The 60,948-nt window shown below is 41.2% G+C and overlaps 3 protein-coding genes and 1 long non-coding RNA gene across 5 annotated transcripts in view; 2 read left to right on the plus strand and 2 right to left on the minus strand.

The window, feature by feature from the left end:
• LOC306824894 (aminopeptidase N-like) overlaps positions 1–3,818 on the minus strand; it is a 14,410-nt gene extending 10,592 nt beyond the window's left edge. The window contains exons 1-4 of the mRNA XM_079345302.1: positions 3,494–3,818; positions 2,294–2,597; positions 1,300–1,442; positions 913–1,049 (exon numbers count right to left, since the gene is read on the minus strand). Coding sequence (XP_079201428.1) covers positions 913–1,049; positions 1,300–1,442; positions 2,294–2,597; positions 3,494–3,797 — 888 coding nt within the window. The 5' untranslated portion in view covers positions 3,798–3,818. The remainder of the gene's footprint in view (positions 1–912; positions 1,050–1,299; positions 1,443–2,293; positions 2,598–3,493) is intronic.
• Positions 3,819–24,928: 21,110 nt separating this feature from the next.
• On the minus strand, positions 24,929–34,954 carry LOC306825470. Its single transcript, XR_013779269.1, has 3 exons — positions 34,434–34,954; positions 33,428–33,506; positions 24,929–25,218 (listed from the first exon to the last, which is right to left on the minus strand). It is a non-coding gene; the product is annotated as an uncharacterized lncRNA (long non-coding RNA).
• A 6,678-nt stretch (positions 34,955–41,632) lies between these two features.
• On the plus strand, positions 41,633–43,002 carry LOC306825772 (ATP-binding cassette sub-family C member 12-like). Its single transcript, XM_079346730.1, has 4 exons — positions 41,633–41,708; positions 41,905–42,018; positions 42,448–42,612; positions 42,688–43,002. Exons 1-4 carry the CDS (start codon positions 41,697–41,699, stop codon positions 42,778–42,780), a joined length of 384 nt encoding a protein of 127 aa, XP_079202856.1. The 5' UTR covers positions 41,633–41,696; the 3' UTR covers positions 42,781–43,002.
• A 1,464-nt stretch (positions 43,003–44,466) lies between these two features.
• dnaaf4 (dynein axonemal assembly factor 4) lies at positions 44,467–48,451 on the plus strand. 2 transcript variants are annotated; one of them, XR_013779263.1, is made up of 10 exons: positions 44,467–44,801; positions 45,164–45,311; positions 46,156–46,289; positions 46,370–46,586; positions 46,664–46,809; positions 47,354–47,463; positions 47,544–47,697; positions 47,844–47,949; positions 48,034–48,334; positions 48,382–48,451. XR_013779263.1 is itself a non-coding variant. In XM_079346223.1 (9 exons), the coding sequence occupies exons 1-9, from the start codon at positions 44,505–44,507 to the stop codon at positions 48,135–48,137; spliced, it is 1,416 nt and encodes a 471-aa protein (XP_079202349.1). In that variant the 5' UTR covers positions 44,467–44,504; the 3' UTR covers positions 48,138–48,451. The 2 variants fall into 2 exon arrangements, 1 of the variants encoding a protein (XP_079202349.1); XM_079346223.1 differs by having other exon boundaries at positions 48,034–48,451.
• Positions 48,452–60,948: the final 12,497 nt, after the last annotated feature.

The following is a 60,948-nucleotide window of genomic DNA, read 5'->3' on the forward strand; positions in this document are numbered from 1 at the left end:
TTTAAATCAATGTGACCTTTCTACAAAGTATAATCGACATCACTAAGAAAAAAATATCAAGATCAACGTCGTACATTTATGAAATTAAAGCTGTAACTTTACTAGAATAAAGACTGTAATTTATAATATTGAATTTGTACATCAATTTAAATTAGGCGGTATCAGAAGAGCATCCATCTGCCTGCATGAAAATGATAAAAGGAGAACCCTAAAAGACATTTCCTGAAAAGAGACCACTTCCGTGCGGTTCTCCCTCCAGAAAAGCTCTGGTTTCTCGCAGTACCTTTTAAGGGTCCTGATGACAATGTGATGATTTCATTTTCATATTTATAGTATAACCTCAACTTAACTAATCAGATAGTTTGAGACCTTGTCAATCTGTTGTTTTAAAGCAGCTCATTCCACAGAGAGTTAATAACAGACTACACAAAAGTATGTGCATATTTGTAAACTTTTACTTAATATCAGCTACACGAGATGCTCCATGTTCCTTATTTCTTACAGATGGCTGTTGTTCTAATATAGGCTAACAATAGACTACAATAACAACTTGATTATTGCTAATGTACGACTCTATTCTCGTACATTTCTGCTTAAATCACAGAATCTCTAAATGAAATTCCCCCAAATTTGACTCTAATTTTCTTCTGTACCTTTCAGCGAAAAAAGCCAATGTATTTCTTTTATGTAAATATTTATTTTAGAATTGTTATTCCAAATTCATATTGTATGAGCAACTGGTTGATAAGTGTTTGGGCTGCATTATGTAACCCTGTAAATTTATCATGAACTGCCCCCCGGGGACAAATACAATTATATAATTATAATTGTTTTGACTATTTCCTTTAAAATGCAAGGAATTTAACAATGTTTAGTCTATTGGCTTGGGGGATTGATGGTGAAGAAACTTACCAGAACTCCATCAATGGTGCGACTGATGTATCCAAAGTCACTGACAATGAATGCTAACAAGTAGGTAGACATTTTCTCAGTTGGCTCAAACACTGTCCTCTGCACAACCTGACCCTCCATGTGGACATGGCCCGACTCTGTAATACACAATTGGACAATAGGATTTGTTACTTAATATGTGTTTGAACTGTATGTGTCATATCTCTGCATTTCTGTGGTATTATGTTTGTATTTTTGTGGCTTTATCATATCTTGCTGTCCAGGCCATTCAAACTTCATAACAATTCAGATTGTTCTACATCCAGCCTTCCTCATTCACTTACAGTATTACAGTTGGTCATAAACTGGCAAGATAAAGTTGACAAATGTTTGGTAAAAAAAACGTACCCTTTTCTTCCCCATTGGACAAGGCTACAGTTCCATTCTGGTGAATCAGAGTGATGTGGAAAATAGCTTTCATAGCAGGTTCATCGAAACAGGGGAATGCCTTCCTTGCATCTGTTGGCTGCATCTGAGTCGTAGCAACAACCCTGACATGATGGAGACAACAATTGTAATGTGTAAAAGGTATATCAACATTATATCTATGTATTTTAAACACTTTAGTCCGCAATGGTATTGTTTAGTCCAGATTCACGTGAAGACTTGATGAAGTGTCAAACTGTTAGGATGTTATGAAAATGAAAAGGCCATGTGCAAATGTCAGCATAGTCCTTCATGTTTTATAAGACATTTACCTAAACATTGTCAGGTCTACTGGTTTATGACCAGTAAATGCAAGACATTTAAACCATTTTTATCCATCAACTATCCAGTTATATGTGAAGACATGAAAAAGTAAAATCTGTACAACAAACTGAGTAGGCCTACATTGACAAATTGTTTCTTGTTGTCCATCTAAACAAATTCAAACTCATGTATTACAATTAGAAGTAAATTACTGTATTTTGTTTGAAAAAGAAAGGCTTTTTCCATGTGCCAACACACATACAACGTTGTTGAAACATACAGTTTAAATGCCTTGTCATTTCTTTCTTTTTAACCAAAGTCTTGTTTGGAACAAGCCCCTAAATGTAGTAGACCATTTTAAACCCAACATGGCAACTCATTCGCAATCATTGTCTCATATGACATAAGCCTCTGGGAATGGATGCCCATTTCCCAGTAATTTTAATGAAGCAATTTTTAGGACTGTTTTATGTTAACCACATGTTAGAAAAGCTTTCCTTTACCCCAACCTTCATCCTTCATTGGCATCTTATCCACACTTCTGGCCCCTACTTTACCAACACATTACTGTAGATACAGTATGTCTTGGTCTGTTTTGCCAATTTAAAGTGGACTAAATTTTCAAAGTATAGCTGACTCCTAATACACTTACTTTCTTACTCCATCCTCCATGTATTCACTCCTGTAGAAGCCTCCCAGATCATCAGCCAGCTCTCCAGTGAATCTGGTGAAGAGTTGGTACATATGGCCCTTCATCAGTTTACCATCCAGTTGCACAACCAGGTACTGGGTCTCAATCTTGAGCCAGGTTTTCTTGATAGAGGGGACTTTGCCTCCACTGACGGATTTTAGCATTGCGGAATGGCCATTCTCCAGTTCGGTGTAGTTCAGCTTATTTGAGTGGATAAGAATCAGGTCAGTCTCCTCAACACACTGAAACTCCACACTGGAGTCACCTGAAACAGAATGACAGAACTTATAATGCGGTCAGCTCTGCAAAAAAATGTTCAACCAATTTGGTTAATTTGAAGGACTCTGAAACTGACAAAGATGTTGTCAACTGAAAATCCATTGAAATAGATAGATAAAACAAAGCCAGGCTTTACTTGGTTTGGTTTACAAAGCTTTAAAGTTGCTATGGGGAGCTCTTAGTTACTTCTTATGGCCGTAAAAAAGTAACTAAAACCATTAATGACAAGACTGAATATTTCTATAAAGTCATTTTTAATGTCTGAAAACGTTTTTTGTGAGAAGGTTTCAGACGAGGTGACAACATGCGACAAAAAGTGACTTCAATTAATGTAAATATGACTGTTAAATAGATTATGGGGAGATTGATTTTGTTAAAAAAAACAAACATCACAACTCATATAAAGAGCAAGGGCAAAAAAGGGTCATGTTTGGGTGCACGGTCCTCAATGTATAAAGTACTGTATGTTTCAAAACGGACATCTATTTTGCTGTTTTGTAAAGATGATTAAACTAAAACTTCTAACATTCACTGTTAACAAACTTCTTGTCAACTGTTTTTGCAGAAGAATTAAAAACCAGACGCACAGATATGTTTGACCTATCCACCACCCATGAGTCCCATGCTGACAGTGATGCTGTTCAAACAGTGTCATCCGATTCAACAGACACAAAAACAATAATCTAACAGACATCAAACTTTATGAAAAGCTGTTCACTTATAAACCAAATGACACATTTTATCTCCATTTCTGACAATATGGTATTTTCAATATTCTTCACCAAAGATGAGAAAATGTTAAACCCTGAGTACATGGTCAGTGCATACTTCGTATAAAAGAAGACCATCTCATGTTACAGCATAACAAATATTCAACCTCACCAGTAAAGATGTAGAGTCCAGTTGTTGTGTCAGGAGTGAGTCGTGGCCAAAGGGTGACATTATAGTGGTCAGGCACCAGGCTCTTGGGCAGCCGATATTTGTCCCAGGGCAAATTGGATGGGGCAGATGTAGTGACGGGAGGTTTGGATGTTGTTGTTCCTCCATCAGTTGGCGAGACCTCATTATTTTTGGCTTTTTCCTGGGAGTAAACAACAGACAGAGCGATGATGGTAGACACGGCCGCTACACCCACGATGGCACCCACTATGCCAATAGTTTTGCTGATAAAAAAACCTTTCGCCATGTTGTCGGTCTGTTAGGAGCCCCACACTGAGACAGCACACGAGAGGGTGGAAGGTTAATGTCTTTATGTAGCCATTTCCCCTCCCATCTATGCACCAAGTGATACATTAACAGTGAGATTGTAAATACTGGCTTCACCTGGGGAAAACAAAACTGGTTCTGTTACAATAGTCATGTGGGTAATTACTATACTTTTTCATTCATTCAAGCCTGTAGGTTTTTCATGATGAAAGTCAAGGTACCTCAATGTAAAAGTGGACTTTCTGTTTGTTTGTTTGTTTTTATCACTGAGACGTTTGAAACGGAGATAATAAAATAAGGAACACTTTTATTACACACAGACCAGATCAGATCAAAAGACACCTATAACAGGAAAATATTCAAAATCTGTAAAAATGAAAATTGGGTACTACATTTAAAAATATTTAACGCACATAGCAGACTATCACCATCCATAACAACCCCTTCCTTTTTTTCAAATGAACACAATCAAAGTCAACTATTTTCAGGGAGCAGATGAGCCTTCACCTTTGGTTTATAAAAAAACAATTAGGTTTCACCTTGATCACATCAGTATGGTTATGTTTCTACAGCTTGAAAATGTAGGCAATGGTTTAGTTTTTGGTACTTTCTGTCTAAATCATTCTTGAATATCACTTTCACCAAGAAAAGAAGGACAATTTCATGTCTGAAAACATGTTGCTGAAGCAAACAAAGGTTTACTTTGCAAGAAAATATAACTCAATGTTTTGTGTCTGCTTTTTGGAGTCATTTGTATAGAAGTTGTGTGAAAACACAACATTCAAGTTTTTTCTTCTAATAGCCACTTAGGGCGACCCCAACTGTTTCAAAAATAAATTGGATTGCAAAAGTCAATGAGAAATTTACCCTACACCTTTTTAAGTGATTTGCATTTAATTCAGCATGATGTTCATTTTGGAAATCATGTTCCCATTAACAACAGAGCAAAGAATAAAAGAGAATTTACTTTAGGGCATAGCTACTTGTTTCAAAGTGCTATGAGTGCAACTTTTATATCAACTTTGTTTGTGTACAATTGAACTTAAGCACACTTTAAATTCATTCTGTTTAAACTATTCTTTGATCAAAAAGTAGCATCAAGCTGCACCTTGCTAACCACGCTCATGCTACCACTAGCTGAAAACTCCTCCCTCTTTTTGTAACATGGGGACTTCTGGTCACAAATAAACAATATGTTGACTGTCAGAATGTCAAACTCAAACCTTAAAAACGATGCTTGACAAGATGTGTGTGTAATAATCTCCCTTTGACTGTGTTAACTTCATCTATATAATCTACATGTGAAAATGTCTTGTTGTGTGTACTCAAAACATTAGTTGAAAGTAAAGTTGACACTTTAACCTATGACTAAACAGATCATAATCTCAAAAACAAACCAGCTGTCTTCTACATAATATAAATTGCTGTGGTTTTGTTAGAAAGACTTTTGTGTTATAATTAAGTCAACATATTGTGTAAATGTGGAGGATAATGGAGGATGGAAGATAAAACTGTATCGTTTCTTTGATAAAAAGCACATGTGAGTTCTGCCATTAAACGTCTTCCTTTAGCTGAATCACTTTATTGATCTCTATCCTGCTGTTCTCTTTATCGTGTGATTTATCAGATGTTCCATCTGTGGTTAAAAATTAACAGAGGGGCAATTTTCCATAATCCTTTTTTTATGAATGTCATTTTATGATCACTCAGCAGTAAAGCACAGTCATCATAAAGAGGAGGGGAAGAGGAGTTATCAAAGATTACATCCATCTGCAGCCCTTCACCCTGCTGGTTACTGCATCTCCTTATCTCTCCATCGTCCTCCTGCCCTTCCTCCCAGCTCAAACAATCACAAAGAACTTGTACAGAAGGCATTTCCATGTTATTTAACACTTTGGCAAGAGTGTACAGTAGATGATAAAACTGATCTGACTGAAGATATGGTGGTAATGACAGCTTAATAACAGTTTGAAAGCCTTTGATTTGATATCACATGATTCTTTAGCAATCACAATGTTGCTACCGTCATCCAATCGTCTTTCCTGCTTTCTGCTACCCATTTATACTATTTGACCTTCTAGTTGGAGCTCAATGTGGGAACAGTGGTGCATGCACAGAACGCCTACTGTCGCCCATTTTGGGGCAGATTGAGATGTATATTTGAAAGAGTAAATTGACGTCAAACTGCATTATCTGTAGTCCAACTTCAAGAAATTTGACTTGGTAAGATTTACGTTTTGCTAACCTGTTTTCACATCTTTAACGACCAGTTGTATTTGAGAAGCTATGACCATATTTGAAGAGAAGCACGTCATATGAAGTATTTCAGAAGCATATGTATGGCCTCAGTTGACAGTGGAATGGGGAATTGTTCTTTGAATAGAAGTTTGACATTGAAAAGAGTAAAGGTAACCCGATTCTCCAGAGAAGTACCTTAAGTGGGAAGGAATTTATGACTGTTGAACTGTATGGCTCCACGATGATCATTAAATGTCTATCTTTCAGCCTGCACAGAGTCTCTGTGTTGTCTGTTAGATTAGGACCACGGCTGTGATATGCTGCATCAACATTATCTAGTCTGTTCAATAGATTCAGCATTAGGGACATTTAGATTATTCAACCCATCACTGTGTAAATGTTATAGAACAACATTTCAAAAGGTTGTGTATTCAGGCTGATAAAAATCACCTGTGCATTCATATGGCCTGTCTTTCAAAGTCATGTACTTTTATACACATAACCCGTGTTACCCCCACAGCATCTCAACTGACACTCAAAACACTTTTTTAGTTTCTTACAGTTATCAGTTTTTCAACCTGTGTTAACCCATCTACAGCAATAATAGCCACCCAGTGCAAATACTAACGCTATCCAGCACTGGGGAAGTCATGTGACAGAGCAGAAATACAGACAAAGTCCACACAGAGTGGTCGTTAGGAGCAACTAATGGGTCAGCCAAGGCTGGACTTTCACCCAGGAGATCTTGTTTTGAGTCCTGTATGTGTTTCGACCTAAGCAGGACTGTTTAAGAAGGACCAATACTACTAAAGGGGAAAATTGCTGAAGACAGTTTGCTCTTTATATCGGACAGTAATAATAATTATATACAGTACACACTATGACATTTTACTCTTGTATTGAATCCACAACAGCATAATATTGGTTTGCCAGTGTGTGATTTTACATTGCGTCAACAAAAGAGATTCAGATTCAAGATTTGTCACATGCGTACAGGGCAGTAGTAGCTCAGTCCACAGGGACTTTGGTTGGGAACCGAAAGGTTGCTTGTTCAAGTTCCGATGCGGACTTAAATATGGAAGTTGGTCTGGTAGCTGAAGAGATGCCAGATCACTTATCGAGCACTGTCGATGTGCCCTTGAGCAAGGCACCGAACCCCCACCAGCTAAGGGGGTGCTTCCCTGACATCTCTCCATGAATGTCCACTGTACGACCAAAACTGTAAAACCTCCGATTATTTATCGCCATGTGTGTGGTCTCTCAAGTTTGGGAAATCGGCCGAAAATTTTAAAATCCTGCCGTGTGAACCAGCCTTAAGGTGTCAAAGTGCAATGTGCAGATTGGAATGTGTGTGTGAGAAACAGTTCTGTTTTTTTTTCATGAGGTGCTATGTTTTGAACAGATAATGGTAATGTTAACATTCCAGACAGTGAGGAAAGAAGCTCTTCATGAGTCTTTCTGCGTTTGCCTTGTTCACGTTGATGGGTGGTGTGCATGGAAATGCACGTGGCTAAACTGCATGATGTTTAAAAAAAAGACTACAAATGAATGTTCTCTCGTAAGTATTTTTGATTATCCATGAAAATAATTTGTCATTGCTGTCCTAGTGGAAAACATCTTTCTGGACAAGTGCATTATCCCATTTCTTTAAATGCTGACACTGAAACGTTGTGGGGGTTTTTTGCATTCACAATGTTGCAATATTCAAAGCCCTTCATAGTAAACATGATGTGCATTTGAAGCAGCTACTGTGTCGGTCATGTTTATAGGTTTATCTTACCTGAAATAAATTCTCCTCTGAGAACCTACAGAGAACAACATGTTACTGTAGAAACTTTAAAGGGCTTTAATAAATGAATGGGTTGTTGATAAGAAAATGTGATATGACGTTAGAGTTTACTGAAGAGGCCAGAAAGTGAGCAAGAATAGCACCGTTTTACAACAACCATGGCTATTGTGTTGCCATCGGTGGCCTTGTTCTTATCTCTGTGATACTCAGATAAAGGTAACTCTAACAGTGACTGTCAGGTCAAAGTCAAGTAGAAGAGTACATTGATTGTGTAGAGGTTGGACTAGCAGTGTAATGATGTGACGTTCCATTGATTTTGGGATCTGTATTGAACAATATTTTGGGTAACAATTTACAATAAGGGTAAATTAATTAACTTTAGTTAATGCTTTAAGAAGCATTAACTAATGGTTACTAGCAGTTTACTAATGTGTCTCATTTAATAAGGGTGTTAATCTGAAAGGTATTAATTAATACATTACTTAATTGTTTCTAAGGATACTATTAACATGCATTAATGCAATAATAAACCCTAATTAACTGTTATTTCTTATAGTAATAAAAATTGAGAAATCATGAACAAATGTCTCTGGCGTTCTAACTAAGGCTTTACATTTTAATTAAGGTATTAACTATTGTTACTAAATTGTTTATAAAGTTGCTAATTTAGATGCATGTCTAAGAGATTCACAGCTAAGACTAAACTGTTTCTTTAGGTTCATGTCTGTCCATCCTCCAACTGGTGACTTTTTTGGTAATGGCTGAGGTCAGTGGACCACACCATGGTCTTCATGTAGAGGTTTGCTTGTTCCTTTAGCTCTACGAAATATGAAGCACAATAGTTATCAAATTAAAATCATGGATTGTAGGCCGATCACTCCAATCTGATTTATGTTTTGTTTGTAGCCAAATGTGATCCATGGGAGTTTTGTTTTTGTAAATCTTGCTATGTTTCTGACTGACTGATTCCCCTTTGCATCAGACTGTCATTCTCATCATAATAAATTATAAAGGCGATCCTGTGGTCCCTAAACCGGACCCCCTCCGGCCCCTGGCTGCGCAAGGGAATTCTGTCCATAAAAGTTATGAACAGAACCGGTGACAAAGGGCAGCCCTTTCGGAGGCCAAAGCACCGGGAACAGGTCTGACTTACTGCCGGCAATGTGAACCAGGCTCTTTCTCCGGTTATACAGGGAACAGACAGCCCTTAGCAAAGGGCCCCAGACCCCCCACAGGACACCACGGGGGACACGGCTGAACGCCTTCTTCAAGTCCACAAAGCACATGTGGACTGGTTGGGCAAACTCCCATGAACCCTCGAGCACCCGATGGAGAGTGTAGAGCTGGTCCAGTGTTTCATGGCCGGGACAATAACCACTTTGTTCCTCTTGGATCCGAGGTTCGACTAACAGATGGATCCTCTTCTCCAATACCTTAGAATAGACTTTCCCCGGGAGACTGAGGAGTGTGATTCCCCAATAGTTGGAACACACCCTCTGATCCCCCTTCTTGAAAAGAGGGACCACCACCCCGGTCTGCCAGTCCAGAGGCACTGTCCCCGACCTCCACGCGATGTTACAGAGACGTGTCAACCACGACAGCCCCTGCACATCCAGAGACTTAAGATACTCAGGGCAAATCTCATCCACCCCCGCCCACCGAGGAGCTTGCTCACCACCTCGGTGACTTTGGCTTGGGTGATGGATGGCTCTGAGAACTCGGCCTCTGCTTCCTCAGTGGAAGACGTGACAGTGGGATTGAGGAGATCCTTGAAGTATTCCTTCCACTGCCCAAATACATCCCCAGTTGAGGTCAGCAGCCCCCCCCCACCTCCACTGTAAACAGTGTTGGTGAAGCACTGCTTCCCCGTCCTGAGGTGACGGACGGTTTGCCAGAATTTCCTCGAAGCCATCCCAAAGTCCTCCTCCATGGCCTCCCCGAACTCCTCCCTAGGCCCGTGTTTTTGCCTCCACAACAGCCCAGGCTGCGGCATGCCTGGCCTGCCAGTACCCGTCAGCCGCTTCAGGAGTCCTATGAGCTAACAGTGCCTGATAGGACTCCTTCTTCAGCTTGACAGCCTCCCTTACTTCCGGTTTCCACCACCGGGTTCGGGGATTGCCGTCTCGACAGGCACCAGAGACCCTGCGACCACAGCCCAGAGCTGCAGCTTCAACAATGGAGGTGGAGAGCATGGTCCACTCAGGGCCTGCTGAATCTGACGGGCTTCTTCCCCTGCCAGCGCATCCAACTAGCCCTCTCCTTCGGCCAACTCCAGAGAAGTAAAGAGTCCAGCCCCTCTCAAGGAGATGGGTTCCAGAGCACAAGCTGTGCTTCTAGGTGAGCCCGACTATATCTAGTCGGTACTTTCGACCTCCCGCACAAGCTCAGGTGCATTCCCCCCCAGTGAGGTGACATTCCATGTCCCAACAGCTAGAGGCTGTGTCCTGATGGGGGGAGGAAGTTCATTCCAGAGACGGGGGCCAGCCACACAATCGCCGCCCTTTTTTTTGTGGGTTTGAGGGACTACAAGGAGGGACTGTTCAGAGGACCAATGTGGTGTAGGGGGTTAAAAGATCTGTTAAATAAGGGAGGGTAGACCATGCAGAGACTTAAAAACAAGTAATAGAATTTTGAAATGCATTCTATGATCTACCAAGAGTCAGTGAAGGGAGGCGAGTATAGGGGCTATGTGCTCTCGTTTTTGTGTACTGTACCTGTTAAAAATCTTGCAGCAGGATTTTGGACAAACTGCAGACGAGATAGGGCGTAGCAGTAGTCCAGGCAGGACAAACTAAAGGCATGGATGAGTTTTAAAAATGGTTTTATTTTTGTTAGGTTTCATAGTTGGAAGAAGCAGCCTATAACAAATTGAGTTTATTTGTTTGTCAAAAATGAGATTTGAATCAAAGATCACCCCCATGTTTTTTGCAAGGTTTCATGAAGGAGGACAGTGGGCCAAGGTTTTTGTACATAAAGTTGGTGGAGTCCGGTTGGGCAAACAGACATACCTCAGTTTTTTGTTCATTGAGTTTTAGGAAGTTTAGGACCATCTAGTCTTTGATTTCTTTGAAGCAGTCGAGTAGAGGAGTGAGGATTGGTGCTTTTGAGCGGGAGATATACTGTATTTGTGTGTCACCTGCAAAACAGTGGAAAGATAGACGTGCTTCCTAACAAGGGCAGTTTTTTTAATTGAATTGAAGGGCATCCAGCATGTATAGGAAGAACAACAAGGGCGAAGCCCTGGGGTACCCCACAGGTGAGGGGCGGATAAGGGGGGGAAACAGTATTTCCTAGGCATACTTTGAAAGTTCTTTATTCCACATAGGATTTAAACATATTTAGGGATAGCTCCTGGATTCCAACCCAGTCCTTTAGTCTAGCGATGAGTAGGATGTAGTCAGCCGAGTCAAATGCTGTGCTGAGATCTAAGAGTATTAAAATTCAAATGTCACTGTCACGATTGTCTACTGCTGAAAACAAGTCTGAGGAGGATCTGAGGAGTAAATAAATAATCTCTCTCCACTCCCTATGGCTGCATATCATATGTTGATCTCGCTATTCAAACAGTTCAGTAAATAACGGCCCATTGCCGGCTTCTGTGCAACTTAGGCAATTCTGAGTCCAATTCTCAATTTCAAAACATCAAGGGAAACAGCCTCATAAATCATAGATTGTCTTTGAAAATGAAAGCAAAAACAAAACAACCAAAAATCAAGATTTGATGAAGAAGTTTGTTAACAAGTGTTTGCCTCTCATGCAAACAACTTACATTTCTATTGCTGTATCTTTGTATTCAGCTTGTGCCCATCCTGGTTCAGTAGGATCTTCTGGAAAAACTCAATGAGGGTGTTTTGGAAGCTTAGATCAAGGGCATAAGCCAAAACATCATTTATGATCCCCATGATGTTGCTGTCCACATTACTCAGGACTTTGATGCCTAACAACTCTCACGTGCTCTGGCAGCCTATTGCCATCTCGACAGATTATGCACAGTATATCCTCATTACTGCAAGTGCAAAGTCTCTTTCTGCATCCTCAGTGGCAGAGGCCTGAACAACAATACAAACACAGAACATTTGTATTGAGTAAAATGCTGAAGACCACAAGCAGAAAAAGAATTGTTTTATGGCATGCGTCTGTAATATATTTCATATGAATTTGCAGTGTTTTCTAAATGCTGCATGTTTCGTCAAATAGATCGTTTATGTAACTCATGAGTTACACGTGAAAAAACATATAATATTTGAAACTACATCATAAATAACTTCAGCTAAAAGCCATGACCATACTGCAATTTGATCCTTTCAGCAACCTCCCCCCTATAAAGATGGACCTGAACGATAGGATTGGACACCACAGGGCCTCAGCCTGTTCACTACTGCCAGTTTAGGAGATCTACTGGACCAAATCTAAATGTTCTTGCAACTACAAGTGATTTCAAACTGAAAATAATAAAAATTCAAACCTATTGTTTCAAAATGTGCAGTTATTTTATAAGTTGTATAGTGTTGAGTAACACTATTCCATACTACTGTGTAACATGAACTATTAACTTATCAGATATTCTTTGAAAAAAAGTGTCTGGATCTTCAATGAGGTAAACAAAAAGGCTTCTGAGGATGCACTTGTCATGGCTCCCTCCTGATTACTGGTCATGCCATCCACCTGCTCAGACTTGCACACCTACTCTCCATCAGCTCATCAACTCAGTATATATATACCTCAGCTCTCCACCCACTCATCACAAGATTGTTATTTCAGCTACAACGGTAGACTAAGTTTGTTGTGCTAGTTTTGTCCTTTTGATTCTCATCCAGTTTTCCCCTTCGCTTCAGGATCACGTATCGCCTAACTGCCTTCCTGCTTACCCATCTGCCTCAATCTCTGGATTCCTAGCCAGTCTTTAGCCATGCTCACACCCCTGCTCTGCTCTGGTCAGCCATCATCCTCTTCACTCTGCCAACCTCCAGAATCATCACCCATCTTCGTCTCCATTCACTCTGTTTATGATATACATTTCTACTTACCAAATCTATTTTTTGCCAGAACATCTTTGATTCTTTGCCCCTTCACTCCTGCTTTGCTCTTGATGATCTGCATCAGTTTGTGTGAAAGTGGTCCAGCCATAAACTTTGACTGCAGTGGCTTTGTGGTGTTCTGCACCACTCTTCTAAATAATTTAGAAAAAAAATCAATTGCCATTGTCTTAAAGTTATTCATCAAGAAATAATATGTAAAATACAAGTTAACTTATTACTTCTCTCTGTTGAGCAAGGCAGGCCATCTTTTTTTGAATTACTCTATCATGGGCCTCTGCTCAATGACCTCTTGTCATCTGTGGGAGAAGATTTTTTTTCCATTTTTGCTTTCATCACCATTTCATTGTTACACTTTTTCTGACAACAAAGCCATTTTCTCACTTTCCATGCTTTTTGTGGTTTTGCTTTTTCACACTGGCAAGACGTCACACTAGCAAATTTCATTCGGCTTGGGACCGAGCGTAACATGTAGCTTCTGCTACAGCTAACATGAGCACGTACAGGAGCAGGGCTGTAGGCCTCTGTATTTTTTTCCCTTAAGTTTCGTTTCATTAAAAAACAAAAGTAAACACGGCCGCAACATGACTGCAGGTCTATTTTTAGAAGGGCAATTAAATGAATGAAACCAAAGGTGAAAACAGAGTGTCAAGAGGCCGCTTCAATCAAGTTATCATTCATTGCAGTGAGAAAGGCAGAGGGTGATAAGGCAAAGAAGAGGAAAGGTGAGAATTGTAATAAGATGCAACAGATAGCCAATAGAGACTCTAAACTGTAACTTACTGTAAATGTAGCCTTGGCTGAAAATGAAATGACATGCAATGACTCAGAATATTTAAAGGCCATGTTCAATCACAGTCAGAATTATCCATTAATAATATTATTTGGATGGCTAAGTAATAATATGGCTAAAAATGGCATTAAACTATTACGTCAAATATCGTAATTATTACTCAGTAGTAGGGATGTCCGATAATATCGGAGGGCCGCTATTATCGGCCGATATTGACTTAAAAATGTAACATTTGGAAATATCGGTATCGGATTTTTACAACCGATATTGGAACCGATATTGGAATTTCCGAGTCTGCTTGAACGCAGCATAGGACGTTTATGGGCGCGCGCTTGATGACGTTAAACAACAACAAATACAACGAGTACTCGTAGCTAACAAGTTAGCTCACCCGGTGAATGAGGTGTCCGTGGTTTGGAACTATTTCCAAGTGTCAACTACGGATAATAAATTTGCAATTTGCAATGACTGCAAAGCGTCGGTTATGCGAGGAGGAAACAAGGTGTCTTCCTTTAATACATCATTTTTAATAACGCATGTCAAGAAGAATCACGCGGAGTTGCTACATTTGCGCAGCAAAGTGATGTAAAGAAGCAACAGAAACGAAACCGAAGAAAACCACACCGTTGTCGCTTAAAGAGTCAACTGAGAAAAAACAATGTGGCAGCAATGGAGAGGCTGCTGGTGGAAGTGCAGATGACCCAGGCCGGGAGGACCAGGACTGCCCACCTAAGAAGGCTCGAACTGGAAGCATGAACCTGCGGGACATGTACCAAGAAATCCTTGCAGAGAATGAAGTTGCAGCTCAAGCACCTACAAGCGAGACAGCGCAGGTGAGTAATTGATTAACTTAATCATCAAACTAAATTTAATCTGCTGTGCTGAGTGCGTCACATTAAAAATATACATTACATGCAATGAATACAATAACCATTTGGCAGTCAGTGCTTCAAAGAAAAATAAATAATAGAAATTCTATTAAAGAAATGGAGGAATTCTATTATACATTTATTCCCTGTCTCTTTTATTCTTTCTTTAGGTGCATGCATACCTAGGAGAAGCCATCCCCTCGAAAGGATGCCCTTTGGAGTACTGGAGGCATCAGGAGAGAGGATTTTGTTACTCTCAAAAGAGATTGAGCCCAGTTTGAGTATATTATTTGACAAGTTATGGCCAGTCATTCATTGACTATGTTTGTTTACAACTAATGGACTGAAGATATGCCTCTTCCTTTTTTTTATATTGTCTGTGGTGTTGTTTGAGTCTGTTTGTTGTTGAGGTTTCTCTCTAACACTAAATAAATATGGCACTTTTTTCCATAATTTAAGTTGTTCTCTTATTTTTCTCAGTGTGTACATTTGGAAAGCCATGTTTCATTCACATATGCATCCAGTGGGGCATCTCAATAAAATTAGGCATAATGTGTTAATTCCACAGGAGATATTTTATGTTGTTGTTACCTAACAGTTTTGATGTAAAAAGCCTGCATATATCGGTATCGGTGATATCGGTATAGGAAATTAAGAGTTGGACAATATCGGAATATCGGATATCGGTAGAAAAGCCAATATCGAGCATCCCTACTCAGTAGTATACTTAGACTTTTTATTTTAAAAAATCAACAGAAGATGACAGGAGAGAGAGATGAAGAGGTTGAAGGGACAGAGACTGGAGAAAGAGCAGGGGAAGGAACTAGTGAGATGCATGTGGAGTCAGGTCCAGGAAGCCCATTATCAGCCCAGGCCCAGCTACGCACAAGGGCTATTGCCATTTTCATCCACCGCCTCCCTATCTGAGCATGCATCATATTGCTGTGTGTGTATTATATTTAATAAACAGAAAGAATCAAATGCTACATTCCAGAGGGAGGGATTAAGGAACTGGAAGAATGCTGTTAATGAGAAGAGTGAGATCATTTGAAATCATGGAAACACTCCAGGATATTTGACAGCTTCAGAGATGGCAAAGATTTTCCTAAGTGTGTTAAATGAACAAAGGAAAAGCATACATACTGTCATTAGTCAGACAAAGTTCAGGCTAATCGTGACATTTTGTCATCAATCCTTGATGTGTTAACAAATCTGGGAAAAGGAAATGTTGCACTGCGTTGTAATTGGAAAGGATTATGAGGAGGATGGCAACGTCCAACACTTACTTAGTTGGAAATTCAAGTTTGATGACACACTTAAATTCCACCTACAGGACCTCGGAATGCTACCTATTTGTCACCATCTATTCAAAATGAACGAACTGCATGCTGTGGAGCAGAGATTCTAGAAACAATTGTTCATAACATCAACAAAGCAAAGTACTTCTCTGTTTGGCTGAGGAAATATTAGATATGAGTGGAATAGAGCATGTGTTATGTTTATGAGAAGTTTGAGATGCAGGAGGATTTTTTTATTGTCCACTTCAAAAGCAGGATGCTGCATCCATCACTCATGCCACCCTATTGAAGTTAAACAAGTAGGGGCTTCCTGTCTCTTTTCTGCGGGGCCAAGGATACGATGGTGCCAGCACCATGAGTGGCAGTTTTGGTGGAGTGCAGAAGATAAGGGAGCTTTAACCACTGTAATATTTATGGTTTATGCCTGTGAGTTTGGTAATGCTCTGTTTAGCCCACAAGGGGGCCCTCTGGGTTCATGTTAAAAGATATGTGTTAGAAATCGAGGAGAACTAGAATGAGGTTATGAGAGAGGACACAAGCATAACTAAAGAGCGTTAAAACCATCCTCTGCTGTGTGTATCATTATTCAGAAACTTTATAACCACAAGCCCATTTCACTCACTATCAGAGCCATGCCTTGAATCTTGTAGTGGTCCATGGCTGCTCAGATGTTCCCATTGTGAGGAACACAATGACCATGACTGAAAAGAATGCAGTTTTCTTTTCATCATCTGCTCCAAAAAAAAAGGAAAGTGGATGAAGTCATCGAAAGCCTAAGAAGTGATGAGAGATTCACTGCCATGTATAAACAAGCAGTGGAGATAGCCAGCACCATTGATGTTACACCCACGAAGAAGAGGATTACTGTGAAGCAACGATATAGAGGTAATGTTCCTGCAGACTGTTGATAGAATAATAGGCCTCTTTCTGCTTATACTCAATGTGTTCACTAAAGTGTTGTTGAATAAATCAGATAAGGTTTCATTACTCAGTGCAAAGGAAAGGTTTGATATTTACAGTATGAATGATTTCTGCTTACATTTACATCATACCAGTTATTTTATCATGTTCTATTCTAGGTTTGTGTGTGTTAATACAATTGTCTGACTTTTCAGCATATAAAGGTGTTTTGTGTGAAGAGGGCTTGCAGGAGTGAGTGCACATTCCAGCATGTGTTTGGTATGGCCTTTCAAAGTGAATCACTCACCAACTCAAACATAGGTTCAGTTTAAGGCCCTGAACAGTTAATCACTCACCCACTTTTATATAGGTTCAATGAGCCTTGATAGTTAATCACTTAAATGGTTTTCTGCTTAAAAGGAATTAGTCACTAGACTAGATGTCAATTTATGATAAGAAACAGGCCAGATAGGAAGTGTCTTCCCCTACAGCTTGGACAAAGGATCCGGGAGTATGATGCACCAATGAGGGAAGCGGAACCAAACATCAAGAGACACGCGGAAAGCTGCCCAATTGAAGGAAGGAAGCCGCACATTCTCGAATGCATTATTTGGTTAGATATTCTCTGTATAGTGTTTAGAGGAGTCAGATTTATATTAACAACATTTAGGAAAAGGATTAAATAGCAACTTTTATCCTTCACAACCCAGCAGCAGGACCACTACCTCCGCCATGTGTCTGCTCAAACGGTCAGAAACAGACTCCATGGGGGTGGTATGAGCCATTTTATTAGAATATCAAACACACAGAACATTAACCTTCCTGAATATGTTCACTAGCCATCTGTAACCAAGAATGTACACTTTCTGCTGAACCGACAGTTTAACTGAAGAAGAGAGGGTGTAAAAGAGGCAGAGAGTGCGAAAGATGACGGCATTAAACAGGGCAAACACAACACCAACTGTATCTGACAAGTGTTTGAGTGTAAAAGAAATCTCCTTTGATATTTATTGTAACATAAATACATTTAGATGTTTTCCAACTCTATGAATGCATAACTGTACCACTTGTGAAGTTACCCATTTCTTCTCAATAGTACTAACAACTTTTTTTTTTTTTTGGTTTAATGATTAAGACATACCTGTAGTGTATGTAGTGACACTTCCTGTTTGAGTTGGTTGGCAGCAGAATCTGTCAGCAATCTGCTTAATCCTGAGTTTTTTTTTCAATCAAAACTGTATTACTTGCTTTCAAGTATTCTAAGATATCAAGAAGAAGTGACATTTGTGATAGAAAGTGTAAATTTGTGAACAAACTGAAAGGAAGGCAGGCTTAGGCCTAGCAGCCTGCTTCCCCCACCAGGCCCAGAAACAGACAGTAACCACTAGGCTAGGCTCAACCTCTCTCAGTCTTTGTCCAAAGACTCCAGTAGCAGTCAGCTTCCACCAGGCCCAGGCTGCTGCAGCTGTTGGTCCTGAAACCAATTTTAGCTGTGTGGCTGTTTTCTACCACTTCACTTTCCCTCAGCAGCCAAATCTAGCACTACAGCCACCGACCAAGACAGGGACTCTGTGGAGCAACTGGTAAATGCTTTTCTTCTATTCATTTGTCTAATAGAAACATTGAGGCATGTCACCCTTTACCTTGAAAAACACAAAGTGGCAAACCAGCCATGTTAATTCAAACAGATACGAGAGAAAAAGCTCAATGGATCTGATGTTTATGCGAATGAGCACCTTACCAAAAAAAAAAAAAAAAGACATTGCCAAAAGTGCATGCTTCCTCAAGAAGCAGAAGAAAATCCAATTAACCTGGACCGCAAACAAGGTGTTTATAAAGCTAAATGGGTCACCAGAGGAGGCCTAAAGGGATACTTCCTCCATTTGCATGAAGCTTTGTATCATTAGAAACATGGTAGTAGTGTTGAATGGTCGTGAATCCAGCCCTCATTTTGCTCTGAGAAGAGAAACATATGTTTTTCTTTCCCTGAAAGTTTTCTTTACGTGACACAATATGACGGTTTTTGCGTCATGTAATTGTGAGCTGTGTATACAGAGCACCTGGTTCGAATATTGAAACATTCAAGAATAGTATGGAAAGATTGTTTGCCAAGAAAGATCAAAAACTTGTGTTCATTTGCAAGGATTTTAACTGAGGTCTCTTAAATCCCAACAAGCACAAACTGACTGATAAATTTTGTCTGGTCGTTGGCGAGGTGCTAGACATCATTCAGTATGAGTTTTTTTCCACTTATCACCAAAACAAGCAGAATAACATCTCTCATGTGCAACTATAATTGACAACATATTCACAAACAGTTTGGACAACAGCATAAAGAGTGGGTTACTACTAAATGATATCAGTGATCATTTGGTGGTTTTTGTATTGTTTGTTCGTGATTACGATGATACCAACAAAGAATATGAAACTTTCCTGGTCACATTTGAAACATACATTGTGAGGATAAGAAGTTTACAAGTGTTTAAAAACGGGCACCCCCCTAGTTGTTTAAAGGGATACTTCACCCATTTGCATGAAGCTGTGTATCATTAGAAACATGGTAGTAGTGTTGAATGGTCATGAATCCAACGCTCATGTTTCTAATGATACACAGCTTCATGTAAATGGGTGAAGTATCCCATTAACAATGTGGTGTTATTTTTGTGGAATAGTTAGTTTAGTGTGTTCTTCATGTGTTGTTGCTTTATTTTGCTTTTGATGTTGAATAAGTAAATGGTGCTCCTGAAGAAAGATATACAGAAAGCTTTTTGCAAGTAGTTGGGTGATTGTAGTTCCCTATTTTTGCCACATTCAATGTGCTGCTTTCTGCACGGTACAGCACACAGTAAATAATGTGCAGTCTAAATATTTTGTTGGAGGATTAAAAGCAGTGTATTTGTTAGCGTGGAAGCCCAGATCATTTTCTTGTGATTCAGTTTGCACCTGTAGTGAATCAAATAAGTTCATAAGATCAATGAATCACAAGTTATCAATTCAATCAGTTTCTAAGTTAAATCATTTTCATGCATTCATACTGTACATAGTCCAGGTCAAATTAAAACATAGATTAAAATAACATTAATTAATTTGACACTGATATTTGTAATATTTTGGTTGTTCTCTGATAGAGTTTTATGAACTCAGCTTATTAACAAATTATTGATTTATATTAATAATTAAATAAAGTTAATTATTAATGTTCATTTATTCTTTCAATAACCACATTTTACTTGATGAAACCCAACACAATTGTTGATCAGCTATTCGCTCCTGTAAACCCCCACACCCGGAAGCCATTTGATTTGTGTTTAAGGTCTCAACCATCGCAGATTGTGAGGCGATATCAGCGTTTACTCAAACTAATCAAAGGAGGCCTCAAGATGACAAAAGCTCTTAGAAAGCATGTGTATTAAGGAATGCGGTAAAAGACACAGCAACAATCACAGAGAGTTATATTGTGTAATAAGGTGTACTTGAGCAGTATAAGAAAGAGAACCATACACTTTTAAAACAGGCTAAACTGTCAAAACAAATTGATGGTGAACTGGCAGAGAAGATAATTGAAATGAAAAGAAAAATGCAGCTCATCCCATTTAATGTCAGAAAGGAATAAATGTGGACAACAAGATAGCTGTTGTTCTTTTATTTATTATCATTAGAGAGGCTCTCATGTGTTAGATAGTGGGTGAACTGGTGAACCAGAGCACCTGGAGAAAACCAGTAAAACATCTATAAATTGAGCTCGGGCGTGAAGGTCAGAGCAGAAGTGAAGGGTGCGCTGTGATTGGTCAGAGTAGGGGAAAATTATGCTGCTTGGGCCGAATGGGCTTCTGTGTTTAGAGAGCGTTGTGTGGGTTTTTTGGGGGGAAGTGAACTTGCTTTGGTCTCATGGGTAATTTGGTGGCGGCGTTGGCCTTCCTAATAAGTTGGTTGAACGTGGGGAGAGGACTCTTTTCTGAAGTGGCTGGTTTGATTGGTGGCAGCCTGCATGCCCGGTCTGATTGTATCTCGTGCCGATGACAGTCTTGATCTTCTGAATCAAGTAGGAGTGTCCGGTTGCGAAAGGAACTCGAGGAAGCCAACTTCTTCCAGGGCGTTGTGATGACTTCGTCACAGACTCGGGTTTTGTTAGGAGGGGTTGGGATGAGGATGTAGCCTTTCACAGCGTCTTCTTTCAGAATGGTGGTCTGTGGGTGTGTGTGCCACCGTGTTGAAGAAGAAGAACTCACGCTGGCCTCATCTGTGTTTAGCAAGGTGTGACGCTGTTCACATGATGATGTCATGCTGTCCATATGATGAGGCATGGCTGACACATTGACCTTCTGCAGGTCATCAGGACACGTTGGCTGTTTGTTGGCTGTGCCTTTTTTATCTTCCACCTTTGGTTTTCTGTATTCGGGATCATTCTCCCACACGGTAGAACGCTTGTATTCTCTCTCTCTTGTGTTCTGTTTGAACATGTTCAGCCTATGCTTGTGGTTCCTATGGAGTTGATGTTCACGATCCATTGCACGCCTTTGCTTAAGCTCAAGCTTGAACTTCTGATCATGCTCATGATTCTGTATTTCGTACTCGTAGACAGTCTTTCTCTGTTTGTCTCTCTCAGCCTCAGAAATAGGAGGCAGGATCTGATCGTTGGTCTCCTCGATCTTGTCAGAGATGTAGAACTGTCTAAGCTGAAACAAACGGCTTCTCAGTACATCTGGTTTGTCAATGACTTCAATGCATTTCTTAAAATCATTTTTAAAGCGCAGTTCATGTTTTATCAGTGTGTCTACCTCTTCCTTCAACCTCTTTCTTTGTACTTGGCTCTGATACAGTTCATGATCCAGCTGTTTCACTTTTTTGTCCAGTTCATTGTTTGTTGCGACTGTCTCATGAAGCAGTGTTGCGGTCTTCATCAGCTCCTCCTCTTTCTCTCTCCTTCTTTCTTCCAAAAGTTTGTACTCTGCTTTTACCTGACGTAACTGAAAGTATACAAAGTTGTAGTCTTCGCTCACTTTCTTCAGAGCATCTTTCTCTTTTTGAACAAGTTCAAGTTGTTTACGGTTTACTCGGTCAGTGCACTCTCTATCTGCCAACTGATGTTTGAGCGCCCTGTTCTCTTTCTTCAAAGCCTCCGTGTCCATCTCCAGCTCTGTATGTATTTTCGTCTGTAGTATGTGTTTCATCTGCAGAGCTGTTAAATCCTTATACAGTTCTTCTTTGGTTGGTCCAAACGCACTGTGCAGGTGGTCTTTTGCAGACACCCATTGGGACATATATGGACTCTCAGCCTCAGCAAAGGATACACTCACTCCTCTCTTGTATTCTTTGGACATTTTTGTGAAATGTTTTAAAACTTGAAAAAGTGTAACAGGAACAGCTGCAGATAATTGAAATAAATGTCAGATTATGGGACTGTTTCTAGTGCTTTCCTTAACAAAATTGTACTAAGAACAAAACTCTACAGCGACCCTTTTCAGTAGTGTGAGAAATTAACTAGATGGAAAATGGGAACAAAGGCAATCTCCAGATGATTTGCTTTGTGACATCACCAAATTCTGATGTTTTGGCTCCGTCCACAGACATACTGGTCAGCATTCAAATGTAAACAACATTTTAAGACAAATATCTTGGTGACTCAAATAATAACAATATTATCACACTGGAGACAAACGTATCGTACCATTCCAATTCCATATTCAAGAAAATGCTTAATTTAAATTTAGGGTGCATTCAGATTGTCCCTCCAATCTACTTTCAGTGTGAATAAAAATGGTAGGCTTTATTAGATACCATGAAACTCCACTTTGATGGTTTATGACATCAACATCATGTTCAGAGCTTACCTCTGGGTTTAAGATTGTTCAAGGCAAATTATTGCAGTGCTAACTTCTATGATCTGCGTCCATTTTCCTTTTCTTTTTTTATAAACAAAGTTTTATAGGCCTATTACAATTTCTCATATTAAATCATCAAATAACAGTAAATCATCTCCAAAAACACGATAGAAGAACATTAAAAAGCAATGTTCACCTTCTTCACACACACAACAAAAAGAAATGAAATAAATACAAAGGCTGTAACTAATCATAAGTCAAATCAATATACAAATCAATATGCAGATTGTCTCCACATTTCTTCTCTGACAGATCGTTAGTTTTCGTATAGCTCAGATATGGGCCGGATGCGCGAGTTGCTTGAAAAGTTGCGGCTGCAATGAATTGTGGGGCGAAAAGGTTTCATTTATTTCTCCTAGACAACTTTGAGATCCATGTGAGAGCTAAATGAGACTATGGCTTATGTCACCAGCTTGTCACCCTGGACTCCAGGTAACTTAGTTGCACAAAATCTCAACCTTGGCTGGATCCAAAGTCCCTTATTTGCACTCTCCTCGGTCCTCGGCCGAACCGGAAGTAGTTCCAAAGCCGCCATGTTGAGGATCATCCCAAAGCTCTTATAGCGAACGGAGGAGAGAGGATCGAGGAGAGAGGAGAGCTGACTTCACGGAAGTCTTTTCACTGACAGACACGCCCCCTTCTCGTATATCACTCACTGATTGGACGCTGCACAGGATCAGACTTCAGTGAGACTTCTCAACATGAGCAGAGTTTAATACGGGAGAAAAGAGGGACATTAAAAAGACGCTAAACGGAGTGTGGGACATTTAAACAGATGATGAACATCAGTGAGTTTGTAAAAAGTCGCTCTGTGATGAGCTGGGATTAAAAAGAGTCTGACATGAAGATTAACAACCAAATATGAAGCTCTATAACTTCTATCAAATCAATACATCCTTCATGTTCTGTTCATCATCCCTCAGACTGTTTGAATGTCTGATGATGATGAGGATGGGCTTGATGAAGACGGAGTCCGTTTTACATTCACACTGATTTATCTTCTGAACGTTTCATCATTTAGATTCTAATCAATAATTTTCAGTATTCTTGACACAAAAATATATGTTTATAAAATACAGAGTTCGCTGTCTAAATACAGGCTAGGTTCAGTCCAAACAGTTTAATAATAATAAATAATTATAGACAATTCAAAATGAAATCTTTTAGTCAGTAGAAACTGTCCTTTTGGTTATGAGTAGACTGCAGGTTGTTCTTCAGGTGTGTGTTTTTTTATCCTCTAAAGAGACTAAACACTGTAACTGTGTATTTGATGAGAAACAATACAGTGTGTGTTTGATGAGAAATAATAGTGTGTGTGTTTGATTAGAAATAATACAGTGTGTGTGTTTGATTAGAAAATAATACAGTGCGTGTTTGTGTGGACATAAACAGCTGTTAGGCTGATTGACAGCTGAACGTGATCAGCTGGTGTGGCGTCATGTGACACTGTCGAGGAAAGGACGTCTCATGTGTCTTAAAGCTGATTTCCTCGGTCCTCTCTCCTCGGCTTCGTTTCCTCCGTGTATCTCTGGTGGGCGGGACTAAGACGCAATTGGAGGAGACAACTTGGAGGACACTCGTTGCAAATAAGGGACTTGGGATCCACCCCTTGTCTCCCTTCCTGTTCCAAAGGAGATTTCATTAAGTTCCGATATGATTCTCAGATTTGTCTCAAGTTTTGAGACTCTCTTTGAGCTCAGGTGGAGAACTAGGAGAGCTCTCTTAATTTGCTCAATCTAACCTCCCCTCACTTTTTTCAATGTTGATCTCACATAGAGCAAAAAAAGAGCCTTGTGCTCTCTGCTCTTTTAATAAGCTTGATCTAATGGTGTCATGAACTGCTTTGAATGTACTATTTTAATGCACTACATTTGTAAACAAAGCCCTATTTCTATAGGTCTGGTTACAACCTAATTGGCTTTCTCTTTTATCTATTTGTTTTTGTATGAACCTATTATCTGCACTTTTTGTAATATTCACATGGGTCCATTTATGTGAGAAAATATAGACCATTATCAAACTGCTTTACTTTTCCAGAGTGAGCTTTCTACCTATTGGCTTCTAAATGTAAATAACAATATGAGCTCCAGACACATGGAGACTTGAGGAGCAGCAAGCTGTAGCAGGTAGACACTAAAACAGAATAGGTTATGAAAATAGGCCAAAACTAGGTCAATTCATGAAAAAATAAAAAATCCCATGATGCTGATAAATGCAACAAAGATTTTGAATTGGATAAAGACAGCTGCGCTTCAATAACACATTCACATAGAAAATGTAAAAAATAAAACTTGTACACTTGCAGGTTGTCTTTTCTATTTTTGTATTTGTGTAATCCAGCTGTTATGATGAGATCGCAGCCTTTTTAGCTCCATGAGCTGTATAATGTCTGAATGTTCACACTATAACTAATACAAAGTAGGCTAAACATGTCATCAAGGCCAGTGTGACGTGTCTCTTCTCTCTCTATGGTTGTTTTTGTCACACAAATTCCTGATGGATGGATGTTCCTCAAGGGCAGAGTCAGCAGATTCAGGAGTAGCAAGGCACTCTAGTCCTTCTGCATAGCAACCATCTGGCCTCCAGTTTGTTGATTCTAGACACAAAACAGAATCATATAAAACATTTAACAAATATGTTAAACATACACCAAGTGTTCAAAGGCAATATTCAGGAGTTTGTGGCTTACTAGTCTGAACCTGTTTATTTTTCATAGAAAGTATGTCCATCTTAACACAGCCAATTGTTACACTAATAGTGTGACGAAGAATGTGTTTTAAAGATATTATATTTGAATCTTTGGATACTTATTTCATCATCTAATCATAGCCCTATAAGCAACGTAACAGGCATCCGTGCAGACAACACAGGGTATAGCAAAGACATGTGACTGAGCAACAGGTTATAGAGTGAGGAGTGATGATTCAATAGCGCAAAAGTCCTGTAAGGTTTGGTTGTAGTGTGGGTTAATGCTCATTTGGAGGATGTGGGAGGGCAACAGGCCTGCAAGCCTCCTACCAGGCCATTAACAGCAGGCACAAGTTTCAGGCTCCTAGCCGTGTTCCATAGCTCGCCATCGGGGACCGGTCCCAACACAGGACACCTGGCCAGTTCAGTTGAATCAAAGGCACGCACAAGATATCAGCTCCCCAATGCAGTGATAGTCTGGTTTCTAAAGTTTTGACCTGCAACTGCTGTCCCTTGACTTCTCTCCCACACACCTGAGGTGAATGAAGCCAGGGCAGCTAAAATAGTACCTGATTGGTGAGTTCCGGTCACATGATTACCTCATGTGACGGTGCATTTGTGGGAGTGGGAATTTAAATGAACACTAAATGAACCAGTGTTACACCCTCCCCCCTTTAACCCTTGCAAGTCCCTTTGCAAGCTGACACTAAACAACATGGACGACTGAAGCACTCGACTCGGATGATGCACCTAAAACGTCAGACAAGCTATGTAACAGAGTCTGGACAACAGATATTAATGGGTTGCCCAAAGAAGCGTATGCAAATCTTTTGGGAGGTGATCTATGACGAGTTGAACGTCTTACAGTAGGTTCAGTATCAGGTAGGTCTGGTATTCTCTCAAGAAGTTGTGGTTTAGCTAGATTTGGTTCAGTATTTTCTTTTCTTCCAGAATTACCATTATCGAGCGGAACATTGAGGAGCAGTGGTCCCGCAGGGGCAGGTGAATGTTCAGGTAATTGCTCAGGTAAGTCTTCCACAGGATCGGGTAAGGTCACTTCCACAGGGTCTGGAGTTTTCTCCATGAATCTCACTTGATCCCAAACATGGCTAACAAAAGGTTCCACCATCTGGTCTTCCCCAACGGATTCATCAGCTGACTCATGCTGTGTTTGATGTTGCTGACGAGTTATCCGTGGTTCAGGCAAAGGAACGGAATCGACTGATGGTTCTGCCATGGGAAGAAACCCACATGGGAGGAGAAGGTCTCTATGCAGAGTGCGGATTGGGCTATCTTTATTTTCAGGCTTCACAGCATAGACTGGAAGGTCTCCAGATTGCTTCACCACCACAAAGATGTCCTGTTCCCATTTATCAGAGAGCTTGTGTTTACCTCTGATACGCACATTGCGCACTAGGACTCGATCGCCAACCTCCAGTTTGGACGGTGTCACATGCTGGTCAAACCGAGCCTTGTTCCTTTCTGCAACTTTAGCAGCATTCCTTGAAGCGATCTGGTAACTTTCCTCCAGTCTCTGCTTCAGGTCGTGTACGTACTGGGAATGAGGCTGAGGTTTCTGTTTGTGCACTGGCAACCCGAAGGCCAGATCCACAGGCAGCCGAGGAGATCGTCCAAACATCAACTCATATGGCGTGAATCTGGTTACTTCATTCCTGGTACAATTGTACGCATGCACCAATGGTTTGACATACTCCCTCCATTTGGATTTTTGCTTTGTCTCCAAGGTTCCCAGCATGTTGAGTAATGTCCTGTTAAATCTCTCGACTGGATTTCCTCGAGGATGATAAGGTGTTGTTCGACACTTCTGTATGCCAGCCACAATACACAATTCACGAATCAGCTTAGATTCAAAATCCGGGCCTTGGTCTGTGTGCAACCTCTCGGGAATTCCATAATGGACAATGAAATGGTCCCAGAGACTTTTTGCCACAGTTCGAGCCTTCTGATTGGCCGTTGGTATGGCCACAGCAAACTTGGTAAAGTGGTCCGTCAAAACTAGAATATCCTTGGTGTTACTTGTGTCAGGCTCCAAGGAAAGGAAATCCATGCAAATAAGCTCTAATGGACGAGAGGTTTGGATGCTGACAAGTGGAGCAGCTTTTTCCGGCAACGCCTTGCAAGCTTTGGAGAACGGTTGGTCGGAGTTCGTCAGGTAAAACCAGTTGATAGGAGGGTTGTGCTTAATCATGCCTCTTCCTGTACAGGATACCGTTGAGGAGTTCCAGCTTGTTCAGTTCTCTTAGGAGAAGCGGTAGCTCTGGTATTTCCTCTCGAGCTGTAGGTGGTACTTTTTCACCAGTTTCCAGCTGGTAGATGATCTCACGAAGACCTGGATCTGCCCGTTGCTTGTCTTGGAGGTCTGCATGGGACAACACAGGAACAATGGGCAGGCCATGTATATCTTCCGTGAATATCTCAGGAATGGTATCAGCAGTGATTGAAAGAGAGAGTGATTCAACAAGAGTGGCATCTTCCAGAGACCGGACAAAACTACTCTGACAGACAGCATCAACCACTTCAGAAGGGATCTCAGCATCACTAGTGTCTACAAGATGTTGCCGGGCAAACTGATTCAAGAGTTCATGATCCCTTTGTACGGTGTCTGAAGGAGAACTGTCATGTGGCCGTCGGGAAAGTGCATCCGCGTCCAAATTCAGCTTCCCAGCTCTGTACTGGATCTTGAATGAAAAGGTTGAAAGGGCAGCCAGCCAACGATGGCTGGTGGCATCCAGCTTCGCTGATGTCAGAAGGTAAGTAAGAGGATTACTATCGGTGACTACTGTGAAGCTTGCTCCATACAAGTAATCCTGGAACTTCTCCGTCACGCTCCATTTTAGGGCCAGAAACTCCAGCTTATGTGCTGGGTAGCGGCTTTCACTCTGTGACAACCCCCTGCTGGCAAAAGCAATTACCCGCAAGACGCCATCCTGTTCTTGGTACAGGGCAGCCCCAAGTCCTGTGATGCTAGCATCTGTGTGCAGTATGTATGGCAGCGCCGGATTGGCGAATCCCAGCACAGGAGTAGTGGTAAGTTTGTCTATGATGGTAGTAAAAGCATGCTGGCAGTGGGGAGTCCATCGGGAGCCAAAAGGTTGCTTGGAGTCAAAGAAAGGGTTAGAGGTTTTTTTCGTTGTTGCAGACTTCTTACCGGGTGAGTAACCTCGGGTCAGGTTGTTGAGCGGCTTTACAATGGTGGCATAACCCTTTATGAAACGTCTATAATAGCCTGCAAAGCCTAGGAACTGACGTAAGGTCTTCAGATTGTGCGGAACTGGCCAGGATTTCAAAGTGGCGACCTTGTCAGGATCTGTCTCAACGCCCTTCTCTGATACCACATGACCCAAGTACCGGACAGATGTCTGCAGGAACTTGCACTTATCTGGAGAGAGTTTGAGCCCATACTCTTTGAGTTTGTTCAGCACTCGAAGTAGGCGGCGTTCATGCTCCTCCAGGGTGTCAGAAAAGATTATGAGGCCATCAATGAACACGAGAACCTCCTTTAGATGTAGATTTCCCATACACTTTTCCATCAGGCGCTGGAATGTTGAGGGTGCATTGGTGACGCCCTGGGGCATTCTATTAAATTCCCAGAAACCTAGGGGAGTCACAAAGGCGGTTTTAGCCTTATCCTTTTCTTGCATCTCAATCTGGTAGTAACCTGATTTAAGGTCCAGAACCGAGAACCACTTGGCGCCACTGAGTGCAGAGAAAGACTCTTCCAGATTCGGTAATGGGTATGCATCCTTTATGGTCTGTAGATTCAGTTTGCGATAATCAATGCACAACCTGATGTCTCCATTCTTCTTCTTCACAACCACAATAGGGGACGAGAATGGTGATTCCGACTCCCTAATCACACCGGCATCAAGAAACTCCTGGAGATGTTTTCGAACAGCTTCAATGTCATGTGGGTGAATGGGTCGTGCTCGATGCTTGAAAGGGGTATTGTCATGAAGGTTGATATGGTGCTTAACATGGATTGTACACCCGAAATCAAGATTGGTGTGAAAACACTTCAGGCATGGCATTCAGTTTGGCTGTGATCCGCTCTCGACATTCAGGTGGAATTGGACTGTCACCAAAAGCAAAAGTCAGAGGAGTTGTTGGGCTCTCAGATGATTTGCTGACCACATGATGGTCAGAAAGTATGCAGTCATATGTGTCTAGATCTGCAATCACCGAAAATGGAGGGATGAAGACATCCTGCTCCGACTCATTTGTCACTACAACAGGAACTTTGTGGGGTGAATGTGAAGGTATTGCAACCAAGCAGCTGCTCACACACAAGCCACCCGGCAGGCCTGAATCCGGGTGCTGAATGACTGCAGACTGGCTGGTGGTCGGAACAGACACTTTCGCCAAGCCTTCGACCACAACAGTGCGACCTGCTGAAATGAGCAATGGAGTCTTGCTGCAAAGAGTGACAAGCCCAATATGATCCTCACAGTTGCTCTGATGTGTCAACTGGAGAGTTTTCAAGACCATTTGATAGCCATGCGAACTTGGCTGAAATGTGGAAGAATCACTGCTGGAAAACCGCTCATAAAGGGCTTCCAGGGTGTTCATGCCAATTAAGACAGAAGTTGGAAATCCAGATCTGGTATCTGGAACAACAAGTGCAAGAGTTTGGATAGCAAAGTTGCTCCCAAGGAAATCTTCTGGAAAAGTCACTGCTGTCTCGACATATCCAAGGTAGGGAACACTTTGGCCCGCTGCACCTTCGATATGGAGTAGCTCGTTAAGTGCATGAATGGGTTGATCTGACAAATGTGCATTATAAAATGACACTGAGATTGTGGTTACCTGCGAACCGGTATCAAGGAGACACGGGCAAGTTTGACCAGCAATGGTGACTTCTGCCGTACACCTGGAACCAACTAATCCCTTTGGTAATTTTTTCTTTGTCTTCATGGTGGACTGCATTTCCACACACTGGACAGGCTTCCTAGTCGTGGGACAGGTTTGGTCCGGCACAGCTCCTGATTGTCCCTTAACAGGAGCTGAGACTAGTTTAAATGTCCAGAAGTGCTTGGTTTCTGCCACTTTTGCCGTTTACCACTGAATTGGTTTCTTCTGGCACTCACTAAAGATGGATTCGGAGCGTTCTCACATTGGGGCTTAATGTGACCATCTTCTCCACAGCGGAAACAGAAGCCAGGCTTTGGGAAAGATTTTGTGTTACCAGGCTTTTGTCTCTCCATTGTCTTCATGGCAGGGGCTGCTGAGGTTCTGCTCTGACTTGCCGTTAAAGCAGCAAGTTGTTTCTGAATGGCAGCCATTTGTTCAGACAGCTGTTTGGTGAATGTCGTCAGCGCAGCACACAAGTTGGTTTCCTCATCTGGATGTACGAGCTGTGCTTGACTGGCAACCTTTTGCTTTGTTGCGCCCAGGTGTTGTTTCATCCTAACTGCCTTTGCTGCATCCTGGTCCTCTTCTGTACGAAGTAGCAGCATGAGTTCTGGAAAAGAAGGTGGGTTACTCTTCCTCTGCTTTAATTGTAGCTCCACAATGAGGTTATTATCCCAACATCCCCGACAGAATTGGGTTAAAAGGCACTTATCCACATCCCTCACAGGCATACCTCCTCTCTTCACAACTTGCTGCAAAGCAACTTGAAGACGTTGCAAGTAGGTGGATGGCTTCTCTCCAGCATCTTGGAAAGTATCTAAGAACTTGGCATAAAGTTCATCACCATCCTGCACAGTACCATACACTGAGTCAAGTTGTTGTAAATAGATCTCTGGGCCAATGTCAGGGCTCAGATGTTTCACAATATTGGCTGCAGGGGGCAACAGATGATCACGGATCAGCCTGGTGCGCTGAAGGTCAGATATTGATGGATCTTTTAATATTAGTTCAACACTTGACCGCCATGTATCATAGTCTGTCTCCTGTGTAGGTCTGGGCACTTTCCCAGAGAAGGTTCTCAGCCTCTGAGATGGATGAAAGGAACTGTCCCTACTTCTGATCACATGTTCAACAACATACCGTTGGACTTCTGGAGGATTCAGGTCACTTGGAGCCATGTGGATGCTGGATCGCCTCTCTCTCTCCTGCGCATTCCCCTGTGCCTCTGCACTGGTGCTTGACTTTGATGGAGAAGGACCTGAACCTGGAGAGTCAGACTGTTTTACTGTCACATGAGATATTGGTTGTGGAGGGTCTGCTGTGTCTGTGGCAGCATCAGGATCAATGGGACGATGAATTTCAGGTACAGAGTGACTGATCTGTTCCATCATCTCCTGAAGGATCTCTGCATAGTGTTTACCAGACAACTTGGCAATATGTCTGAACTCTGCCATAAGAGTGCGAGTTTTTGAACCACAAACCTTGGATGAATAGATGTCGGATAGATTTTCAATGCAGAATTTATTACCTAAACTGGAGGTATAGATGTATGGTAATAATGGTGTTAGCTGCACTAGCGCTGAACCAGAAATAAACTCGACGACAATGCGGTCATTAAATTCAGATTCTGTGGTCTCAATAGCAATGCTTTGGCCAATTTCACCATACTGCTTAAGAAAATCTATGACTTCATCTCGCAATGCGGGTTCAGTTGCGCCATCTACAAGAACGGCATTTGGGATTTTGATATCCAATTTATCGAAAACCTCCATATTGGGAAAGTGAACTGGTGAGAATGAATGCAAACTGTATTTACTGCAACTGCCCTCCTGGCTAGCTCGCCAAGAAATGTAACATGTGTAGAGTTTTAATTTGATGTTGTTATTACAGTTAATTTAATGTGGCTAGTAAATTAGAAAAAGACACTAGAATTCGGCTGCTGGAGGGCAGGTGCAGCAAATAAAGAGACACACAACGGTTGCAGTTAAATTTGAAAATATATTGAATACCAATGGAAAAAAAACAAAAACAAAGTAAAGCCCAAAAATATGTACATAGTACAGTTCATGAACCTGTTATAAATTCAAAAACAAAATTCAACAATGAACACACTAAACCATATTCTAGTTTATTTGTTTAAACTGCTAACCTGAACTGAATTAGCCTGAGTCCCAATTCCTTGAACAAATAAACAATTAATTGACTGAGCAACAGGTTATAGAGTGAGGAGTGATGATTCAATAGCGCAAAAGTCCTGTAAGGTTTGGTTGTAGTGTGGGTTAATGCTCATTTGGAGGATGTGGGAGGGCAACAGGCCTGCAAGCCTCCTACCAGGCCATTAACAGCAGGCACAAGTTTCAGGCTCCTAGCCGTGTTCCATAGCTCGCCATCGGAGACCGGTCCCAACACAGGACACCTGGCCAGTTCAGTTGAATCAAAGGCACGCACAAGATATCAGCTCCCCAATGCAGTGATAGTCTGGTTTCTAAAGTTTTGACCTGCAACTGCTGTCCCTTGACTTCTCTCCCACACACCTGAGGTGAATGAAGCCAGGGCAGCTAAAATAGTACCTGATTGGTGAGTTCCGGTCACATGATTACCTCATGTGACGGTGCATTTGTGGGAGTGGGAATTTAAATGAACACTAAATGAACCAGTGTTACACATAGCTGCCTCAAAAATGTTAAATATTTCTGGGAGGCATGCTTCTCAGTTGCAGTTTGCTTAACATGAAATAGAAAGGGTATGTGGTCATACCTTACCAACTCATTTATTGTTTGCTTCTGTATCTGACTGCATAAGTTGTAGCTTATGACTCACATCAAGACCACTTCCACTGTGACAGAACTGTTACACAAGATGAAGTTACTACCTTAATATATTTTTATTGATTTACAATGACCCTGCTCTCTTCTACACAACAATACAAACATAAATGCAGTGGCCTGCAAACCTCTAATGTAAAGGCACAGTCTGTACTGATCTCTTGTTTATAACACAAACTACAGCTGATTTTATTTATTGAGGACATGGTGAAGGATGGCTTCGTCTTTTCTTCCTAAATCTCACGCTATGATAATATCCTCGTATTGCTATTTCCATATAGGGTTTTCATTTCTTTAGTACAGAGAATTGGAAAAACTATAATAAGATGACTAAAGCAGTTGGAGTAATCCTGCTTATTTGTGTTCTGTGCATGATCTGAGCTCATGAAATTAAAATATAAAGGTAAATTGTGTACTACTTACCCCACTGCCAAAAAAGCTCTATCCAACTGTAAAAGGAGCAATGATGACCTTTGATAATGTGTTTGTAAGGACAGGGAAACTGTAATGATGACGGAAAAGGCAGACACACAATGTATACAGTTATTTGTCAAGCCTCTATTCAGCAGGTAATATCATAAAATAAAGTAAAAGACTTGAATAAACTGATGAATATAAACCACATTTGGACTCAACACAGAACTTCAGAGTTCTCCAAAGATACAGTAGTCTGTGGACATTGACGTGTGGACAAATCCGTTTTCCTGATATTAATACAGACATGATTTTAAAGCTAATGTTCACAAATGAAAGCCTGCAGGAACATTTCGTGTTATTTCAAAATTGAATACACTGATTTTCCTTGCTGATGTTTTTATTTCTAATTTAACAACTACACTCTCGTGATTTAAGGGCAGTAAGACCAAACATACAGTAAACATACAGTCATTCAGTGTCTTTTGATGCTGTTACTGTGGGTGATTTCTGTACATTTTTTGTTAATTTCATCTGAGGCTCACATGAAAAAAAATGTGTTCAGGGACTGGAGGGGGTTAAATTACAATATATGTATTACTACCTTCAGGTTTTATACAATAACAACTAGCATGTGGCTAATTGACATCAGTTTCACTCATTATTAGCTATTAGCGATTAGCATGCTAACAATATTAATTGGCTGTTAAACTTTATTTTTACAGTCTATGGTTAAACTTAAGCACTAAACACACGACACAACACTATTAACACAAACCACACATTGTTAAGCACATTAACGACGAATAGTTACCTAGCAGATGTGTGCAGAGGCTCTGTGCTGTGATGCTAACCGAATGTGTTACTATGACTGCATGGCTTCATTAACATAACTTTACTGGTTTTAACTTTCAATAATCATATTATGTTAGCTGAGGATGTGAACTGCTTACAGTTGAAATCTACTGTAACCACAAAAACATTTTCGTGAGAGAATTACAGAATTAATCATCACGACTGTCAGGCACATCAAGATGTAGTCATGAGGTGAAGCGGACGCTGTCAGCAATCAAAAAGGTTATTGGATGAGTGTGCTGTCCATTATACACACCGAATTGTGATTGGTCAATTTAATTCGCAAGGCGGACCTATGACGTCAGAGAAACGTCGAAAGCGCAAAATCAGTCAGGAGGAGGAATGGAGGGAAAAAGCAACTCCGGGCCCCAAAAAAGAAAGTAACTAACACCTTTGTTAAATATATTGAGACCAATTTTGTACAAATTAGCATGTTTATTATGATTTTGTGTTTGTTCCGACACTTCTTTGAGGAATTTGTTCTTGAGGTGCAGCGAGTTAGTAAGCTAACACTTTAGCACGTGGCTATGAACTTGCCAGCATGGTGCCACAGGTTTTTTTTTCAGTTGGTCAAACTTATTGAGTCAATTACAACAAAAGGTTATTTCACAACTAAACCTGTTTGTCTTTCATAAATTACAGGTAGAGCATAAAGTCATTGATTCAGGCTAATCCTACCTCATTATTCTGTTTGGGATGTAAGGATGTGGTTGTAAGGTGAAAGGCAGCCTGAGTTGCGTGTTGCGGTTATTTATGAATGGATGGGAACTGCCTACTGTGGATTGGCTGCCAGCACGCACCTTGTAGTCGACAGGGCATTTGGACATTGCATTAAGAAGACGTGAGTTGGCTGAGTTGTTTAATATCATGATGGTATCACTAAAAGCATTAACCTAGGCCTATTTGTTGGAAGTGACAGAAAAGTGACACGGTCAAAAGGTATAGTTTTATTAATTTGAAATAACTGGTCCTGGCTCAAGAAAGAAGGAACGATCTTGATAAAAGGACAAGAGCTGGCTTTTCACGTTGCAGACGTATTCCAGAAGATAAATAAGCAGGGATTTACAAGATGCACACTGTGTCAGAAAGAAATAAATTATGCTAACAAGGGCAGCCATGCCTTGCTGACACACTGTTAAACTGAGGTACACAAGAAGAAGGTGGAGATGATTGTATCCACACACAGTTCTTCTGTGTTAGCTGCTGTTAGTACCATGTCAAATGTTACATTGCAAACCTTGATTTTGAAGGTCCTCTCCATGCGCGTTTCTTACTATCATCCAGAGTTTGGGAAGGTCATGGTAGAGCATTTAGGATCCTTGGAGGTCATCAAGGTGAACACTGCTTCTTTAGAGAAGGTGCTTTGTGAGTTCTTTGAGAAAAACAATCTCCCATGGAAAAATCTCGTGAGTGTGCTGATGGATTCATGTGCTGTGATGAGGGGTAGAAAGACTGGTCTTGAAACCAGGATGCACCAGTACTGCCCAACACTCCTAGACATTGATGGGGACTCCTGCCACCACATTCACAATGCTGCATAGAAATTCTCTGAGCCATTTGACAGCTACCTAGAGAAGCTTTTCGGAGATTTGTAGCTTGACCATCTTTGGTCTTCAGACCAGGTAAATAAATGGCAAACTCATAATACCCTATGCATTTTCTCCACAGCACTCACAGAAGCACTCCACTCCCTTGTGATAAAGTCTAGATCATGACTGACCCTACTATATCCTACTTTAATACTGTAGATGTGTGGATGCTCTGTTAAGTACTTTCACCATCTGTCTTATCAGATGATGTACCACAAGGAGATAGCTCTTATTTTCAATCTTCCCACCCTAAGCCCTCTTAGGGGCTTTGTTCCTCACCATTGGCTTTCGGCATATGATGCCAGCTTGGCTACCTGTGCCATGATGCCAGCATATAAGGTTCTCTACTTTGGCTACCTGTTGACAGCTGATGAGGAGCTATATAGAGAGCCTTTGGAACTCATGTACAAAAAGTACAATGTTAATCTTGCAGCAAAATCAAGAATCAACATGATTCAAAAGGAACTCAACAGTAAAGGTGTTGTTGACATGATGTTACAACTCTTATAACTGTCTGGAGTTTTAGAAGTCATGAAGTTACTAATCAGGAGTCATAATATTTACCGTATTTCACTTTCATCAATTAATTTCTCACAGGCATGACTCCACAAGGCCATGAGAGGAAGAAGAGGATCTGCCAGAAGCTGTGGCATGAGGAAACAACAACGGTCCTTCATCTGAGCCTATACATGTATTTACATGTACATATACATGGCCATTCTGAAAGAATATGTCATGGTTTTTCAGGTGGGCATTACTTGATTGTGCTGTTGTTGGTACCTGGAAGGCACATCCCATTGTTGGTGTCACTTTTGTAAAACTGTGTTTTAAACAGGGAAGCCAGACATTGGTCCGCAAACTCCATGACCGGCAGCTTGAGCTGTTCCTGGCCTTCATGGCTTGTTTTGTAAAGGCTGAACACATTACTCGGGTAAATACACTCAACAAAAATATAAACGCAACACTTTTGTTTTTGCTCCCATTTGTCATGAGATGGACTCAAAGATCTAAAATTCATTCCAGATACACAATATTACCATTTCTCTCAAACATTGTTCATAAATCTGTCTAAATGTGTGATAGTGAGCACTTTTGCTTTGCTGAGATAATCCATCCCACCTCACAGGTGTGCCACATCAAGATGCTCATCAGACACCATGATTAGTGCATAGGTGTACCTTAGACTGTCCACAATAAAAGGCCACCCTGAAATGTGCAGTTTTTGCTTTATTGAGGGTCTGGGGACTCAGAACCAGTCAGTATCTGGTGTGACCACCATTTGCCTCATGCAGTGCAACACATCTTCTTCGCATAGAGTTTATCAGATTGTCAATTGTGGCCTGTGGAATGTTGGTCCACTCCTCTTCAATGGCTGTGCGAAGTTGCTGGATATTAGTGGGAACTGGTACGCGCTGTCGTATACGCCGGTCAAGCACATCCCAAACATGCTCAATGGGTGACATGTCCGGTGAGTATGCTGGCCATGCAAGAACTGGGACATTTTCAGCTTCCAAGAATTGTGTACAGATCCTTGCAACATGGGGCCGTGCATTATCTTGCTGAAACATGAGGTGATGTTCATGGATGTATGGCACAACAATGGGCCTCAGGATCTCATCACGGTATCTCTGTGCATTCAAAATGCCATCAATAAAATGCACCTGTGTTCTTCGTCCATAACAGATGCCTGCCCATACCATAACCCCACCACCACCATGGGCCACTCGATCCACAACATTGACATCAGCAAAGCGCTCACCCACACGACGCCACACACGCTGTCTGCCATCTGCCCTGAACAATGTAAACCGAGATTCATCCGTGAAGAGAACACCTCTCCAACGTGCCAGACGCCATCGAATGTGAGCATTTGCCCACTCAAGTCTGTTACGGCGACGATCTGGAGTCAGGTTAAGACCCCGATGAGGACGACGAGCATGCAGTTGAGCTTCCCTGAGACGGTTTCTGACAGTTTGTGCAGAAATTCTTTGGTTATGCAAACCAATTGTTTCAGCAGCTGTCTGAGTAGCTGGTCTCAGACGATCTTGGAGGTGAACCTGCTGGATGTGGAGGTCCTGGGCTGGTGTGGTTACACGTGGTCTGCGGTTGTGAGGCCGGTTGGATGTACTGCCATATTCTCTGAAACGCCTTTGGAGACGGCTTATGGTGGAGAAATGAACATTCAATGCCCGAGCAACAGATCTGGTTGACATTCCTGCTGTCAGCATGCCAATTGCACGCTCCCTCAATGCTTGCGCCATCTGTGGCATTTTGCTGTGAGACAAAACTGCACATTTCAGAGTGGCCTTTTATTGTGGGCAGTATAAGGTACACCTGTGCACTAATCATGGTGTCTGATGAGCATCTTGATGTGGCACACCTGTGAGGTGGGATGGATTGTCTCAGCAAAGCAAAAGTGCTCACTATCACACATTTAGACAGATTTGTGAACAATGTTTGAGAGAAATGGTAATATTGTGTATCTGGAATGAATTTTAGATCTTTGAGTCCATCTCATGACAAATGGGAGCAAAAACAAAAGTGTTGCGTTTATATTTTTGTTGAGTGTACCTTACCCCCACTATACACTATGCGCCTGACTGTACATGTGTTTAAAGGGTCAATAAAGTCTATCAAGTATAGCCCATTTATTACTACTGTAAATTCCAGAGTATTGAGCGCACCTGGATATAAGCCGCACCGGCTAAAAATAAGTAAATAAATGTATCTGTACATATATAGGCCACATGTTTATAAGCGGCAGGTGTCCACGTTGTAACAGAGCTATTTACACTGAAAGACGTGACACAATTTTTTTTTTTTTTACTTTTAATTAAATACTTAGGCTACTGGTGACATCCGCAAATACGAAGCCTTCTGGAAATCTTTTATCGAACAGTATCTGTAACACACTGATGAAAAAGATTACCATAATACAGTAATACATTTCACAGGGAAAAGTCCATCCATTCACTGCCTCAGAATGACTTCATTACTCACTTCCTCAGTCTCTTTTTCGTTGTCGCTGTCAGTGTCATCTTAACGTGCAGCAGCTCTGTTAGCTTCTTTGACAGCCAGGTCGATCGCCTTTAACTTGAAAGCTGCATCATATGTATTTCTCTGTGTGTTTTCCATGATGAGGGTGCGTGCATGAAGCGCAAAATGACTGATATTAAGATTCGATGTGACGAGGACAAATGTTTTGCGGCAGAAGCTCACTATCCCCCAAGAAAAATCCATGAATAAGCCGCATCCTTGTAAAAGCCGCAGTGTTCAAAACGTGACAAAAAAGTAGCGGCTTATAGTCCGGAATTTACTGCACTTTTTCCAAGAATTTCAATCACCTCTGAACTATGTAGCCTTCACATGGCTTTTGTAATTACTATGTATGTAATTATGATTCATCAATTATATGTTCAATGGCAGAAAACACAAGTTGAGGTAGAATTGCTCACCTCTAAACTTTTTAACACTTATAAGCCATTGCTCTTTGCATGTATTGCTTAAATTGATTTCATGCCTGACTGGTATTTCCTTCTGGAGATGCAATTCTAGGTTTTATTCCTATTTTTACTTTTCTGTTGTCTATTCAATCATGTGTTCTTTTTTTGTAATTGTAAAGTCATTGACAAACAATGTTTTTTAATATTTATAAGGTAATGAAGTTGTTACTCATTAATTACATCCACTCAGCTGTCTCCCAAAGCTCTGGGAGAGATGGTCTTGAAGGATGCCATGCTGCTGCCATCCAGGGAGGTTTATGTGGGACAGGAGGCAGACACGTTCAGAACCCAACATCCCAGTCATGCTGTACGTACCCCTTAGGCTGATTGAGCAGTGACATTAAGTTGAATTCGAGCGGGATTGGAGATGGTAAGTTTACGACTTACCAGTGCTCTGACTTGGACCGGATAGTTATTCGCCTTAACGTGACAGGAAGCCACTAAATGTCCCAGCTGCCCGCAGTACAGGCAACAACCATCCTTCATCCAGCGATGACGTTCCTCCGGCGTCAAATGAGTGCGACCAAGCTGTATGGGTTCCTCTGGGAACCCACTGGCGCTGGAGGTTCGGAGATAGACGATGGTGTGGCGAATGAATATCGAGCTCTGGCTCCCTCTTCTGGTAGGGAGGAGATGTACACACCTTCAATCTTCCCCGTTCTCTTTCAAAAAGTCTTTTATCTATCTTAATGGCTAAAGCGATTAGTCCATCAAGATCTGAGGGCAGATCGAGCGGAGCAAGCTGATCCTTAAGAGTCTGAGACAGACGCTCCAAAAAGGCGTCAAAAAGAGCTGCTGAGTTCCAGTCACTCTCAGCTGCAAGTGTGCGGAACTCGATCGCAAAATCTGAAACTCGTCGAGAGCCCTGTCTTAGTTTTACCAAAACACGTGAAGCCTCTCTCCCAGGAGTGATGTGTGTTGAAACACCTGGGTGAAAGTTCTAACAAAAATGGGCAGGGACTGACAAACAGGTGAGCTTCTTCCCCATTCCGCTGTGGCCCAAGCCTCCGCTTGGCCCTTTGTAATTCAAAATGGAGCTCACATTGAGTTAAAAAAGCTCTGCAATCCCCCGAGTCTCCAGAAAATCTCTCCGGACGGGACAACTGAATTGGAGGTCCAAAAATGGCTGCAGGTGTGGGCACCTCTACAACAGCTTCGGTAGTAGAAGCGGCAGGTACGGAAGCCTCTTCGCGAGACACAGGTGACCCCTCCCGTGAGTTCCGAAGCCGGACAGCGCAGACTCCTGCTTATCAGCTAGCTCTTTAACCAGCTGGCAGAGAGCGCTGATTTGATTGTCCTGGTAGGCAATCCTTTGTCCTTGCGCTTTAATGGCGCCATGAACCAGGTCTGAGTCGGCTGGGTCTGTCATGGCCAGTACAAAGGACTCAAGTGCACGACTCAGTGTAAAACAATCAGTCCATTTATTCAGGCAGGGTTCGATACACGGGTAGTCAAAAGGTCCAAGGCAAAAGTACAAAAACAGCAGGCTGGGTCAGAAACGGAGGTCAATCAGAAAAAGGCAGAGGTACAAAATCGTCAGGCAGTCAAAGAACAGAACTAGATCAGGATCAGAAGTCAGATAATTAAAGTGCTGGTATCGCTGCTATAAAGAACAAGACGAACTGGCACAGGATGAGGGGAGAACAGGCATTATATACAAGACAGGGGGTGGAGTTAACAAGACGCAGGTGAGACACATCAGGTAATCAGCAGGCTGAGACACACTGGGGGAAGGACATGCAGCCAACAAACCTGAAACGAGACACAGAGTAAGTGACAGAGTAAAACACAAGCACAAGACAAGAAACATGAGGAAAACAGAAATAAACAGAAAACTTAACCCGGGGATGTGACATCCAGTTATGTAGAGCCAGAGGGTGTCGGGGATGTACTGTGTAGGACCAATGTCAGTTTTGCTTACTTTGCCTGAAAACACAGCGTTGGGTAGCTGCGATACTAGTTTAACTATATTTCTCAGTAGCGTGGTTCTGTTTTCCACATCAAATATCTTTTCAGCACTAAAGCTAATCTACTGATCAAATAATGTGATAGCCTATACAGAAGCTACATTTCCCCAGGCATCTCTAAATTGCAAATGCAGCGGAGTTTCTGCTGTGGTCTGGAGCGCACTGATTGTCAATCATCCCCCAAGATCCTGTGCTGTTTACTGGCACAGTCAGGTAACCAAAGCTAACATGTTACTCAGCAGAGCTTTACACCCGCACTTGTTAAGTTACTAAGCTGAAGGGTGTGTTCGCCTGCACGTACAACCTCGACCCCTTCGATAACCACACAGACAAGGAGATCTGGGATGTGCTGGAGAAGACCTACATGAAGGATTCAGTATGTAACAGTATAATGCGACACAATTCATGAACACAGAAGTAAACAGTGGTGTAGTGAAGGCCATACGCAGATATACAGCACTATCTTTCACTTCTGAATCCTCTGATTTAGGATATGTGTGTTGGATGGACCTGGATTGATGTGCAAATTTGTGAAATGTCAGGATAAAAAAAATAACACATTCCTTCTTCAGATTGCTCGACAGGAGGGAAAACTAAATGCTCTGGTTCTGGGGAATGGAGACAACTTCTCTGCTGGAGAAAGGCAGTTGATATGTATGGCTAGAGCCCTACTTCGCAACTCCAAGGTTTGTAAATTCAACCCTTCTGATATATTAAGGTTTTTTAAGTTTCATTTTGAAGCGCCTCTGCACAGACACCTCAAAGTTGCATCAACTTTTTGTCAGTGCTGCAACACCAATGAAACTGGTCGTGACTTCTCTTCTCCTGCCTCTCCACTTCTTGCGTCTATGGCTGACTACTGTGTGTGACATCTTAACTCTGTTATTAAATCCCCACTTGTGAAGTGTCTTGTCCTGCCATTAATTTGGGGGCATTTTATGATCCTAATGAAGGCTTCAAACGGAAACACTTTGGTCTAATAAAGTGAATCTTTAGACTTCAAGTGTTGCTGGAGCTTCTTGACCTCTTTATTTGGTCAAAAATGTCAACTTAGCTTTCCACCTTCCATATCCATCTCTTGGACTGCTCTTATTGTCCCTCCTGTTGTCCATCAGATTATTCTATTGGATGAGGCGACTGCATCCATCGATGCAGAGACAGATGCTTTGATCCAGAACACTATTAAAGAAGCCTTCCAGGACTGCACCGTGCTCACCATTGCCCATCGCATCAACACTGTGATAGACGCAGATCGCATCCTGGTCATGGAGAACGGAGAGGTAAGAAAAAAAGGAACGTACAAAGTTGACGTTTTTAATGACCCTTAAACTGACTGTAGCCAATGTGTCTGACAGGTGGCAGAGTTAGGTCATCCAGATGTGCTCAAACAAAGACCAGACTCTTTGTTCTCCTCCCTCCTGAATGCTGCGAACACTGTGAACACCTGAAGCTACACCAAACCAGAGGATACCTCAGTCTCACAGCTTGTTTTCATGATGAACGAGCTGCAAATGGAGAGATGAAGCTGAAAAATACAACGTTTGTGTAAATAGATAAACATATGTACATCAGACATGATCGCAAAGCTTACCAATTTATTTTTATGACTTTTTTTCCTGCCAAAATAACCTTTCAATTTGAGCTTCTGATTCATTACAGCTTTGTAAATATAAATCATTGAACACAAACCGAAACATGTTGCTGCTGTCATATTCCTCTTGTTCTTTGTCTTTTTGATAGCGTTAGGTTTGAGTTACGTATTTAAAGAGAAGGTTTGCTGAGACTGCTTATTCGGCCATGAAGGACTTACTGGTTCACCAAATGACCCACAATCACAAAAACTGCTGAGTTTTCCCTCTGTTGAAAAATAATTTTACTCAAAAATCACAGTTACTATTGGGTAATTTTTGTTTGACTTCTAAGACCCTGGCCCTCTTCTGCTCCTTTAGTCCCTCCTTTACCTCTTCTCAAGTCCTTCCTTTAACTCTCCTTGAGTCCCTCATGTCCCTCATTTACCTCTCCTTAAGTCCATTCTTTAGTCCCTTATTTGGACTTTCCTTTAGTCCCTTCTTTACCTCTTCCAGTCATGGTTATAAAATAAATATACAGACATGCAGACTTAATATAGAATATTAACATACATAAAAAGGCATGGCATACCTTTTTATACGCATTCAAGTTTCTATAATAAGCTCTATACACTCTATTTTCCCCATATAGAAATCTACCTGTAATGCATACAAGACAACAGATATTAGTAATAATTTTAATGTTAACTTACAAGTACAGGAGTAATCAGGTAAAGATAAGCACAGTACAGTTCAATGTTTGTGCTTGACGCTCAGTCAGTCCCATGGAACAAGTCACAGAGAAGGAACAGTATCTTTGAGTGGCCATCTGTATACACAAAACACACATTTCCACCTCAGCCTCAGGGGCCTTTTATCCTCAGCTGATGATGGCTGTCCTTGTCCTCATTTTTGGATGCCTTGAAAAGAAAAGACATAGTTTCCACAGTGGTTCCCCTCATGGTTGCGACAGTCTTGGAAGGCAGGGCTAATACAAAGTCAAGAACCCCAGACAGACTGAGTTTATGCATGCAGGAGGCAGGAAAAGAAGAGGCATTTTTGTTGCTGTTTTGTCAGCAAGCAGTAGAGTTTTAAATTTGAGACAAGTAGTGACTGGGAGCAAGTGTAAGTAGATGAACAGTGGAGTGACGTGTTCTTTTAGGTAGGTTGAAGATCAGTCATGCTGCTGCATTTTGTATCATCTGCAGAGGTTTGATAGTGTATGTAGGAAGAACTGCCAGGAGGGAGTTGCAATAGTCAATGCATGATATCACAAGAGCCTGTGCCAGCATGTTCTGAAGGTTCTGACAGGTAAGGTCTTTCTGATGTTGGAGAGCACAAAGGGGGTAACCCAAGCCTGCATGAATGCAGTGGAGAAAACACCCGCAGCATTAAGTGAAAAGTAAGGTCAATATTTAGTTTATGTTTGTATACATTCTAAATTTCCTTTAGAGAACATTGACTGTTTTTTTTATTATTATTAATTCATTTATATTTTATGAGTCAATCAGTGCAATACCTCGACTCTTATTTTTCCAATAATCGTGAAGGCAACACGATGCCGCTTTGGTCACCATAGTAACAGGACGCTATGATCCTGTAGTATGGTTTGGCGTTCACAGCTTGTCGTAGGCCTACTTAGTAAATTAGTTTTTGGCCCGATTAAGTTGCTACTTTTAAGTTACTATTTAAGTGTTAACTGTGAAGCCGCTTCCGCCAGTCCATCAGATAAAAAACACAACAACAAACGTCGAAAGGTTCGCTGTAGCCTGACGAAGATGCCTTTGCTCGTAACAGACTTCTCATGGACACAGACAGAGTCGACTGTTTACATCAGCGTGCCTTTAAAAGGAGCCACAGTCGGGAGAGTGGACATCATGTCTACAGATGAATACATCAAGGTAAAGATTATAATGCGGCAACAACGTAACAAGGATACTGCAAACGTTACAATATAGTCGCACTCTAGGATCCTCGTTTTACTGTGGTATTATAGGCATTAGCCTTTATTTCCGTACCCCTTTAAACTACACTCATTGTTGCTGGGTTTTTTTTCTTTTTTTTTCTTGTAGGCTATGTGCATGATTTTTGAATTGGGCGTGATGTTTCCCTTCTTGTAAAAAAAAAAAAAATCATCTAAATCTTTGTCTTTGTCTTACTAGCTTGCTCATCTGTGTAGATACAACACAAAGAAACACTGAAAGGTCATTGGTTAAAATCAAGTCTTACATTTGTAATCATTGATGAGGTTCTTGTCTTGCAGGTACATTACCCACCTTATTTATTTGAAGCCTTCCTGTTTGAACCTGTGGATGATGCCATGAGCACGGCAAAGGTTGGAAACGGAGTTGCACTGATCGGTCTGCAGAAGAAAACCAACAAGTTGTGGGAGCACCTGATGATAAGTACAAGTAAGAACATCAAGCCCCACTTGTTTTTCTCTAAATAAACTTTTTCACAATGTCATGAATTTCCTTTTCTAATTATGTGCCATTGTCTCTGATGATGCTTGATGAGCTTTTTCCTGTATTATCAGTTGAACTAGGAGCCCTGAAAGTTTCAGTGAATACATCAGCAGGGATAAATGCTTGATAAATATATGTATCATATTTTTTACTTGTCGAAAATGCTGCTTTTGCTCCCTGTAACCTGTGCACAACAGTTAAACTATTGATGTATTTGAAACAAATGGAAAATGTATCTTGAAAAAATTGTTTTACTTCATCCTCAGTGAAGGTGTCAGTTTTTTCAGACTAATACATTTATTACTAAAATTCTTCATGGTTAGAGTGCAACAGTGGTACATATTCAGTTGCCAAAGTATACCAACAACCAGCCGACGCTCGGTCACCACAACCACCGCCGTCCTCATTCATGCACCGCCTGCTCCGACCTCCAGCTCAGAGGCAAGGAAGTGTGGACAACAGGAACACGAGGACTACAAGGGAGAAATCCTGCCTGTTTATTATCCCGGGTGTATACAAATAAATTAGATTTGATTTCTCTGTCAAATCCACCCATTAATTTAGCTGACACCTTTGGGAAAAAAATGCTACCAATGTTTGGACAAACTGTTGTGTATCTTTATATTTATAATCATTTTTACTCAAGAGAAGGCTGAATCTGTTATGTTGAGGATCGATGGGGGCCAGGGGCACAGCCGTGCTACTCATCTGAGGATCAGCTTTCAGGGCATTTGTTATGTCACCTTTACTTAATCCCATCCGTGTACCATTATGAATCAATGTGTTTCAGATGATAAAGAAACTAAGAAGGGGATCAGAGAGAGGGCTCTGTTGAAATACCAGGAAAAGCTTTCTTCAGAGTCCAAATCCAAGGCGGAGAAAAAGCATGCAGAGAAAAAATATGCACTGGAGACAATGATGAAGGTAACGTACAAAATCAACTCATGACCTCCTCATATCAAATCTGCAAAGGTTTATAGAAAGAATGTTTCACTTGTTTTCAGCTCGAACAGGAAGAAAGGGATCGTATTGAGAAAATGAAGGACACTGAGCGAGAGAAAACCAGCGCCGAGCTGGCAGCATGGCAGCTGAGACAGAAACAAAAGTTAGAAGAAGAAGAAACCCAACTAAAACTTCAAAGTCAGAGAGAAAATCAAAGCAAAGTGAGAGTTGTGACTAAGCAGGAAAAAGGATGTTCAGATGCAGGAAAGATCAAATCAAGTAAGTTATTTCCACCCTGTCCAAATGTCATTGGTTAACTCTAATATAGTATTTAATGAACACATTGTTGATTTTAGATCCAAAAAGTAAAGGTGCCGAAAACAGCAAGAAGAATCAAGCGGACCTGCCTGCTCCAAGAACTGTAGGAAACATTCAAGTGAGCTTTACTCCTCGAGTTTTTCCAACAGCTCTCAGGGAGTCAAGAGTGCAAGAAGAGGAAGAGGTGAGAGCTTCTTCTCTGTAAGTCTGCAGTCAACACGGTCACACCTTGAAGCCATACTCATACTGGAACAAAAGATTTTATATGTGGACATGTGCAGTCCGGTCACAAAGTTGGAATAAAAGAAATAAACTATGAATAGGTTCACAGAAAAATGAAACCATGATTAGAGCTTTGTTGACTCATACTGTACATCAAAGGGTCATTTTTTCTTTCATCAATCTTTAGCAGCCCCCCAAAATGGCTGAAATCTAGTTTTGTAAGTACTCTGCCTTGATCTCAAGACCTGCTACATTATGTTCACATCATTATTGTTATTAGAAGGAAAAAGTGTCTTTCTAAAAGAACACAATGACAATTCATTCACTTTTTTAGTCACAACATTACTTTTTTAGTCGTGGATGATGCATGACACAGATTCTGTTCTTTTTTGCTTTTCTTCTAATAAAGACTTTTTAAAAAAAGCATCCCTCTAATCAAAGTAGTGTCCCTCGTCAGTCTTAAATCAGCACTCACATTGTCTTTGTCTGATCTTTTAACCAACCAGTGGCTCCAGAAACAAGCCGAGGCGAGGCGTGCACTAAACGCAGATGTCGAAGAACTAAATGACCTGAAAGAGGAGCAGAGGAATCCTGACTGGTTAAAGGGCAAAGGAGAGTAGGTGAAGCCTGCCCTCAGATCTGTTTTAAAGTGAGTTTTTTATCTGATGGACTAACGTGATGAACGCTCTCTTTTAGTAAATGTTTTGGGACTGGGGACTACCTCGGGGCCGTGAACGCCTACAGCCTGGCTATCAGGCTCAACAGGAAGATCCCGGCTCTGTATTCCAACAGGGCTGCATGTCATCTGAAGCTACGAAACCTCCACAAGGCCCTCGAGGACTCCTCTCAGGTCTGTAGCTTCACTCCGCTGCTCGCTGCCGATGGGGAAAAGAAGTCTTTAATCATCTTTAATTATAACTCTAGTTCCATTCAGCTGGTGTGTTTTCTGAAGAGCTGAAGTGTCGAGTTAGCTTTAAACATCCTGTTTCTCTGCAGGCTCTGGATCTGTTGACTCCACCAGTTGCTGCCAACGCAGCTGCCAGAGTCAGAGCCCATGTCCGCAGAGGCTCTGCGTTCTGCCAGCTGCAGCTCTACGCAGAAGGTGTGAACACCAACCATCTTTATGCTTTTCAATTGCTCATTTGAATGAAAGGAGCGCATGGTTACCTGTCACATGTTTCCTCAGGGCTGCAGGACTATCAAGCTGCGTTGAAGATTGACCCTCTCAGTGAATCCCTGCAGGCAGACACACAGAGAATCAGAGACATTATTCAAGGCACAGCAGACTGAGACACAGTGAGACTGTAGAGACCAAAGGTTGCTGCATGTTTGTAGCCTGATGGGTCAATCCTAAGGTTTTTTTTTTGTGAAGTGATAATAGTTTTATCAGCCTCTCATTAAACAGTGGCACAGTGTTGACTTCTGAAGACTATTAAACTGACTGAATCAGGGACACTGTATCAGCTTGCACAGAGCTCCCCCCTGTGGTCAAATGATGCATCTCCTTATCAACATAATCAGGTAAAAAAAAAAGATTATTTGCTATATTGAGATTTAGATGCAGTTTTGTCAGTATCAGAGGTAATAAAACCAGTCACCTTTAATGTTTTATCCTCATTAGCTAATACCAAGGTCACAACTAGTCCTCCTGAGGTAAAACAAATCAAAAATGTCTGGCCACAGAAAAGTGTCTTCAGTACTGCAACCTTTAGCATTTGTCCCAAGATGTTTACTCATGACTCTGAATTACAAATCACAGCCTCCCTGCACTGAACAGAAAGGACACATTGATCACAAACAGACACACGTTGACTTAGTGTCTTTGTCTTTCTTAAAATAAGACAACGTTACTTGAATTCACAACTTAAATAAACTGTTAAATAAACTTCTGACATCGAATTAGACATTTTATTTATTCTCTGCTGTTTCCAGCCTTTCAACTCTCCAAGTTTATAAAAAGCTAACATCAGGACAGCTTTCCTCCATGGTAACTTCAGTTAAGAGTTCAGATACACATTAAAACAAATTCATTAAAAAAAAAAAGAAAAGAAGAAGAAGCTGATTATCTTCCAAAAATCAACTTTGCTAGACTTTATAGAAATAAAACAGCCAACTCATGTTTCAACATTATGCTCCATTCGTGTGCCTTTCATGTGTAAGTATATGACAGAAGTTATAAATACTTAACATTCAGTAGAGTGTAACACAAATATTAATATATTTCTATTTTAAAGACTAAAGTCAGAAAAAAAAAATACCAACCTAGCCAAGAGGAAGCACCAAACCGACATGTGGACTTGACTAAGGCTTCTTGTTTAGCTGCAGCTTCAGAAAGTCGCAGGGCTGAAATAGAGCAGTAACACAAGAACTGTTTAAGTCCACATGTTAGTGAACCTATTCAAATGAATTCAAATATACCAGTTTAATACTTCATGAGTCACAGTGCACGTTAATGAACATAAACGTGTAAGTAAGCCAGTTTGTCACCATAGACTAATTACCATTTCAACATGGGCCTTTCAGACACAGTTTAAAGTGGATTTTATTGCAGCCATTACTGCTCATTTGTTTCTGCCAAACGAAGCATCCTTCTGAACTTTTAAATCATTGAGTTCCATGTTTACAAAACACAGGAATCTTTTTAAATGAAGGACCTTCTACCTGACATGCTTCTTCCACGACAGTATGGATTATTGATTCACAGTTCAACGTGAACAGACATGAAAATGAGCCATTTCTTGCTGTGATCAGAATCTTTAAATTATTTGATAACACATTGGACACTCTACGCTCCACCCCCCTCCAACTCTTGCTGTGAATCTGAAGTGCTAATTGAGGTCAACTGATCAGACCACACAGCGGGTCAGGACCCAGGGCTGTTGTGTAACGGGAGAGCTGGTGTGAATCTCCAGAAGTTTCTGGAAAAGAAAAAGTTTGATATTTCCTTCTAACCAATGGCTCAGGTCCCTCAGGCGGTGTCTTGATAAATGCCTCTGATGTGTGACATACAGACTCTGTAATACACCTGAGAGCAGACTGTTGAGTGTAGCAGCTCTGAAATGTGTCACAACAGAGATGTGTTTGTAGCCTATCCACCGATCTAAGCTGGTCAGAGCTTCAATCCTGTCAAACATGTGAGTGTGACTGTGAAGTAGCACTTGAAGACAGCGGCCACACACCCTGCCCTCTGTCAACGCACACAATTGTCTATAATCACCTCGTAAAGCCGCTTTTCAGATTTTTTTTTTCTTCCAATTTTTTGTTTTTTTTCTTTCTTTTCTAATCTTCTAATCAAATGTGCCAAAAGCTCCCGCAAGAATTAGGAATGGTTCAAATTGAGCGTCAAGAGAAAGGCATCATTTAGTGGCTTTGATGTGAGTGGAGCTACATGGTGGCAGGGCAGCTTCAGTGAATGATTGTCCCTGAATTACTTCTCAAAGCGCTTGAAAAGATAAACACAATTCCAGCGTGCATAGACGAGCGAGAGAAGTGAAGTGTTATCGCAAAAGATTAATGCGAGCGAATGAAGACGCAAAGACAAGGCCGGGAAATCACTCGACGACGATCTTATAGGACAGGTGGAATTTCTTGGTTCAGTCCCTGAGAGGAAACAGCATTCCTGTTTCTTTCTCTCACAACTTGTAACCATTTTCATTTCATTAGTTGTTTCCATAAACTAATCTGTTGTTTTACTGCACTACAGTTACTTAATGTGGGAACACAAGGCTGCATTGATATCACCGGGAAGTAGACATGATTAAATGTCTTTACCGTCCAGACTACTGTGTTGTTTTGAGGTGTGTATTTGTCACAGTGATAGAGTTGGTGTACAGGTGGTACAGTGGTCCCAATCCCCAGCTCCTCCAAATGTCTGACACATCCTTGGGTAAGGCACTTACAATAAGGCCATTTTGTCTTTCTTTATAATAATCTCATGTTATGTCAATCATGTTTGCGTGACTCTAAAACTTTCGTCAGTCATAATTTTTCGTAATAATCTCGATTTTCTGCTTTTTTTCACGTCCAGCCCTGTGTGTTTGTGGGTGGGTGTATTTTTGCATGTGTGTGTTTGTGGGTTTAGTGGTCATACCATACTGCCGGCCCCTATAGGATGAGTTGCTTCACTGAAATAGGTGTTCTTCTTATTAGTATTTGGTTCCAGCATGGGGAGAAGTACATCAAGCTGGACCACTCGTGGAAACCTGGAAGGGACCTTTTAAGCAACAACGGGGTTGATCCATATGAAAACAAGACAGGCAAGGAATAACTCTCCATCATTGACATCACTTGTCAATGATGGAGAGTTATTTTTAACTTTAAGTCTTTCATATGGATCAACCCCGTTGTTGCTTAAAAGGAGTGAAAGAAAGTGATAATCTTCTTCACTGCTCGATCACTCTGCGTAATGAGTCTGAGATATGTTGAATGTTTAGGTCAAATGTTCGCTATTAAGAGAAATGTTCGCTCTTAATAGAAAAATAAATGCACCGGAATCAGTGTGCAAGGTGTCTGCGCATAACTTTCTTTCTGGATTACAGATCCAGAAAAACCCAGCCGGAAAAAAATGGAATCAGTGTGTAAACCAAGATGCATCCTCTGCTTCGTTGGCGGTGTGTGAATGGGATTAGCTGCCTTATACTGATGGACACTTTACATAGCAGCTTCTACCATCAGGGTGTGAATGTGTACAAGTGACCTGCCGTGTAAAAGAGCTTTGAGTAGTCCTTAAACTAGAAAACCCCAATACAAGCTCAAATCCATTTACCATTTTTACTGTAAAGGCAGTAATATCCTAATAACTCTCAAGAGTCCATTTTAAATGTGCACGGTGGTGTTCACTGTCAAATTAAAATGAATAAATTAAGAATCTCTAAATGTTGCAGTACCCGTTAGGTTTAGAAAGTGTTGAAGTGTCTTACAACTCATTGTTGTTGTTAGTGCTCTGGATCCTTACTGCTTTGATTCATTCTCTCTGTTAATCTGCATACTTACCAAAATATATACACAAACATGCTGCCTCAGCTGCCACTGTTCAGTCTTCTGTCAACACAGTGGCCATCTTGGAGAGGGGTAGCTACTTCTCCTAATGAATGTAAGTCTATGACAAAAGCCTTAAAAAACGCGAAGACATTTTGCAAGTTATTGATAGACCCCCTGCAGTCGTAAAACTTAGATTCACTAGAGGGAGCAGCGACCCCTCCAAGAAAGCCTTTAAAGTCCAGAAAGGGTGTGACAAGTGAAGTCAAGAAAACGTTGCAATACTTCTGTGTGTGTGTGTGTGTGTGTGTGTGTGTGTGTGTGTGTGTGTGTGTGTGTGTGTGTGTGTGTGTGTGTGTGTGTGCAAGTGTTGGTAGGTGGCTCAAGCCGATTCCCTCCTATTGTTGTGGGAGCTCTGTTTGATTGGCAGGTGGTCAGCCCTCCTGGCTGGGGGCTGAAGCCAACTGACCAGTAACATATGGAGTCTTTATCCCTGCATGCTGTGCAGGACACACACTGCTGCTTCTGGACACCACTCTTTAACCCATTTAACACACTTCCACAAAGGGACTGGACCCCCATGTTATACATGTTCCTGCACCAAAAAAAAAAAAAAAAAAAAAACAGCTTGGAATTTAAACAGCTCGAAGGGTCCAAAGTTAGCAACAGTTGGCCTCAACATGACGCTGACATTTACAAAGAAAACATGAGTTGATTCGACACAATTCTATCCGTCAGATAGTTTACTTGTCCACCACAACAAACAAAAAAAATGTCAGTTGAGGAGATTTAGTTCATTTGCATAATTATGTCAGTCATCTTTCATCATCAAAAACAGACAAACACAAAAAGAGAAAACTTCAGGGCAAGTGGATCTCTATTTTGGTGAATGTTAAGGAGACTATACGGAGCTTTGGCTTGCTTGGAGAAAAAGGTTTTCTGACCCAAATTGAAGACAAAATTAAATTAAAACATTTGAAATCCCCCCGCTGGCAGCAGTGTAGGTCATAAGCTCTGCCTCCTTCATGTTAACAGATTAGATATGGGTCAAACTATCACATTTTCAAAGGAGGCTGGATATATAGTTCTCAAACATGGTTTATGTCATCATAGTTATAGTTGTTGATAAGCTGGTTTATGTCCATATTTTTATTTTATTTGTCATCTGACAAAAAACAAAAATGGATGCATCATCATAATTGACAGCACTGCTGACGAACTCAGCTCTGCGCACCAGAGCATCAGAGTAGAGGACGCCAACGGGAAACATAACAAACACTAACACAAGAGTCATCACACTTTCTGTAACTTTGAGTAGAAGTGCATGAGTTAAATAAGTGCTCTGGACAGCAGACATAGGTCGTTGTTGTTGTTGTTGTTGTTGTTTTTTGACAAATTCCCCTCTCATTTGTAGTCTACTAAACAGTTTATTTGGCTGATCTCTCTCTTGGGTTTCATTTAGAGCTCCCTCTACAGGTCTGGAGAACTTATAGAAAACCAGCAAGTTTCTTCAAGTGGGAGCCTATCAGGGCCATTTTCAGCACAGTAGCATTTTCTCTGAAAAGAACTTCCTAATGCTAAAATTAGTTAGATCCTAAAAGGAGTAACACAGAACCAAAACACTTAAATTAAAGGCTTTTACAGTAAAACACACTACACTACATTATACACTAAAAGATTCTGGAGGTGAAAATGTTACTGAGAAGTGATGGTAACTTTAAGCCATTTATTGAGACCTCTGCACACACAGAGTTTCTCTCTTGCTCACTTAAGTTATATTGATTAATGCACCTTAGGTTTTAATGTTTTAACCATTATTCAACAAATAACTTTTTAAAGGGATGCAAACTTTAAGGAACAAAGAACAGAAGACATTTCCATCAAAGCTACGATCCTCTATGGTTGGCATGTGCGTTTCATAGTTATCATGTTTTCTCATCAGTGTGAAGACCAAACATGCTGCACAAGTTCCAGTTAGATCGGGACCATCCTTCTCCTTCCTCCTCCTTCCTCTTCCCTCCCTCTCTACCCAGTTGAATAACCTCTAAAGGGAAATTAGATCATAATGACCCTGCACCATCCACACAAAACCTGATTAGACACGCAACCCTCTGCCTAATGAGCTGAAAAACTGCAGTATGTGTGTGTGTCTGTGAGAATGTGTGTGTGTGAAATGTCTGTATTTTGCTCCTTTAGTCACAGCTCTGTGTGGTATCTTCTAACACACACGGACACGAGGAACCATGTTAAGACACACACTCACACACATACAGGTTCATAAGATGTTGTATGTGATGTGCTACATGTATGACTCATCATTTTTTATAGTGCCACATTATCAGGGCGGGGGTCAAAACTGAAGACACTGTTTCTCATCATTTCCCATCACCTTGTAGATGTTTCCACTCTGTCCACTAGGGGGCTTTTCTTATCCCCTAACTAAGTACGTATTAGCTATGACAGCAGAATATCCATCAATATTTGAGAAGGAACCTCAGATATTGCACTAAACTAATTCTTAGAGCTTTCAAAAGTAATATCTGTATTTTTATTGTTCCAAACCACATTACAAGTGTAAGCTTAGAAATATTATAAGTAGAGACAAAGCATTAATACACCATATGTGAGCATTTTAAGCATGGCAAAATTGACATGGGTTTAAAAATATATATAAATAGAAAAGATATGAAGCTGATCCAAACCTAAATGGTGAATCGCCAACTGCTGCGACTTACTGAGCCTCTGATTGTGGGATAGAGAGTGAGTCAGGAAAAAAGAGACAAATAGAGACGGACAAGAAGTCAGAGTAAGACTGTAAGAGGGCCGTACTATAATAACAACAACTATAACAACAACGAAAAACTCTTAATACTGACTTATAGCCAGCCCTGATAATCATATTATCAGTCTGAATTTCTATAATAAATGAAGTACTGGAAACCACACAGATTCAAAGCAGCAGGTAGCACAATCAATCCATAGATGTTTATGAGATAAAAACTCTTGCAACTATACAAAGTTCGCATCATTCATTAATTGGTCAGAGGATTTGAAAATGATAAAACATACTGTTAAGACAACATTATCTCTGTGACACTCCACGATGCTGCCATATGAACTCTAATGACTGTGTTTCACAGTGTCAGCTCAGTCACACCTCCTTCATTAAACAAGCCCAGTTTGTCAAACAAGCTATTTAGTGTGAGTTTGAATTTGCACCTGTTGTCGGGCAGCGCCTTTTGTATGCAGGTAGCAAAAAGATGAACACTTTGGATTGCCACCCTGACTTCCTGTTGTTGTACTGTGAACCTCTCGGGCAGCTGATGGGCAGACAGTTACAGTCCATCAGCTAACAGGAACTAGCTGTCGAAGCTAATCCTTTGGGTTCCACGGCACAAATGCCTGTTTTCAGATCCTGGTGTACCACTGTCCCTGCAGAAGGAAGGGGACTAGCATTACACAACTATGACACACTGAGAAGGGCACAGAAGGAAAGAAAGGAGCCGTGTCTTAATTCAGGGGCTGCATCCTTCGGGGGCACATTTGAAGGTTGGTTACGTCACAGCAGCATTCCGAAGACTCCCAAGTCCTGAAGTCTTCTTCAGATGTGGCCAACTAAAACACTTTTCTTCCATTTCGATTTTTTCACATTCCACACTCAAAAAAATGTTATAGAAAAAAGCTGTAAATTATGTTGATATGGTGAATTATTTCAAGTTTTTTTTTTCAAAGGAAGAATGCATGTAGACAAATCAATCAATCAATCAATCAATCTTTATTTGTAAAGCGTCAATTCATAACAGGCGTTATCTCGAGACACTTTACAAAAGCAGGTAAAGGACCTCACTGTTTGTCTGTTAACATTAACGAAAGAGCAGGTAACAAGACCATGCTCATCGTTATGTTTACAAAAAGCAGGTAAAGGACCTTACTGATGGCTATATTACAAGAGCCCAGCTTAATCCGTCATAGCGTGGCAAGAAAAAACTTCCTTTTAACAGGCAGAAATCTTCAGCAGACCCGGGCTCATGACGGAACAGCCATCTGCTAAACTGTGCTGGGCTTAAAACAAATATTCTGTTATGATTGCATAATCATTTCCTTTAAAGTAATGCTCTCAGAAGAAGAGAGCCATGTTGGCTGTTAGTTAATGACTTTAAGTTATTATAGTTGGTTCATCAGAGCAAAAATATGAAAAGTTAAAAGGACAAGGAATCCCAAAGAGCCTGGGGATGTTACTCTAATGATCTCTGAGCTTCACATGGTAAATCTGTCCACTTGTGATTGAAATTTACATTTTTGCATCCATGTACCATGAAATACATCCAATTTGCTTTCTGTTCTTTTCTGACTTCCACAAGTCCTCAGGGATCAGTGGTCCCCATGGACTTGACCTTTGCTCGTTTTTATTCTTTCTTGCCTCTAGTATTGTTAATGTAGAAACTGAAGCTTATTCTGCTGTGTTCAGTCACGAGGGAAATCTATTTACTCCTTCTCTCTCCCTTTTCTTTTCTTCCCTTCCCCTCCCTTCCTTTCAGCCCTCCTCCTATCTTTCCTCTTCCCCCCCTCCTCCTCCTCCTCTTCCTCTCCTCAGTGATAATGAACTGCCGGTCTTGCCCCTGTGAGTCTGTTCAGAGAGATTGTGTGAGTGTGTGAATGACTGGCTAACCCCTTTCTGAATTATAGACTCCTCGGGGTCACCCTGTATCCCCAGGGGCCCATTGTTATTGCCCCTCTCTCAACTTCTCTCAGCTGCACTTGAGAGCTCATTGGTATGGTGTTTGTGTGTGTTTGTACTTGGTTGTGTGTGTGTGTGTGTGTGTGTGTGTGTGTGTGTGTGTGTGTGTGTGTGTGTGTGTGTGTGTGTGTGTGTGTGTGTGTGTGTGTGTGTGTGTGTGTGTGTGTGTGTGTGCTCTGTTTCTACTCTCAGGTAGAAGGAGCCAGCAGATCATTCCCTATCCTCCAGCATGCCTCACTGCCTCTTTTATAGAGTCTCTCTTTCACTCAAAAGGCCCTGTATACTTAAGTCCAACTGTTACCCACTCTCACTTACTTCCCTTCTCACCACATTTTAATAGAAGTGAGCAGCACAGTCAGAGGAGGAGAGAGAGGTGGGAAATGAAGAAAAGGGAGGGAGCTAGCGAAGACTTTAAAATCACAGATCAAATAAACATTTTGTTGGATTGAATATTTCAGACGTCCATTGCATTTTATTATTATCATTATTATTAAATATCATGTTGATGCAGTAAGATCAAGCGCAGATGGAAAACAGTAACTTGAGCTTATATAGTGCTTTTCTGGTCTTTCAACTTCTCAGATCGTTTTACGCTGCAGGTCACACCCATTCACACACTGAGGGTGGAGACTGTTATGTAAAGTGGCCATCAGGGATAACTAATTCATTCTTACACATTTGTAGCAGCAGTAGCGACTTGAGCTTATGTGTCTTGCCCAAAAGCGACATCTGACATGTTGCTGCAAGAGCTGGCGATCGAACCCCCAACCTTGCTGTTGCTGATGACCAACTCTAGAAATGAGCCATAGCTGCCCAAAGCACCAGCTATGTTAGAAGCTTGAGCTTCTTTGTAAGCTATACAGACAGTTTAATTGATATCAATTTATTCGCACAATTATTTTGGATACAGTACGCACATGTGTTTTCTTTCTATTAAAAAAAAAGACTTAACCAATCGATCAATATTCAGTTTGCCAGTATATGCTGCTGGAAAGGAGCACCGATTGTGCGCCCTCTGTTGCTTATGAGCCAACTGGAGGTTCATCATCTTGAAAACCACTATTGCTCTTCCTTTCCCTCACACTGGCACTGTGAACGAGTTCTTTTCCCAACGCTTTATCTCCTACTTCAGCCAAAGCCAAAAGATGTCCTTGTCTTTTGTTGCCTTTGTCAGTTTTCCTGTATATGTCATCTGGCCTTTGTAAGACAGACCAAAGTATAGCCTTGCATTCATCTTACATGGATGATGGTCCTCCAACCAGCCTCCTGAGTACTCAGTGGCCTAATCTGGTCCTTTATTGTGCACATCTTTTGCTGTTGAAGCCCACATAATAGAATGTGGTAGCATATTCTCCACAGCACATGCTGCCTTCTAAGATCCATTCTCATGAGCCACTGTTTGACAGCAGTAGAGAGCTTAGGTCATTATCTTGGTCGTGGTGCCATCTGTATGGCATTCCTCAGAATGCACAGGTCACCCGGATAAGTAAGCCTTGGATGAGGAATCTTTTGGATGTCTGACCAACTAATAATCTAGTGTGCAACCCTGTTCTAAGTTGTCCTTCTTCTTCCTTGTCCCACTTTGACTCTTGTTGTGTTCTTCCTTCATCCCCATCATGTTTCATATCATCCTCTTCATTTGGGATTGGCTTGTGTTTGAAAGCATAGTGCTTCTCTCCATAGCTGACAAGGCTCCTCTTGGTTTGAGGGTCAGCTTTGTCTTTTCCTGTTTGAAGCTCAAACTAGTGGTGGAAGCAAGCTGTTCTTCCAAGTGGGCCCTTTCAATGTGCCTGCAAGGCATCCTTGGACACTTTGGGATCAATGACACGACCTTTTCATCCTTCTAACTTAATATTGATGAGTAGGTTTCACAGAGCAACATCAGAGAGCAAACTTGTGGCATCTGACCTCAGACTTGTAGTTGGCGAAAGTCCATTGTTGCCCGGGCTTCTGACAGCTTCTTCATTTTTATGTTTTTACTTGATTCAGCCATATTGACCAACAGGGATAAAAGCCAAATAAACAAAGAGGCACTGATCATATTTCACAGATGTATCAGGGCCTTTTAGTGATTGGTGTTAGCTACATTGAATGATATTGCAACAGGACAAATCCTTTGTTATTATTAACAGAAAATGAATAAATACTTAACTGCAAGAGCCAGTTTAAGCAGATTGGACAAAAGGAGCAGGAAGGTTTTGGGAAATTTGAATTGAAGTTATTACTCCAAAAATGTTGTAATGACATGTGTCCTTTTATGTTACTGACAGTGCTAATGTTTATTTACTCATGAGAAGATATTTTACATGAGCTGATGTGAAATGTGAAAAGTGAAAAGACAAGAAAAGTTAGAAAGGTGAAAAGAGACAGGAGAACACATTTGCGTCAGAAAAAACGCATGCATTCACTTACCCCCCTCATTTAATCGATGCATGACACTGCGTTAAATGAGCAGGGACTAATTTTAAAAGTCCTATTGTAGACTATCATACTGTTATTATTTTTCAGAGAGCTCTCAGCACTTACACCACGTCTCCTCCACAGGCCTCCCATGACCTTTTAACCAGGAGTTAATTAGTCTTTTCATTAAGCATGAATGAGTTAATTGATTAACGAGAAATGGTAAATGGCTTTATCTGTAAACAGCCTCTCATTTTCTTTCAGTCTCCTCCTCTCTCGTCCCTCTCCCATTATAACCCTGACGAGGTTTCCAACACATTAAGCTCTGAACTCAGAGAAAGAAATAAGAGGCCTGTTTAGAATTCCTCAGGGCGTTTTAATCAAAACCACAGAAAGGAGCCTGGATACTTGTAGTTGGTACTCTCACATCTCCGTATTTTGGTCTTAGCCCACTTACACTGGCCATACTCCTTCTCCTGATCCACTTCTCCTTCATCCTTTCTTCAGAGTGGCAGAAGGAATGGCCCTATCCCCCTTCAGGGATTCCTTTTGGCCTGACAGCTCTCACAATAAGAGCCATTAAATACAATGAGAGAGAAAGACGGCGCTCTTATTTAAATCCCCTCCTCCTCCTCTGCCTCTGAACATCATTACGGTATTAGACGTGAGCAAGACAGAGAAACAGATAAAGACGGGAGAGAAGAGAAAGAGATCGATGAATGTGGGACTTCAAAGTCGATGTACTTGAGGGGAACAATCAGTCCGACACTAGTGGCAGAGGTTTGCATGTACAGAGCTCTGTGTGGCTTAGCAGGGCTTTGATGGTCTTAGAGAATAAACTTCAACACACTGCAGCGGGGAGGAAAACTGGAATGGAAAGAAAGGTGATGTTGGTTTCATTACAGTTTTATTAATAAATTCAGGTTTAAAAATATTGAATTGCCATCCAAGTGGAATGAGGAGTTGAAGCTATCAGACACTTTCTGATTAAAAATAAAGATTCATTCATGGTTGCTATATCGCAACAAAATGACTCACTGTGCAGTGGGTTCCATTTAGGGTGAGACTTTTTATGAGCCTGTCTCTCTCTCTCTTTCTCTCTCTCTCTCTCTCTCTCTCTCTCTCTCTCTCTCTCTCTCTCTCTCTCTCTCTCTCTCTCTCTCTCTCTCTCTCGTCTTGTGAGGGAAATAGAAATGAGGGAATTACACCAGATTGCAGTTTGTCACGTAGAATTGCCCTTCACTTCATTCGGCCTCTTACCTTCTCGATCAGCAACTAAAAACAACAAAAGCAACAATTATCTCAACACAAAAAGACATAAATGGATGGCGGACTGGATTGGAGGGGGTTCTTTGGTAAATGGTGGGAATGATGATTTAAGGAGAATGTAGCTCTCTCTGACATATGGAGAAGTGGAGACCAGCCAGGCTAAAGAGCTTTTTCATGATCTCCACTCTGTTACAGGGATTAGAGATGTAGGGAGGGAAGGCCACACACACACACACACACACACACGTTCACACACAGCCCTTATCATACTCTATCCATTTTACATCGAGAATCTGCTGTAACAACGCTCCTTTGTACATGTACACTGAACCCCACAATGACGTATAGAGTCTCAGTTTGAGATTTAACATTCACAAGATGTTTAAAAAAAAGCAATGAAATGTATTATTATTTGTATTATTATTATTATGTTGTCGTATTTGGAGTCAGAAGGATGGTCCAGGAGCAGACGGTCCAGACCATCCAGAGGAACCTATATGAGACATGAGCTCACTAACTCCCAGGAGTATATACGTTTTGTTGCTTACATAGTAGAAGCAGATTTAAAAAGAGTGGCCTGCAGTATTATAATGTCAATGCACAGAGAGAAAGATAGAGAAAGAGAAGAGCTCAATGTGCCAGGACCCCCGGCAGTCTAAAGCCTATAACAGCATAACTAGTCGCTGGTCCATACCTGAGCCTTAGATATAAGCTCTA

Source organism: Symphodus melops (genome assembly GCF_947650265.1).
Source record: "Symphodus melops genome assembly, chromosome: 6".
NCBI classification, from domain to species: domain Eukaryota; kingdom Metazoa; phylum Chordata; class Actinopteri; order Labriformes; family Labridae; genus Symphodus; species Symphodus melops.

Bases quoted from the DNA above. Each gene is read 5' to 3' on its own strand.
- LOC306825772 (XM_079346730.1), top strand. The intron at 42,019-42,447 runs GTTTGTAAATTC...GTTGTCCATCAG, and splicing joins CCCTACTTCGCAACTCCAAG to ATTATTCTATTGGATGAGGC. The intron at 42,613-42,687 runs GTAAGAAAAAAA...TGTGTCTGACAG, and splicing joins TGGTCATGGAGAACGGAGAG to GTGGCAGAGTTAGGTCATCC.
- dnaaf4 (XM_079346223.1), top strand. From the start codon at position 44,505: ATGGTTTGGCGTTCACAGCTTGTCGTAGGCCTACTTAGTAAATTAGTT. The intron at 46,587-46,663 runs GTAAGTTATTTC...TGTTGATTTTAG, and splicing joins TGCAGGAAAGATCAAATCAA to ATCCAAAAAGTAAAGGTGCC. The intron at 46,810-47,353 runs GTGAGAGCTTCT...TTAACCAACCAG, and splicing joins GAGTGCAAGAAGAGGAAGAG to TGGCTCCAGAAACAAGCCGA.